This window comes from Amia ocellicauda, chromosome 6, assembly GCF_036373705.1.
Source record: "Amia ocellicauda isolate fAmiCal2 chromosome 6, fAmiCal2.hap1, whole genome shotgun sequence".
In the NCBI taxonomy this organism is placed as follows: domain Eukaryota; kingdom Metazoa; phylum Chordata; class Actinopteri; order Amiiformes; family Amiidae; genus Amia; species Amia ocellicauda.
Window position 1 is genome coordinate 4,229,891 of NC_089855.1, and position 69,645 is coordinate 4,299,535.

Consider the following 69,645-nt stretch of genomic DNA (forward strand, 5'->3'; position numbering starts at 1 on the left):
AAAGTCCAGAGCACCTCCGCTTTGAATGTTGGTGTAGATCCAAACGCTGTCCGGAGGTTGCTTACCAGAGTTTCAATAGTTAATGTTGTCAGTGCAGAGTGGGTCGCACTGAGGTCGGACTTTGGTGATGCTCCCAATGTGAATACAGAACAATATTGGGTGATGGCAGGCATTAGCTGGTGGCTTTTTATGGTGGCTTTATGTTTTTCTGACTTCCCATGCGACTCTAATGCCTTTATACCCAAAGTTCCTAATTTGAACGTTTTCTTGCACAAGGTGCAACTGGCTTCAAATTCGTTATTTTCAACAGACTTCAACCAAGCTCTAAATGCTCTGTTCTCGAGCCAGATCTCGTTGAACTTGCACTTACCCATATTAGATTAAAGTAACATTAACAGAAACAATTTTAACGTATTACTTAAAGAAATAGCTATTTCTTTGATGGGAGGATGCGCCACATTAACTCACACACCACATCGTGAAAGCACGGACTGACAACAAGGCATACCACTTCTTTCTGACAACCCCATTTTGGAAACGGACATGAACAACGACACTGCTTAATCCTGAAAGCCACGCCCCCAAACAGGTGCGGCTCCCGACTCAACCTTTGCCTTTATTATTATTATTATTTATTTATTAGCAGACTTACAAAACATAAGAGCAATACAAAGTACAATAATACAGTGCAGTTCAAGGCATAATACATTTTACAAATTTAAAATTTAGAAGTGTATACAAGATATACAGTAAGCAGTATATAAGGTCTTACATCCTAGATTGTAAAAGCTGATAAGTGCAGACAAGATGTTAAGTCAAAGTTAAGAACTAAGGGAAAGGGAGCATAGGGGAAATCAAAATAAATAATACAAGTGGTAGTAATGCAAAGGCAAGAGTATAACAAATCGTTGTATAAGTGCAATCTTCCAGGAGAATGAATGACTAAATTACAAGTACTGTCTGAAAAGATGCGTCTTGAGTAATTGCCTGAAGGGGGTCAGGGACTGTCTTGACTTCAGTGGGATGATCGTTCTACCACTTAGGGGCCAGGGATGAGAAGAAGTGGGCTCTGGAGGAAGGGGAGTGGAGAGGAGGCAGAGTCAGTCTTCTGGCCCTGGAATACCACAGCGGGTCTGCAGGTAACTTGGTGCAGTCTGGTTGAGACAGCAGTAGGTAAGGGTCAGTGTCTTAATCTGAATGCGTGCCGGTATCGGGAGCCAGTGGAGGGAGCGGAGCAGTGAAGTAGCGTGTGCGAATCGGGGCAGAGAGAATACCAGACGAGCCACAGAGTTCTGGATGAGCTGGAGTGGGCGGGTAGTAGTTGCAGGCAGGCCGGCCAGGAGGGAGTTGCAGTAGTCCAGGCGGGAGAGGACCAGTGACTGGACTAGCACCTGTAGTCGAGTAGTTGGTGAGTGAAGAGCCAATATTAATGTTTAATATAAGCTGTATAATATTTTATATTAGAAATAATGACGTGTGTAGACTTGGCAAATTGGATTTAAGGCCAACGAAGCAGTTGTTAAGGATTTCTTGTCTCCTCTCACTGCTTCCACTTCTGTTTATCTATGATAAGAGAACAGCCCACGGATGTATAGCCCACAGATTTCTGCCATTATGCTTAGTATCCATTTGTAGATTTCCTGAAGATGTTACATTATAGTGATTGATTACCCCATTGTCTATTTTTAAAATAAAACTGTAAGATCAGGCAACGTGTATGCTGTAACAGAACAAGACATCTGCTTCCATGATGACCACCCTTCTCATGAAGACCACCACAAACATCAGGGACCTGATCTCAAGACAACACTTTGGGAAACCTGTGACTGTCCCTGCCCACAGACCACATGTCATGCAATGTATAAAAGCTGTTCACTTCTGCTGTTCAGAGAGAACCTGCTGAAGTGGAGTGCTCCCATGTCAGGGCCTTACAGGCCTGGCATGTAAAATAAATACATGTTATCATCTGTGCATCAAGACTGGGTTCTTCAGTGAGCAAGGGTCGAATTCGGCGTATATTGCACAGGAAGAATCAGCAGGTGCGTGTCAGCGTGGTGATGTGCTGAGTGTAGGAGAGCGCGGGATTGAGGATGACTCTGCATAGAAATGGTAAGAGAAACCATGGGATGTGATGAGGGGGCCCAGGTAGCAAGTGTAGAGAGAATAGGAGGGGGCCCAGGACAGAGCCTTGGTGTACACCTGTGAGGAGAGGTTGGGGGGTGGATAAGGAATCTGGTCATGTCACTTGGTAGGTCCGGCCGTTGAGGTAGGAGGAGAACCAGGTGAGAGCAGTCCTAGAGATTCCAAGGTCAGCGAGGCAGGAGAGGAGGAGGGAGTGATCGATGGTGTCAAATGCTGCCGAGAGGTCAAGGAGGATGAGGACTGAGGAGAGGGAGGCTGCCCCAGGCACAGCTGAGTGAGTCAGTGACCACCAGGAGAGCAGTCTCCATGGAGTGAGCTGTGCGGAAGCCGGATTCCATAGGATCAAGAAGTGAGTGATGGGAAAGAAATACAGAGCGCTGGTGGTGGACAGCACGCTCAAAGCTCTTTGAGAGGAAGGGGAGTAGGGAGACAGGGTGGTAGTTCTGAGGAGGTAGGGTCAAGGGTAGATTTCTTGAGGAGTGGGATGACAGCAGCTTGTTTAAATGCAGAGGGGAAACAGCCAGAGAGGAGTGAGAAGTTGAGGAGGGAAGAGATGAAGGGGAGTAGATCAGCGGCAGTCACATGCTGGAGGTGAGTGGGGAGAGGGTCCAGGGCACACATTGTGGGTTTGTGACCTAGGAGGAGAGAGGAAAGTTCAGAGTCTGAAGGAGGTGAGAATGAAGAACAGGAAGCTTGATTGGTGGGAGACTTGGGCAGCAAGGGAGAGGAGGGGGGACTGTTGAAGAGCTTGCGGATGTCTGTGATCTTGGAGGAGAAGAAGGAAGCAAAATCATCAGCATTTAGAGACAAGGGAGGAGGGGGGGGGGGTGAAGAGGTGGAAGTCTCCCAAGAGGATGGTTGGTGAGGACAGCGAGGGAGGCGAGAAGAAAGTCGAGTTCGTCCAGGAAGGACCGAGTAGAGGAACTCAAAGGAAGACGTGAGAGGGAGAGGTGAATTCCACTGCATGGAATATTAAAGCTGTTAGTCGTGATAGAGGAGAGAAAGGGGGACAGAGAAGAGGAGAGAAGGGGAAAGCAGGAGCCCTGTTCCTCCTCACCGCCCGGTAAGACGGGTGGAGTGGGACAGGACAAACAGAGAGGATAGGGCAGCAGGGGTGGTTGAGTTCTCAGGGGAGATCCATGTCTCGGTGAGAGCGAGGAAATCCAGAGAGTGGTGGGAAATAAAGTCAGCCTTGTTGGAAGCTGAGTGGCAGTTCCACAGGCCTCCAGAGAGGGGAATGGAGGGGAGGGAGGAGGAGGGGAGAGGCAGGGAGAAGAGGTTAGAGGGATTCGGGAGGCAATGGTGTGCAGGTGCACGCCAAGAGGAAGGCTGCTTGCTGTTGCTGTGCGGCATCTCCTTACAGTCTTCTCCTCGCTGGAGTCCCACAGCTAGAGTCCCTGCCCTTTGGAATTGGGGACCTTCAGAAGGGGGGCACTGAGGCTGCTGGCACAGAGGTCCAGAGAGCTATTAAATACTCCACCTGTAGCTAATTAGGATGATACATGCCTGTGTTGCATTGAATGACACAAGGCTGTCGGGATGGCACAATCCCTCCCAGGCAGGACTGCTAATAGCACAATTAATGGCCGCTTTAAAACTGAAAATAGACAAAGACAGTGCCAGACACACGCAGTTCACTGATCAATAGCTTGCAGCAATGCTAAATAATAACAGCCTACAATGTAACCGCTTCTGATTTACAGAAATTGCATGTCGATCTATGGACAAAGTGCACTAAGTAATATTCATTAAGCTGGCAACTAGCGACAGCACTTTGGCGATAAAGCGTTCTTGTCAGGCCAGGTGAATATGGAAGTATATAGAGGACTTAATTCAAATGATAATGCAAAATGTAACATCATTATGCAATCCTACACTTGCATAATTATGTTCCATTTATGCATGTATTATTTGGGACAAAATTTAAATTAAAATGCAATAATCCCAGTTGTATTTTCATTTTCATATACTAGCAAGCACATTCGCTGACAATATTAAAATGTTAATGCAAAAGCCAATGCAAATACACTTTCAAAAACTTCCCCGCTTTATGGTGGACTGTATTCAAATGATAATGTACCCCAGCACCCCTCTTTGCAAATTCGCATTCTAGCTTTTTTGCCAAATTCTGTACAACATGGAAATGCAAATGTCAAACACTACAAATGCATGATCGTGGTCTACCAACCTCTAACCTTCCACCTCTGAACCTCTGACTACGCCCACAGTACTCTGCTATCTGCTATTCTCTCTGTGCATGAGAGAAGCGCTCGATTTCAAGTATAAGTATTGATGCAGACCCAGAAATCAGGCAGCTCCTGGAATTACGATTATTTTGAATGTTACTCTCACTTCATTTATTTAAAAAAATAAACTGAATATATATGATGACACTATTGACTGTAAGCACTTTAAAGGGAAATACAGTGGAGGTGCACTGTATGGAGCGACACGTGTAGGTCCTGTAGGCTCATATCATTACCCCACAGTGCCACAATACATACATACAGCTCTGGAAAAAGAGATCATGCCAAGTTCAGAAATTAATGTTAAGTGGTCTCTTTTTTTTTTCCAGAGCTGTATGTATATATATACTGTATATATATATACACCGATCAACCATAACATTATGACCACCTGCCTAATATTGTGTAGGTCCACCTTTTGCCTCCAAAACAGCCCTGACCCATCGAGGCATGGACTCCACTAAACCTCTGAAGGTGTGCAGTGGTATCTGGCACCAAGACGTTAGCAGCAGATCCTTTAAGTCCTGTAAGTTGCGAGGTGGGGCCTCCATGGATCGGACTTGTTTGTCCAGCACATCCCACAGATGCTCGATTGGATTGAGATCTGGGGAATTTGGAGGCCAAGTCAACACCTTGAACTTGTGATTCATCAGACCAGGCCACCTTCCTCCATTGCTTCGTGGTCCAGTTCTGATGCTCACGTGCCCATTATAGGCTCTTTCAGCAGTGGACAGGGGTCAGCATGGGCACCCTGACTGGTCTGCGGCTACGCAGCCCCATACACAACAAACTGCGATGCACTGTGTGTTCTGACACCTTTCTATCAGAACCAGCATGAACTTTTTCATCAATTTGAGCTACAATAGCTCGTCTGTTGGATCGGACCACACGGGCCAGCCTTTGCTCCCCACGTGCATCAATTAGCCTTGGCCGCCCATGACCCTGTTGCCCATTCACCGCTTTTCCTTCCTTGGACCACTTTTGATAGGTACTGACCACTGCAGACCGGGACCACCCCATAAGAGCTGCAGTTTTGGAGATGCTCTGACCCAGTCATCTAGCCATCACAATTTGGCCGTTGTCAAAGTCACTAAGATCCTTACACTTGCCCATTTGTCCTGCTTCTAACACATCAACTTTGAGGACAAAATGTTCACTTGCTGCCTAATATATCCCACCCACTGACAGGTTCCATGATAATGAGATTATCAGTGTTATTCACTTCACCTGTCAGTGCTCATAATGTTATGGCTGATCGGTGTGTATATATATATATATATATATATGTATATATATATATATATATATATATATATATATATATATATACAGTGGTGGAAAAAAATATTTGATCCCCTGCTGATATTGTACGTTTGCCCACTGACAAAGAAATGATCAGTCTATAATTTTAATGGTAGGTGTATTTTAACAGTGAGAGACAGAATAACAACAAAAAAATCCAGAAAAACGCATTTCAAAAAAGTTATAAATTGATTTGCATGTTAATGAGGGAAATAACTATTTGACCCCTTCGACTTGTTGGCAATCACAGAGGTCAGACGTTTCTTGTAGTTGGCCACCAGGTTTGCACACATTTTGTCCCACTCCTTTTTGCAGATCCTCTCCAAGTCATTAAGGTTTCGAGGCTGACGTTTGGCAACTCGAACCTTCAGCTCCCTCCACAGATTTTCTATGGGATTAAGGTCTGGAGACTGGCTAGGCCACTCCAGGACCTCAATGTGCTTCTTCTTGAGCCACTCCTTTGTTGCCTTGGCTGTGTGTTTTGGGTCATTGTCATGCTGGAATACCCATCCACGACCCATTTTCAATGCCCTGGCTGAGGGAAGGAGGTTCTCACCCAAGATTTGACGGTACATGGCCCTGTCCATTGTCCCTTTGAGGCGGTGCAGTTGTCCTGTCCTCTTAGCAGATAAACACCCCCAAAGCATAATGTTTCCACCTCCATGTTTGACGGTGGGGATGGTGTTCTTGGGGTCATTCCTCCTCCTCCAAACACGGCGAGTTGAGTTGATGCCAAAGAGCTCGATTTTGGTCTCATCTGACCACAACACTTTCACCCAGTTCTCCTCTGAATCATTCAGATGTTCATTGGCAAACTTCAGATGGGCCTGTACATGTGCTTTCTTGAGCAGGGGGACCTTGTGGGCGCTGCAGGATTTCAGTCCCTCACGGCGTAGTGTGTTACCAATTGTTTTCTTGGTGACTATGGTCCCAGCTGCCTTGAGATCATTAACAAGATCCTCCTGTGTAGTTCTGGGTTGATTCCTCACCGTTCTCATGATCATTGAAACTCCACGAGGTGAGAACTTGCATGGAGCCCCAGACCGAGGGAGACTGACAGTTACTTTGTGTTTCTTCCATTTGCGAATAATCACACCAACTGTTGTCACCTTCTCACCAAGCTGCTTGGCGATGGTCTTGTAGCCCATTCCAGCCTTGTATAGGTCTACAATCTTGTCCCTGACATCCTTGGACAGCTTTTTGGTCTTGGCTATGGTGGAGAGTTTGGAATCTGATTGATTGATTGCTTCTGTGGACAGGTGTCTTTTATACAGGTAACGAGCTGAGATTAGGAGCACTCCCTTTAAGAGAGTCTCAGCTCGTTACCTGTATAAAAGACACCTGGGAGCCAGAAATCTTGCTGATTGATAGGGGATCAAATATTTATTTCCCTCATTAACACGCAAATCAATTTTTAACTTTTTTTTAACTGTTGAAATTTTTGTTGTTATTCTGTCTCTCACTGTTAAAATACACCAACCATTAAAATTATAGACTGATCATTTCTTTGTCAGTGGGCAAACGTACAAAATCAGCAGGGGATCAAATACTTTTTCCTTCACTGTATATATATATATATATATATATACATGATCAGAAACTGCAGGTGGTTATTGGTTCTTTACTTAAACAATGTATTTCCAAAAATGGAAACATGACAGCAGTAAACTGAAGCTTTGACCCATATGCCAATCACCAATGATATGAAAACAGTACTAGAGGCCAGCAACTTATAAGAGGTAGGATTCTTTCTTCTGCTGAATACAGACCTGACATCTGGCACTGCAGTCCTGCTTTATCCTTTTGGAAAGCAATGAGCAATGTTTCACCCTCATGGCAAATAAATTATACAGGCAGGGACATTATACAACAGGGAAAATCAGATGATTTGCCAGTGATTATAATCTGCATCTAGTGGACAGTTTTGATGGTTGGTCATTTTTAAATTATCTCCCTATACAATTATTAATCATTAATGTTTGAGTCTTCCCTGCTCTTGTGTTTAATGATTTACATGCAAACCACACACTGGGGGCTTTTTTGTACTCGGGATGATGCTTGAATCTGACAGCTCACTGGCTCTGTGGCAAGTTGTGGAAACCTTAAAAAGGCTCCTTTCCTTCTATTTGTTTGCTCTGAGTTTCCTCAAAGTGCCAGGCAGGTGTAGAGAGCCGTTTGAAGCATGTCACGACAGCGCCACCTGCTGATGGAGTGTGAAGGGAGTCCTGAAAACAGGGCCATGCTGAGAGAGGAGACAATCTCAGAGCTAGTGAGAGAGACAGTAACAGAGGGAGCATGGCAGTGTCTGAGTAGGGGTTTTCACAGCAGCTTAGATGTGCTGCTGATGGAGGCTGCTGTTCCAGTGACCTCCTGAGAGCTGCATCTGACTGGCGATTAGCAACACGATGCCCGGGCCTGCAACAGTGGAAAGAGCACACACTGGACGCTCACTACACATCCCCTTCCCAGATTTTTCAACAACATCAACATGATCAATCTCGCTGATTCATTGTCTTTCCTCTGCTTCTAAATGAGATAAACTGAGAGCAGTGGGATCCTTTGAATCCCATGATAATACATCCTGATACTGAAGTACAATTTGTTAGTTTGTTAGAAACTCTTTAATTGCTCTGTGACTCAGCCCTCCAGAGGCACCTCTTGCAAATAGATGTCTATTATAATGAGGATGTCTCAGTGCTCTGTTTTCACAGCAGAGCCAATTATTTAAGCCCTCTTAGGACTTTCATCACACAGAGAGAGTTAATGAGAACCCAAGTCTGTTCTGTGTGGAAAAACAAAGAAAATACACAATGCGCTCAGGTGATGAAAGACTGAAAGACTTTCCAGTTATAGCAAGGCATAGAGATAATATAATTAAAACACTTGTTTTTAGCTGTTAACATTAATAGGTCAAGTTTCACATTAACTTTACAGATAATAACTATATGAACAAAGTAAATGAATATAGGAGAAGAACAGATGTCCATTAGCTGTTTTGCGCTGTTGACACTGTACTTATTGCAAAGACAAGACCAAAGCTGCACTGTCGTATGATGACAGTGCATTGGGTTACTGTGGAGAGAAGTAGTGTTGTATTATGTGTAAATGTGTCAAACACTATGCTGCTCAATGATGATCAGAGAAAGCGCAAACACTTCTTGCACACATTGTTAGTAATGACTATACCCCCTGGTTTAACAGTAGAACAGCACAGACAATGACTTGTCGGCCTCTTTTACAGTGATTTCCCCCAGATGCAGACACTGAGGTCAGAAAGTACATTCAACCTTTCATAAAACCATGGAATGCTTTCTATTCTTATGAATGGATTGCCCATTGCCCAGTTTATAAAAGTTATATACAAATATAAAAAATATTTCCAATAGCATAGGTGGTTAACAATATGCAGTTTCTTGCAACAACCATTTTAAATTGTTTAGGTACATAAACATTTTGCCACCTGGCTGTAAGAAAAGGTATCTGTGACACTTTAGAAGGAGAGTGTTTTATTGAAGCAATGCTGATTAAGCTACAAAAAGGTAATTACACACAACCAAATGAGGTTAACAATGTAAATATTATCCAATCTTTAATTAGATACTTCCTTGTAATGGCAGTAATGGCAATATAATTTTCTAATCAAATTAGGAGAAACAGTAATGATGTCCTGACATATCACTGTCAACAGAATAAATGATGATGTCACCTGATAGCTGTGGATTTCCCAGTGAGTCGACTGCACTGCAAAAAAATAACCTATACATGGAAACCACACTTTGGGGGACTTTTCTGTGAGAAGTGCAGGGGGAAAATTATCTGGCACAGTGAATAATTTAATTCTGATATCATCTTACGCCTTTGCCCTCATTTGCATATTTATCTACTGCAAGATTGTATCATTTCAGTCTCAACATGGAAACATAACACCAACCAGGGTGATTCTCTTGTTCGTTTGGGAAAAAAATATGTTGAGTAAAAACAGAACACACATGACAACTGAACCAGGGTATTTTCCTTTGCCTCCATTTTGACTGCTGTAAATTTGCAACCCATTACCTTCTGACACACCGGTTCAAGCACTACTCGGTCCTAGGTGAACAGGAGCTGTCTGAAAGTGGCAACGCTGTTATGCTGGGGTCACTGCACTCACAACCCCAGTCATGGACAGCATTAACATTTTTCAGAGCAAGTGTGGAGTGTATTGGTTCACTGGCTGACCCTCGGTATTATGAGTATGCTGACCTTCGCCTGCTCAGCATGTTGTCCTGGGCTCTGAGAATCCCTGCAGCACAGGGCTAATGCTAACCCCAAGGAGTCTCTAGTACAACACAACCCCTATCACGATTAGCATTAACCCTGGGCTGGGGTCCGAGGCGGGGGGTCATGGTTCTGAGTGGCTGTAATATGGTGGTGACCTGCAGGGCGAGACAGAGAGACATTAGGATACATAGAAAAAGGTTACCTGTCTGACCTTGTTGGCTTGCTTAGTATTGATCTGAGAACAAGAGAGATAGACAGACTGACAGACCTGTGTGTTACAGCACAGTGTACAAGGACCAGGGAGCAAGGCATTTGTGTGGGTGAGGGAAAGAGCGATTTGTAGTAAATTCACATTTGATTTACAAATTGAATGTCTTTATCAATACCATGGCTCTGATATTGTAGACATGGCACCACCTGTACTTTTCAGCTGCTTGGCAGGGTGAACACCAGTGTTCAATAGACACTGAAGACATAACAAAACATACCCTTCCCCTTGGAATAACATTGTTTCAAAACGAGACCCATACATTGTGAAAAAGAGTTGACTTGATACAGAGCTAATGAAACACAAGCACTTCCATATGAGAAGTAGCCTGGGCTTAAGTTGTCTCGGGGTGCTGATGAAGAGCATTAGGCCTGATGTTTGTACCGCAGGTGTAATGGGGGAGTGCTGGATGGTTTCGTTTTAATAGGAGAGCTCTTTTGTGGGGCAGGGTCTGCACGTTCACACACACACACACACTCTCACACACACCCATACAAACACACTCACACACACACACACACACATCAGGAAAGAAGGAGTGTCAGGAGGGAGAAGTGCATTCTGAGAGCTCTGTGCAGACCATGAGATCCCCCTGTCTCCTCTCTCAGAAACCTTCACTGTCACACACCTCATCACTTGCAACTGGGAAAAGGAAAAGTATATGGCTGTTGCTTAAAAACAGTAATTATGATTTTATTTGTGTTACTCTACAGATGACACATATCCATGAAGGACACTTCTCTCAGAAGGATTGTAAAGTAATTACACTTCTCCCTGCTCCCTGACACTATTTCATCACATATCTAATTGTGGAATTTTATAAAAAAAAACTCCACTGGCACTACTTTGAGCTTAAAATGGCAACGCGATTATATCTCAGCTTAAACAGGAGGTGGAGCAGACATGCAGGAGTTGAGGGATGTGAGAGCAAGAGTATGGAAAGGCAGAGGCAGTATGGAGCTTTGAAAACACTTCATAACCCATCATAATACTACACTGCACCCCAAGCCTGCGCGGCGCCAAACTACTTCCCCCTCATCCCTGCCACACATTCTGCCTAGAGAAGTGTGCTCACAAGCTCCTGATTCATAAAACTGTCAAACTGCAACTGCAGCACACACACAAACAGAATGAAAAACACACACGCATACATACAGAATGAAAAACAAACACGCTCACACACACACATGCATAAAACAGTTCAAAAGTAAGAAAAGGAGTTTGCCAGCCCTGTGTGAACCTGTCTCCACCAACACAGAAACATCCTGATTTATAACATCCTGTAACTTGTCTAGAAACCTTATTTAAGGCGGTTTGCTGGTGTAGATTAGGCCTCCCACCAATCACGGCCCCTCAGCTCTCACCACTGGTCCACACTGCCTCCTAGTCATTGTACTTCATTGCGGACACATGCCGTGCGCTACCACAAAGGTGAAGCTCGCTGTGGATCATGCGCATTGGCAGTGAACAAGCAGCAAAAGTCTCAGACACATTTCTACAGACAGGTCTTCACAGCCCAGTGCCATGTCCTGTCCTTAGACGATCGTAGATCCCAGATACCTACTGGAGCTGCCACTTTGTGGAATATCATTGAATCAGCCTCCACGTGGTGACTTCGCTAACCACGTATGAGAGCAGATTCGAACGCCCCTTTGAGCCAGAGAGGCGTGTGGAAAGCTGATGCGAGAGCAGCGAGATCACAGTACCTCTCTGTGGCTGCTGACTTCCTCTCTCAATGCCAGCATGCAGGCTTCCTCTGACAGCTGAAGCCTTCGGTCGCTGAGAACATCCTCCCTCTCTCTCTGTCTCGTTCTCTCTGTCTGTCCCAGCCAGCCCGGTGAGGGAGTGTGACTCTGTGTGCAATCCACCTCCTGTCACACTGACACTAGTGTAAAAGACTTACTTTTCGACACCGTCTCCTTTTTATGTCGCATTTATGAGTCACTGAAATTCCCCTTCTAACGGAAACTCACAAACATTAGGGAAAACTTTTGGTGAGACAGATTGAGAAAGCAACAAACTACACTACACTTCACTACACTACACTACGCTACACTACACTACACTACACTGCACTGCACAACACTACACTAGACTGTACTACACTAGACTACACTATACTCCACTGCACTGCACAACACTACACTAGACTACACTATAATGTAATACACTGTGCTGCACTACACTCAACTACACAATAGTACACAACACTAATAAAGTGCACTGTATTACACTGTAGTACATCATACTACACTGCACTGTACTGTACTGCACTACACTACACTACCCTACACTACACTGCACTACACTATACTTCAAAACACTGTGCTGCACAACACTAAACTTCACTATAGTACACTATACTGTAGTACAATACACTGCACTACACTGCACAAGACTACACTACACTACACTAGACTGTACTATACTACACTACACTAGACTGCAATACACTGTGCTGCACTACAATACAGTGCACTACACAACACTACACTAGACTGTACTACGACACAACACTAAACTATACAATAGTACACTAAATTGTAGTACAATACACTGCACTACACTACACTGTAGTACATCACAATAAACTACACTGCACTAAACTACACTTCATTAAACTACACAACACTACACTGAAATGTCACTACAGCACTACATCAGAAATGTCTTTACTCTTCATTGCAATCCATTACATTATGCTTAACTATTGCATGCCACACTATTGCAACTCAGCATGCAGCTACAAAACTGCAGACTGTGATGATGGGAAAGAATATCCCTTCTCTATTGATGTCTGCTAAATGACGATAATGTAATGTAATGTATTGAGCTCAAGGTGTCCTGTTAACGGTACTAAATACATATGAGACTGCTACCATTGCCTGTGTGATCCTACACGTACTGAGACTGAGACATTGAACATTGAACTGAGAGAGGCAATGATAATACCTACTCCAAAAGCCTGGAACCGAACTACTCTAGAAGGCATGCTGTGATGAGCAAAAGCTTGGCCGCTGATGTCATGACAGTGAGGTTAACTGGATTAAGGACAGTCTAAAGACTAAACTAAATATGTGTTCTCACAGTTGACACTAGGGTTTTACTGCAGAAATCAGCAGCAAGGAGATCAAGGAAAATAACATTTCTGACACAAAGCAGACTGGGAGTCAAAAGTCATGACTGATGACACTCATCCAAAGACTATCACAGCTGAAAGCTATGGACAACCACTGTTATCATCTTCGCTGTCACTGTGTGCTGAGAGTGGTGAGGGACTAACACACATCTTGGGTCTCTTTTGTGAATGCATCATGCTTCAGAAATTGTTTTCAAAATGTAGCAGAGCTTAGAATATCAGCACCACAAGATCCAGCTGGGACACGTCTGAAGGAGGATCAAGTCCAGAGGGATTGTCCAGTGATTGGAACACCAAACCCCCAACAGAAACAATCCAGTGACAAGATTCCTCCTTGATTTTCTCATGGACCAGCCCAAGTCCGGAGGCTGGAGTGATGATTGCTTCCTGTGGCGTGATGTTATGGAACTTGGGGGGAATAGGTCCTGATGAGGGCAGAGCTTGGCTGACTGAGAGGTACAGGCCTCTGTGTCAGCAGCCATGGCACCCTCGCTGCTGCTTTCCGTGTCTGTGATGCAGGCTTTTCCACAGGGCGAGGTGTATTTAAAACTGTCTCCCACTCTGTACTGATGCCTCCCAGTGTTTAATCTCATACACACACTCACACACATAAACAACTAAAGATCTTAGTTACAAAACATCACTTAGCAAGATCTGTCATCAAGGACTGCTTGCCCTGCAGGACAGACTTGCAGAATGATGAGACTTGGGTCAGGGCAGTTATTGAAATCCTACTCGATCATTTAAGATTAATTTGTGATCAGGTGAGAGTCAAGCACAAAAGGAGCATGGCCCAAGTGTATTGTTACCAAATGAGAGAAAAGTATATAGAAATATATTTTAAAATATACTGAAATACATGTTACAGCATCTTAACAAGTAGATTTCTGTCATACGTCCACTAATGTGATGGCTTATAAATACATTTCACTGTGCCTTAAATCACATGGTTGCTTTATCAGCAAAGGCTTTTTTTTAAACATTTTACCATAATCGGCACCAGTTCTTTATGAATGAATGTATGAATCCCACAGCAATGACATATGAATGCCTCCTGTACTTCCATGTTAATCACATGTAGAGGCCCTGACCCCAAACCCAGTCTGTCCCCCAATCCCCAAGCCTGACCCTAACCTTGATATACGTGTGATCAACTGCAGAACACAAAGGAAATGCTCAAGGTTTTCCTGTGTTGTGCCTGTGGGATTCATACATCACTTCATTAAGAATTGGCACCCGTTATTGAGTGACCTTATTTTAAAATGTTTGTATGTTTTGTCTATGTATTCAGACATATTATCAATACACATGGAATCGATAAGGATAGATAGCTACACTCCCCAGCCACACTGGTCAAGCAGACTGACTCCTCTGAAGAGATGGTCAGATGGATCAGCTACTGAATCGTCAAACGTTCAAAATAGGATTTGAAATGGCCTCTGTGCATGTGTGACATTCGTAAGACTCTCAGGAGGCTCTGAATATCTGCTTCTTCCCTAAATGAGTACACTGGGCAGGGCTGTGGGGAGCTTTCTCATGTGCGCCGCAGTTTTCACAGTTATTAAGCAGAGGAGACTTGCAGTGAAAGTGAGTCAGGAGCAGTAATAACAGGAGAATAGTGTTGCTTTATCACAGCTCTTGTATTTACACAGTGGGGAAGTACCTTGATTTGTGGCACACCACTTTCTGTGTGTGTGTGTGATTGTCTCTGGCATGTGTGAGCGTTGTTGTGTGTAAATACATGTTTGTCTGTACATATGGGCTTTAAATACATTTTATTTACCTCTGTAGCACCATACACCACACATCCCAATGCTGAAACACCTATTTACATGTTTTCAATTAAGCATGTGTGCGTTGCATGTGTTTATGTGTTTGTCTGTTTGTCTGTGTGCGTGTGTGCGTGTGTGTGCATGCATGTGTGTGCGTGCGTACATGTGTTTGTCTCTGTGTCTGTGTGCGTGTGTGTGCCTGCGTGCACGCACTGTGAGCAGGCAGGTGACTCAGGGTGGCAGACTGCCTAACTGAGCGTGGCCAGTGCTGTCAGAACCTCAGACTGGTAGAACACAGCAGGGATGAGCGGTTATGTCCTGTTGGTGCCCAGAACTTCCTTGACCCTGTGAGGGGCGGTGTTTCTCAGCTGGGACACAAAGCAGCCAGGGCAGTGGTCTGTGAACGCTCAAACAATAGCCAAATAATGCTTTACAGATCTGAGACAGACAGAAAAACAGGCATGACTGCAGTGTCAGTGCAGCTCCTCTCCTGCTGGGTATTGAAACAGCTTCTGAGACATCCAGAGCACAAGCAGTGCTGGCAGCTGTGACGCTGGAGTGACCTGGCCTGACTCTAATCACTCAATTCAATCCTTGTAGCCGACAACGCCACCTGTTACTGTGTGTGACGTCATCCACATAGTCCCTGGTAGGCATCAGCTCTCCAGCACACCACCTGGAAACACAAGGTCAGGGAAAAATATATAGTTTTTATTTGACTTTCTTAGGCATGTAGCAACAGACTGCAGGGATACATTCATTACATACAATGATAGTGTTTGTGCACAGCTGAAAACAGTGCTGTTAATAGTGCATTTAATGTAACTTGGCAAAAAAATATGTGAAATGTATCAATATAGAATTGCACAAGTCAGGTGTGTTGTGACAGTTTACAATTGTTAAGGAATCATACACAAGAAAACTTCAAAGAACAAGAACGTCAATGGGAAATGAGGTACATGAATAAATAAAGAAAAAACATGAAAAAGCAATAATAATAGTAACAATAGTGAACATACAAATACTACTACTACTACTACTACTACTACTACTACTACTACTACTAATAATAATAATAATAATAATAATAATAATAATAAACAGTTAGTGAATAAAAATACATATGGCCCTTTCTTTGACATACAATTCACAAGGTGAAAAACATTATTTAGCCTCAAGGGAAGGCAACAATTAGGCCTCGGATCCCCAGAGATGTATTTTCTCCTATAACAGTCTCTATGCTAGAAGAGTTTTGTATTTTTCTCCTCTGTTCCTAATGGTTTTCTTTTATTTATTTTCACTATGTGAAGCCCTCGTTGCAAAGGGGCGCTATACTAAATAAAAATGTAATTGAATTGAATTCACCTCCTGTCCTCCAGGACAACAGCACTTTCACAGCTCTTTTCACCTGAGATTCGACTCCATTGAGCTAATTATTCACTTACCTGGACCAATTTAACCCCATTCCTGGCCAGCTCTACATCAGGGGATGAGCTCAAGAGGCCCGTGAGACCTGCTGAATGGTGACACTGGGGTACCAACACCAATCTCAGCCATCATTACTCAGTGGCAGTGAAATGCCAACCTGCCTGTGAGCAATGCTTTGTTCAGGGCCATTGTGTTGTGTGTTCAGTTCTGCTTACAGCTGCAGCCTTCTGAAGCGGCATATTGTCACTCTTGTGGTTTTGCACACTTCCCTTGTTTGTATTTGCATATTTAAATTGAATATAGTGTGCATTTCCTCAGGAAAAGCACTACATCTGTGTGTGTGGGGGGGGGCGGTAAAGTCAATACATTAATGTGGGCTTGACCTCCCTCATCACACATCTCATTAGGTAACTAAACTAAAATATTTCAATTTTAAACTGGATGTATTTGGGCCCTGCCATTGTTATAATCTTCCTGGTAAGAATACATCTGTTCTGCCCTAATGGTGCAGACACTCTGGCGACAATATACATTTTTTAGGTTAACAGACTCTGCTGTTCTGAGTCAATGGGATGAATCACTCAGGGGGGTTTCAGAGATTGTCTTTTCTTTGTGTTTATTGCTGTTGTTGTACTTGCCTGTTGCATGTGCTGCGTTCAGAGAACACACAAACACACACTTCCAAGAACCATACATTGAGGGTACTTTCACAAGATGGCAGCGCAGCTCACAGTGAAACCACCAGGAGCAGTGTGGAGGTCAGTCAGTGCTCAGTGGAGCTGGGATGACCTGCAGCCAGATTGCACTGCTGGGGTTTCGCTGGCCCTTTTAAGAGCTGGGATGTTGGACCCCACTCCCCCTGAGATGGGGCATCCAGGATCCACTCTGAGCATTATGTTACACAACTGCATGTCTTACACCTAATTTCCACACATTTTATTTCCATACTGTGTCGGCACGGTACTCAAATGGTAATGAAAGTGTGCCAGGCTGACTCCATGAAAATAATAATTCAATGTAATGACACAATACATAGAATGGTAGCCAATGTAATAAACAGAGTTTTTAAATGCAATGTTGTTTATTTTAACGATGGTGTTCAACTTTATTATACATAATACAATTACAGAATACATTTAAAAAAGACAAAACAGAAGATTCACATCAACACACAGAAGGCTATTTGGGATATTTGGTTATATAGAATTATTATTATTTTGTATTTCTTAGCAGATGCCCTTATGCAGGGTGACAAGTTGAAAATGACATAAGTGCATAAGAAAATATACAGTTAATACAAGTCCTACATCCTAGATTCATGAGCTAATAATTGTAGACAAGATGTGAAGTCATAGTTAATAACTCAGGGGAAAGGGGACATAGGGGCAATCAATATAAACAACACAAGTATTATTCTTTTTTTTTATCTTTTTTTTTATTATTATTATTATTTTTTTTTTGGCAGACGTCCTTATCCAGGGCGACTTACAATATAAGTTGTACTTAGCAATGTATAAGCAAGTTCTACAATGAAAACTATATAAAGTGCAATTTAACAGGAGAGCTGAGCCGTGCAAGGGAATAACAGCTAAGTTACATCTACAGTCTGAATAGGTGTGTCTTGTAATCGCTGGAAGGTGCTCAGGGTCTCTGCTGTCCTGATTTCAGTGGGAAATATAATGATGTTGAGCCTCAATAGGAAGCCTGGGCTTTTCAGTGATGTGGTAAGATCACTGCAATGTGGCATGGGAGAATGGGGTTCAAGTCCCTGTTGTGGCCCAAACCCCTATGTTTTTACAATATCTTAATGTTCCTGTGGTGTTTAGATGGTTTTGGAAGTAATATTCACCTCATATTTTTATCATCATTTTAATCCTCTCATGGAGCTTGTTTTACAGATTTTTTTGTTTCTTTTCTCTTTGTTCTTGTGCCGTTGCATTGTCCCTCGCACAACAGTCAGCTATGAAAGGATGCTGGCACGGCATGGTGCTGACACGGCATGGTGCTGACACAGCAGGGCACAATTTGAATTTGTACAAACATTGTGGAAATAACTCTTCACGTTTTCACAACAGTGACAGCACCATGCCAGCAGGGTGTTACAGCGTCATGGAAATCCTGGGTTTCCAGATTCCTGGCCAGTGAAGGCTACACACCGCTCAGCACTGATTTTCACACAAACAAAGTTTAGTAAACACAATAAGCATAGTGCAGATGATCTAAAACAAGTGAAAACAATACAGTTCCCTCCCCGGTGGGGCGAGGCACGCAGAAGCACAGAAACCGTTGCACTAATATGATCAAACATGCTAAAATACATCAGTATTCAGGAGCACAAGGGAGGAGATCACTGCTATCACAAACATGCAGAAACTGAATTAACATGAACAAAAATATTATTTAAATAAACACACCACCACAAAACAGCAGCACATTGGACTGAAACGAACACTTGTATTACTTTATCTTTAACTTCTGGAGCATGCTCTTTCATTAAAATTTTCCTTCAGATTCACAGCCTGACCAATGATCCTTCAACAGTGGGGTTAATTTCAGTTTCCCTTCAGTCATCTAGGACAGACTTGGACTCTAATTGTATTTGAGCCCTGTACGTAGGGCAAACCCAGGGGGCTCTGTATCTTTGTCAATGCGGCCCATGCGTGTACACCTCACAGCCACACAGCACACCACAGGCTACATGGTAACGCATGGTTATTTGGACGGTGTTTAGGTATGTTTCCAGGCAGCAGGGAGGTCCCCTTCTCTCTGCGGGCTGGGGACTCAAATGACTCACTACGTTGTCTGTGCTTTCTCCCCTTTCTCTGAATTGCTGGGGGTTAATTCCACAGCCAACTCCAGTGGCCAGGAACACGACTCCAATCAAGATCCCATTTGAGGATAGGCACAGACACAACAGACAGGTCTTGAGCATGTTAAACTCATGATTTAAAATAAATCTTATCTAAACATCTAAATCTATATCTATGTATGTATTTATGTGTTTTTATTTTATTTTATCAGGATAGATATATACTCAGCAAAAAAAGAAACGTCCTGTTACTTTCAACTGCTTTTATTTTCATCAACCTTAACGTGTAAATATTTGTATGAACATAAAAAGATTCAACAACTAAGACATGAACTGAACAAGTTTCACAGACATGTGACTAACAGAAATGGAATAATGTGTCTCTGAACAAAGGGGGGGTCAAAATCAAAAGTAACAGTCAGTATCTGCTGTGGCCGCCAGCTGTGTTAAGTACTGCAGTGCATCCCCTCCTCATGGACTGACCCAGATTTTCCAGTTCTTGCTGTGAGATGTTACCCCACTCTTCCACCAAGGCACTTGCAAGTTCCCAGACATTTCTGGTGGGAACGGCCCTAGCCCTCACCCTCCGATCCAACAGGTCCCAGACGTGCTCAATGGGATTGCGATCCGGGCTCTTCGCTGGCCATGGCAGAACACTGACATTCCTGTCTTGCAGGAAATCACGTCCAGCGCAGGTGTGTTTGTGCCCATAGACGGCGTTGTTGCCGGTGATGTCTGGTTAGGACCTGCCTTACAATAGGCCTACAAGCCCTCAGTCCAGCCTCTCTCAGCCTATTGCAGACAGTCTGAGCACTGATGGAGGGATTGTGCGTTCCTGGTGTAACTTGGGCAGTTGTTGTTGCCATCCTGTACCTGTCCCACAGGTGTGATATTCGGATGTACCGATCCTGTGCAGGTGTTGTTACACGTGGTCTGCCACTGTGAGGATGATTAGCTGTCCTTCCTGTCTCCCTGTAGCGCTGTCTTAGGCGTCTCACAGTATGGACATTGCAATTTATTGCCCATGTCACATCTGCAGCCCTCATGCCTCCTTGCAGCATGCCTAAGACACGTTCACACACGTTCACACCCTGGGCATCTTTCTTTTGGTGTTTTTCAGAGTCAGTAGAAAGATCTCTTTAGTGTCCTTTAAGTTTTTATAACTGTGACCTTAATTGCCTACCATCTGTAAGATGTTAGCGTCTTAACGACCATTCCACAGGTGCATGTTTATTAATTGTTTATGGTTAATTGAACAAGCATGGAAAACATTATTTAAACCCTTTACACTAAAGTTCTGTAAAGTTATTTGGATCTTTACAAAATTATCTTTAACCTACAGTGTCCTGAAAAGGGATGTTTATTTTTTTGCTGAGTTTATATAACAGTACTACCAAGTTTTTTCGCAAAACGCTTTTCTTTCATTACAGTCTATCGGAAATCTTGACCCCAGGTTTTAATTTGAGTGCTTTATAGTTAGGTTGCCTACTCAAATGACTGCTCCATAAAGTGAAAACAATTACAGTGTCCTGAAAAAGGGACGTTTCTTTTTTTGCTGAGTATATATATATTCATTTTGATTTAGTTTCAAGTTAGTCACAAAGGGAACTGTGCGTCTGCTGCCAAACTCTGAGGATTAGACCCATATTAATCAAATAATATGCTGCGGTTCACTTGGTGTTCTCTCTGCCCCGATTCGCACACGCTACTCCACTGCTCCCGATAACCTACCATTGTCTGGACCAGACTGCGCCGAGCTACCTTCACACCATCATCTCTCCGTACATCCCGTCCAGACCACTGACCGGTGCCAGAATACTAACCTTGCCTCCTCTCCACCCACCTTCCTCCAGAGCCCGCTCATTCTCATCCCTGGTCCGTGGTGGTGGAACGACCTTCCCACTGAAGTCAAAACAGCAGAGTCCCTGAACACCTTCCAGCGATTACTCAAGACTCATCTGTTCAGAATGTACTTGTAATCTAGTCCTGTACAATTGCACTAATTCAACGTAATGCTTTGATATACCCCTTGCTTTGCAGAACTAATAATCATATTGTTTATTTTGATTTCCCCTATGCCTCCTTTCCTTAGCTCTTCACAATGCCCGCATTTACTAGCTTTTACTATCTAGGATGTAGGACTTGTTTACTGTATATTTCCTATACAAGCCTGTAAATTGGAATTTGTAAATTGGATTATGCTTTGAACTGTATTTTTGCACTTTGTATTGCTCTTATGTTTTGGAGATGAGAGCATCTGCCAAGAAATAAATAATAATAATAATAATAATAATAATTATTATTATTATTATTATTATTATTATTATTATTATTCCCTGAACTCACAGGAGCCTCATCAGTCAGTCATTGTGTCTGGTGCACAGAATTTACTCCTCAAAGTGTGGGTGAACTCTTAGAGGTCACAAGAAAGTACCTTACTGCAAACTACATTGCTACTGCAGTTCAATGTTGGCACATTAAAATACTGTGTATATGTCTATGTACTTGGAGTGAAGGAGTTAAGATTAGACAATAACTAGTACTGTTTCCTGTAATGCTGAGAGCCCCAGTCTGTCTCATTGAAGCCTGTCCCGTAGGTGGGGGGTTTCTGGAGTTTAAAACAAAGACAAAACCTTCACACACTGATCTTTTCCCCTACTGCCACTCAAGAAAAAAAATATCGACTGTAAAGTCATCTGACTCAATTTCTCGCGCTGGCATTGACAGACAGAGAGAGAGACAGACAGAGTGCATGTGTGTGTGTGTGTGTGTGTGAGAGAGGGAAGGGGGGGGGACACAGGCACACTCGCTGCAGCTCAGCATCCTTCGTGTCAGCCCTCTTCCTGCTTCTTTGAAATTCTTGAAATACCTTGACGAACGTTCCGCACTGGAAACAAAACCGCAGGTGCCGTCAGCCTGCCGCTCCCCTCCACCTCTGTGCAGGAGTGTGAAAAGACCCACGCAGGGACAGAAATCTATATAGGTCAATGAAGACTGCGCAGTTGCTGGAGTTACCACACATCAAGCTGCGTTATGAACTGAGGGACCTTGCTGTCTGTCTTTGGCCTCAGGTGGGCAGAGGGAATACACAGTTGGCTTCTCTGGGCTTTCACCTGGCCCACAATCTCAGGAGACTTTTAACCCAGGAGGTGGGGAGGGGGGTGTTGAGTTTTCTGTACATTTTTCATTGTGCACAGGCTCTCACTGTGGGTCAGAGGAAAGTGAGCATAACAGTGATGGACTGTGACTGGTTATTTCAAAATTAATAATTTCAATAGTATGATGACCGGTCATAAATAGTCCTGAGGCTACATAGTTGGCAATGTTACACACCCTATTATAGTAAATGTGTTATTACAGCTCACCAGGACACTCCCGTGTGGTGTAATATTTTCCATACAAATTATTTGTAGGACTGTGTCAAAGTAAGATTATTCATTTAAGATTAAGTAATAATTTGTAAGAAATTGTGCATACATAATCAATATGCATATTTATATATAATGACACCAAGAAGAGTTTGACGGGATCTGTTTGCAGCAGAACCCCCCCAATGGAAATTGTGTAGGACCCTCCAGCCATGGCGGCACCTCTTCTGGGTCGTCCTGTTACACTGTGCCTGGACATTCACGCAGGTCCCTGTCCTTCCTTCCAAGCACTGGGAGGAATTCTTCTTCCTCCCACTGCATCTCTGGCACTTCTGGACACTCCTCTTCCTTGCTGTTGACTTTGTCGCCGCTGGTCTTTGGGAGGAATAACTCCTCCTCCTTGAGCTCTGGGAGGAACAACTCTTCCTCCCATTCGAACTCAGGCAGCTGCGGGGTCCTGCCCTACGGACTCTGAGGATGTCAGTGACTCCGCTTCCTCAGTGTAGCAGCTTCCTTCTCTCCAGCACAGTGAATTTCAGGGACTCCTCCCTCTCATGCTCGGTGGACTCAGAGAGGAGCATAACTGGTGTTTCCCTCAGACCCCTCCTTTAGCTGGAACACCATGTGCTCCTGTGTTGCAGCGAGGTAGTGATGCAGCAGTGCCTCCATTTTGTTTAATTGTTGTTGTTATTAATTTATTTTTCTTATGTTTGATTCCCCAAAATACCTTCACCCCTGCCCGCATTCTCCACCCATTGTGACACTGAAGGCATTTTTGACACGGTGCCTGGGGCAGAAACACACTCCTTTGTTGTTTTCATTACTGTTGCTAAGTGCCATACATCCTCACATCTCAGATTGTGCATTCTCCTCTGACCAATGAAACCAATGATCTTCTCTGAAAGAATTCTGTGAACAAGTCCTTCAGCTCAAGTGATTTGTTTCTGTGGAGAATGATCCACGAGGACACAGTGTCTGACATGCGCTTTATGAATATGCAACCAATGACCTGCATTTCTCACCAATGCTGGCTGCCTTCATCTCGATGAGTGAATTTAAATTATTATAAAGTAGCCTCAATGCAAAATTATTTACACAAAATAATGGGAGAATGGGGTTGTTTATTTGAGTAAATGTAGTGGAGGGTTGGTGCAGCAGTGTGGAATAGTGGTTAGGGGGGTCTTGAGTTCAATTCCAAGTGAGGGACACAATTGTTCACTTTGAATGCTCCAGTAAAAACTTAGCTGTATAAATGGGTAATTGCATGTTACATATAATCTGATATATTGTAAGTCAGCCTGGATAAGGGTGTCTGCTAAGAAATATAATAATATATTGATTTACCTTTGGTTTGTCCTAAAAATATATAGCTGTCTGATTATGGGCTAGAATTTGATTGATTTTGGGCTACTACTGTATTTTGATTTCTGGCAACCCTGTGAAGGGGGGCATGACCACTGATTGTGTTGGCTAAGGTTACAAGGGCAGCTTGATGTTTGTTTGTTTTACTTTGTTGAACTGTAAAGTATAAACATGTACTCGGGTGTAACCTCTGGACAGGCTGGTGAAGTTGTCAGAGTCATTCCTGCACCCAATCAGAAGTGTTGTGTCTATTTAATCTCTTGCATTACATGCTACTGTACCAGACACAATTATTATAACACTCACAGCTTGGTGACCACAGCATTACAGTGATTTTAAAGTGTGGTTTGCACAACTAACATCTATTCACAGTGCAGTTTGTGTCACCCTGCTGTATACTCATGACAATGTGTGCACTTTTCTCTATGTATTCGACAGTAGTGGAATTAGCTGCATCAAGAGTGATATAACGATATCCGTAAATAAGTACACAAAGGTGTGACGTGTATTTTCCGTGAACATGCTACAGTATGCTGTAAGTGTGTAAGATAAGAGGCCTGTGACTTATGCTCAGTATGCGTAATTGTTTAACCGTGAAACTTTTGTTCCAAGATATTATGGCATATCTTATGGGATCCGTGTGTGCTGGCTGTAACTACAGCACACTACAATGAAGTAAAAGTGATTTACAGTATCCTCTCTCTCTCTCTCTCTCTCTCTCTCTCTCTCTCTCTCTCTCTCTCTCTCTCTCTTTCTTCTTTCTCTCTCTCGGAGCGTCCCTAGAGTTGATCTCATTGCTGCCTGGTCAAAACAAGAACCACATTAGTATTTCTGAGATGAGAAACTAAAAGGCAGTCATCCAAAACAGAGGTATTCTTTTGACCTTTACGTTAAAGGTTTAAGTGTTAGAGAATGAGTGGGTGAGAGAACTGGAGAAATAGAAAATGAAGTATACTGTTGTCTAAGTATTTTAGTTGACAGTCATGATCCACATTGCTATAGGACAATGTGTATACTGTATCACTTGATTTATCTAAAGTTATGAATGGGAATTTTCCAGTAGCTGTTAGTTGCCTCTATTTAAATCATGTTTAGTATTATATTGGATATGCTGTCTGTTATTTTGATCAGAGCATGAGTGCATTGCAGCAGCTTTGAAAGTGTTTAAATGATGTCATGACAACCCTTGATGAAAACCAACCCTGTGCCATTACCTGGACAGATCTCTGCAGAGCGATTCGCACTGCTAACCCTTCAGCTCTGTGGGAAGAGTGGAGTGTTCTTGTTCTGAATCAGGGCTCTCTTGGATGTTTCACAATTGCATTACACTCATTACAACACAGATGTAACTAATGTATTAGTGATTCCCTGCAGTCCTTGCCCTGTTCTTCAGATTCTGTGAATTGATATTAGCATAACACCCCAGTAGATATTTATTCGAATGGAATTTGAGATTGTAAAAACAAATGATGCATCAGACTATATATACAATGAAAATGGAAAGACAAATCCATGTCAGTGCAAGTTGTGACATTCAAGAGGGTAATTTGTCTCTCCCCTCAGAGCTGTAACCTTGCATATTAAACAGGTGGTAATCCCAGGAGGGCGCCAGGATCGGTTTGTCAAAGTGTCCCTGCTGCAGCAGCCGTCTCATCTTGGCCCACTTCTCAGTTCAGTTTTGCTGTTTAAATGTATCCAGAGTCCAGGTTGTTTATTCCTCTTCATTCATGGTGTGATGCCCCCATCCAGTTTGACTGAAACCGAGAGCTGAGAAATACAACGGGGGGATTTTGGCCATTGAGAAACTAAATTGTTGAAGATTTTGTATAATTACCATGAGACAACACAGGTGTGGAAAAGAGAAATAGGATTACTTTCCACCCCAACTTAATGTTTTATTTATTTTATTTTGGTGTCCCCTCTGAAGTATTTGGTGATAGACAAAGTGGAGCGATCTTGGCTCTGGATTAAATCCAGTAAAACCTGTTCTGTGCTGAGAAGTGCTGTGTTGGGACTGTGACAGCTTTGCTGTGTAGTTTAGATCAGTTATGTCAAAGATTGTATTGTGCAGTGCTGAGCATGGCTGCACTGTGGGAGATGGCACAGCGATACTCTCCCAGAGACGAAGCAGTGAGTTCACACAAGGACGCCCGCACCTCTCGGGCAGAGGAGCCAGTCACTTCTCGTCTTTCTAAATTTAACTTTCAGAGAAAGAAAGCGCAGGTGGGCTGCAGCCACCAGGAAACAGTAAGAGAGAGAGAGAGAGAGAGAGAGAGATGAAGAGAGAGCAAGAGTGAGTGTGCCATTTCCTGAAGACTGGGCGGTACTACTCAGAATCTAATGCTGAGGATGGGAAGTAACGTGGCACACTTTTCCACACTTGTGGGGGTGAGGAGGGGAAAGCATGCACGTGTTCCTTTCACCTCTCTGCCCCGTTACAGCTCATTCTAATAAAAGCAGGCTGTGGAAATTTCATTCATTTCTTGAAACAGAAAATACAAAAAGCAGCCTACTAATGGGGACAGGTTTGTTTGTTTTAATTTCTAGTGTGTGCGACCAAACTTCGCTGTCCCCATTGTCCCAGTATATGATGTTTCCACAGCCGTTGGGATCTGAGGGCTGTCTGAGGTTGTGGTTGAGTCTGGTTTCAGGCCTGCATCCCTACTCTGCCTTCGCTTAACAAACAGCGAGTTCCGTTGTACTCTGCGGGTGTGAGACAGGAGACAGTTTGCCATTGTGATTGTGGAGGAGAAAGTAGGCTACAAGAAACAGTTTGTAAAAAGTTCCCCTCCCCGCCCTGCCTTCATGTCCTAATGTGTCAGGGCTCATGGTGTGTGAGATCATTATAGTGATGTCATCCCTCTTTGAGCTTGATGGAGTTCTCAGAGGCCTAGCAAATTGCAGGTTTGGGCTTCTGCTGGTGGAGCAGATCTGGTGCTCTGAGGTGTGCCTGAGACAATGGTTCAATCCAGGCCTGGGTATGACCACACACACTACACTACCAACACACAGCATGTTTCCTGCAGACATTCTAATAGGAAACACGTGCTTTGCTTAATCTATGCAATCTAATCCACCGCCTCAGTTTTTACAAGACTCAGTAAACAGCACTGGATATGTGTCTTGCTCACAGCTGATGATCTGTACAGGACACATTCACTGCCCGGGGATTGATCGACTGATTGATGTGAAGCAGTAGAGCAGAAGCACAAGACCAGTGGGAGAGGCAGTGGGTGGAGGAGACAGACAGACAGACAGACAGACAGACAGACAGACCGACAGACATGAGATTGTAAATATGTATTTTCAGATCAGGAACCAGAGCCACATACCTCAGGGCTGACATCACTTCCTGTGAAGAGAAATTGAGACAGCTGTGTGCTCTGTAACTGTGACTTAAACAACCTGGTGTGTGTGTGTGCTGCATGCGTGTATGCAGGCTGGTGTCTGCATGTGGGTGGTTTCATGTGTAGGTGGGTGTGTGGGTGTAAGAGACACATCCACATGTCAAGATGTGCCAGGGTGCATGTGTGTGCTTGTTTGTGTGTGATTCTATCAGCTCTACATTATGCAAATTTGAGGGATTTTTTTTCAGCCCCTTGTTTTTCATAATTAGCAATGATAAAATTCCATTGATAAAAATAAGTCATACACTCCTCTCTGTCTCACACACACACATATTGCCGAAAAACAAAAGCAGTAATGAAATCTGTGCATCTCTGCAGTAAATTCCAGTCAATGTTCCAGGAAAACATCTTTCTATTCGTCTGATATGTTTGTGAGGGCTGCCAGCTGGCTGAAACTCCAAGCCCCGCCACTGCTGATGGAAACTCCATAACCAGGTTACACGGACATCTTGAAACACAACTGCTTCAGCAGAATGATATCACAGTCACCTGGGTTTCTTCAGAATCCAAGCAAACTATCATCTGAGCTAAGCTGTATTCATTGAGAAGGGAGGCAGCTGTCTTCATTTTCTTACTCCTCCTCTTCTTCTAATACATTTATATTTATTGCTTAGCTTCAATTATTTACAGCTTACAGTGTGTGTAGAGTGTCCTTACTCTCTGTTGGCCTTGGTGCAGTGTAGTGGGTTTGTTGCCCTGCTGGTGAGGCAGTGTGGACAGGATGACCAGAGATCTGCCTGAGACGATGGTTCGAAACACACACACTACATTAGCAACACTGTCTGTTACATACTGTGTCGCCCTGCTGTATCAGACCATGCCTGGGCTGTTTCATTGCTGTGGTCTGAGGTTGGGGCACAAGCAGCTCTTTAGCTCTTGGGCAGGTGAACAATTTAAGGAGTGCAGGCCTCTGATTGTCCCCTGCCTTCTGCTGGGGGTCCTGCCGTGCTGCACTTGGGGAGGGGGGGAGTGGGAATTGTGCTGCTACTGCACAGCCACTATAATAACGAGGCACACATGACTGTAGAGCTGGAATTCGCCCTGAAGCAACCAGCTCCGCAAGTCCAGGGCCCGGGTAACACTGCACAGGGAACTGCAGCCAGCAATCATTGTTTCATTTTTAGTCAAGCACCAAGGAACACACGCACATTTTCAACATTTCGGATTACACTTATACCCACGGTTTCAGTTTGATCAGGACACAGTTTGCGAGAGAAAACAGTCAGTAGGGGACTTTGCTTGAACTACGGCAGAACAGTAATATAGAAAGCACCTCCAAACCAACTTCAGAGATGACTTACTTGAAACAGACAAACTGCCGCCTCGATATAAAAGATCAGTTACAGTACCTGTATAGGAGGTGTATGTCAGCTGTGGAAGACCCTAAAAAAATTGTCAGAAGCCTCACAGAAAACCACAGGGTGGCTGACGAGAGTAGAGAGATGAGCAGAGGGTGCTACACAAAGTGCTACACAAATGCCCCACTGCCAGCTCATTGGGAAATCATAAACGGCTTGTGTGAGACCCTAAAAACACTCACGGTGGTTTTTTCGACCTCTCAATTCTGTTGTTTCCCAGATCTTTCCCCCACTGTGGCTGAAAAGTCAAGAGTAGCCGGGGGTGGGGGGGTGAACACACAACAGGAAGGAAGTGGAGGGCTGAATAAATTACATTTATTTGCAGCTGCAGCCTTCCGCATGGCTCTAAACACTGCTACTTGAAACTTGCATTACCACACGAAGCCAGCATCGAGTGAGAGGCCTGGCAGAGGCTCGGTCTGCGTCTCAGGTCCTGTTGTCTACAGCAAAATTATTGCAACTAGGCTTTCTTTTCTGGAAATACACAACACAACATCAACATGACATATTGCTCAATGGTGGCAAATATAATATGTTCATTGTAAAAAAAATGTAATTAGTAATAATAATTCTTCCATGTCTCCTTATTTATTATTTTATTAATCACGGCATTAAACATTTACAAAACAGGAATGCACACAAGAAAAACCACAGACAGTGGAAAAAGTCACGGACAGAACTCTGGTCCTCTGCTCAGCTGGCTCTTTACTAACACAACTTAAAATGAGTTTTTACTGTATAAGCATTTTCATTAACATAGTACATCGCAGAGAGTATGCAGCAATACATATATATAAAAAACACAGACTGACAGAGTGTTTAATCTCTAATCCAGACAGTGGAGAGAAGCTGTCTGACTTCTTTCACCTTCTTCCACGGCCCACAGGACTGAGAGACTAGGCAGGGGTGTTTGGGGGGTCCACGTGAAAGTAGGGGTCCCAAGGTCAGAGGTCAGGGGGCATTAGTACATGGGGTAGGAGCAGATGAAGGGTCTTTGAAAGGAACAGGGGGATGTGTTCCACAGGTTTCCTGCAGGGAGAGAGAAAGGGATCAACCACACAAAACCTCTCTAACTTTGTGCTTCATTTTGTATTGGGCTCTCTGGAGGGGGGCGGTTCCTCAAAGCAGCCACATCCCGACGGTGTGTTGGGGTTGGGGCTCTGATTCCATTTTCCGGCCTTTGCCATTAGAACACAGAGGCCAACAACAGCTGGTTAAAACTGAAGGGCAGGCAGCGATAAGGGAGGTGCACTGAAAAGGTTAGGCCTCAACTGTAAGGTGCTGTTTGCAGGATCTGTTTGCTGCTGTGAGCCAGCAGGTTGACGGGGACAGAGGGTTCTGGTGTAGGTAAAAATGGCAGTACCAGTACTCCCTTACCAGTGCGGAAGATCTCCAGGCAGCGGTCCTGTCCAGGGTATTGAGGCTCACTGCTTGCCCAGTTGGTGTATCTCCATGTGGTGCCATCTGTCCAGACATACTTCCCAGTCTGAGGAGGACAGGTACAAAGACAAGCTGTGGGACGGGGTGGCACTGGACAGACTCACGCACACAGAAACAAACTCATACACAGGCAAACAGTTTGACAGAAATACTTGCACACAGATGGTGAAAACAGTTGGTACACAGAAAGAGGGACACACTGACACTCAGAGGCATGCCAAAGTCCCGGGCAGAAAGAGACAGCAGGCCCAGGCATTCTCACCTCCATGTAGTCAAAGCCACCGACCCAGGTGGGCTCCAGCATGCCGTGGGTACTGATGACCAGAGACACCAGCTTACTCTGCAACGCGTTGTCTTTCACAGAGGCCAGGTGACCCTGATGGAACTGGTTCTGACAGAACAGCTGGGAAGGGAAAGCGAGAGACGACGGTGGTGGAGGGAGAGGGAGAGAGAAGGGGAATGGATGTTAGCAGGTGGAGAGAGAGTGAACAGAGAGAGAGAGAGTTTGTGTGATTTTGGAAATAGCAGCCTGGAAGGTGCCTACAGTGGTTGTGTCAAAGTCAGATCCTCTTATTGTTGCCAGCCATGTCCCCTGGAAGACAGCGGTGTTGGGATCCAGCCCAAGTCCCCAGCACTGGTAGCAAGCAGCCAATTGCTATCATGATAGTCTGAACCAGCCCTGCTACTGTTGCTTTTGGGCTTCCTTAGATACAATCTCTCTATTTCCCAGCAGAGGGAGCACTAAGCTCACTCTCCTGCCTGCCACACTGTTCACCAATAGGGAACCATGCAGTTCACTGAATCTGAAGCCATCCTATCCAGCGCTGCACTCAGAATGACAGCTAGCAATACAGGAGGTGCATGTCTGTGGCTCAGCATGGCTCTCTGTTTCTCAGATCATTTGAAAGCCTTACTCTCCACTGCACGTATGAACCATACAAACACTGTGCTGTGCTGTAATGTGCTGGACTGTGCTGTGCTGGGCTGGGCTGGGCTGGGCTGTACTGTACTGTGCTGGGCTGGGCTGGGCTGTGTTGTGCTTACCTCAGCTTGGATATATGACCTAGGTGCAGAATAGAACCTGTAGCATCTTCCATTGATCTCATACCCCCAGCATTGACCTGTAACACACACACACACACATTAGTAGAGGGCTACACCATTCTATCACATGAACCGCAATCCCACAAACTGTTCCACTGTGTATAAATTATCATTATTAGTGCTCTGCCCCTCCCTTGCCCCCCATAGGCAACTGGAGAGTGGCATGTGTCTCAATGGATAAAGATGCTGTCCACCAACCCACTCATGGAAATAGCCACTGGATGTGCAGTATTTCTTATTGTCAGGCAAGGGGGGCTGTGAGATCAAATCCACAGGCTGCCAGAGTGTGGCTCATCAGATTCAAGCTTGACCCCACTTTCCTTCCTTATCTCTTTCCTTCCCCTTCTCCCCCTCTCATCAGTCTCTTCCTCTTGCCCCCTCCTCCCTCCCTCCTCCCCCCCTCCTCCCCTCTCTCAGTCCTTACTCTTGGGGCTGTTGGAGGGATCAAACTCCTGGCTGTCGGCAGCGGGGTCCAACACCAGATCAGACTCAGCAACGACCTCGGCACCAATCTGGAGGGACATGGGTTCCAGCTGCTCCTCTTGTAGGGCCTGTTGCTCAATGTCCTGTGCTGTGGACAGACCTGCAGACAGACAGAGACAAGATGGACAGGGGCCTCCATGGACAGATAGAGGCAACAGAGTGCAAGATGCCAGGGACAGCGATAGACAGGGAATTTATATTCCAGAAACTCAGATTAATAAATGTCCCTCTCTAGACTCTGGACACTAATGGTACCCTCTAAACATGATCCACCTCATTATCAGATAATACAATACAGTGCAGTGCAATGCAATGCCACACTAGCTGTGCAAGAATATATCAGTACAACTGAGAACCAGGTACAATGCAGGGTAATGCTTATAAAATAGAACAGTACAGTACCTGTCACACTTAACAACAGCAGTACAATTATCTTCATCATCCTGAAAGAGAAGAATAGTTTCGTATCATCAGGCTTAAGAAAGCTGCCAGTAACACTGTGTGGAAATTGAGTGACACGATTCAACAGAGGAATTTAGACAAAGTATCAGGAGGAAGGACCTGAGGCTGGCAGACTCACCTGAGAGAACGCTATCAGTAGGATACAGTGGGTGCTGTGGAGTCTCTGTGTCTCGCTGTCCTCTGTGCGTTGTGCTGGAGCATTGCTGCTCACTGAGGTTTTATAGCGCCTTGTTTCCACCCTCCACCAATGAGGGCTGGACTTGGACCAGAGCCACTGTGGAGGACTGTGACGTGCATGATGGGACATAAAGGTGTATAAAAGTTTATGATCATTTTCATTGTGTTTACTGCAGTGTTTTCTGGAACTACAGTAGCACAAGGACCGTGCACACGGGGGGGCATTGTTTTCACATTAATTATAAACCTAAAATGAATTATGCTGACTATAACAGTAATCCGTACTTCATAAACACTCCTTTATTAATGTTGCCCGTAATCACTTGGCTGCCCATTTGAGTTTCCCATAGTCTCACCGTGCATCCGACTCCCTTTGCCATGTCTTTCCAAGCTTGGTGTCCTGGTTTATGAAACCAGTTCACACAGATTTATGCAGAGGTAGCCGTAAGTCACACATATGCAAGTCACAAGTAAGTCTCAAGTTTCACGTCTAAGTCTCAAGTCAAGTCTCAAGTAACAGTGTACAGAATCACAGCAAGTCAAGTCAAATCTCTGAAAAGATTCAAGCAACTTAAGAATTAACTAGGCATATCTAATGAATGTTTTTCTTTTAACTTAATCAGAAGAACATACTTCCTAAACTAATTCCCAAAAACTGAGGAGAGGCCTATTACTATAGCTAGCTTTATGTGGGTAGTTGGATAATTACCCAGTATTAACTATATAGGTATAATGTGTTAGCTGAACTTAACTGATTCATGTATTTTAAATGTTTAGCTTAGCATTGAGTGTAATTTCTGCACAGTACGCAACATTTTCCTCTTGTGATCAGTGCATATACTTTAATAAACTTGGGATTCACTTCTGTGCTCAACACCAACATTAAAAACTAAGTTTTAGTTAAATATCAAATCTTATTCATGTATTTATTTAGTGTTCATTTTGGCCATTTATGTCAGTAAAATATATATTTTGGCAAAAAACATTTATACAATAAAAAACAATAGAAGGTTGAGTCTCTGCAAAGTCAATCATCCCAAGTCCAAGTCGAGTCCCAAGTCATGATTCATCAAGTCAAAGTCAAGTCGAGTCTTTTTTAAGTCAGCTAAGCAAGTCTCAAGTCAACAAATGTGTGACGTTAGTCTGACTCGAGTCAAGTCATGAGAGTCATCTCTGGATTTATGGCACAAGATCGACACCTTCCCGCAAGTATACCTAATTGACCAAAGGACTTTTGCACGGTTCTACTTTGCTTTTACTGTAGTATTGCAGTGGTGGTCTGTACTACACTGTGCCATGAGTACCATGTACTGTACCATGGTGCACTACAGTCTACGTGTCATAGAAACATTTATTATGGTATATCAGAGTATAAGTGTCCACTGTATTGAAGCGCAATGAAGAAATGTTTTCCCGATAGGAAACTATTGCAACACTATGGTAAAACCACAGTAAAGCCAAGCAACAAGGCCCTTTTCCTCTGTAAACTTTTAATAAAGCCTGCAACGTCTCTAGCATTTAACATTAACAGTTGGGTGAAGAAAAACTTTATTCATCCAAGACCCAGAATAATCACTCAGTTTGTCTTTGACCGTCTTGATTCAATGGCAGTTCGAGAGCTCTGAAAAAGATCTGTTGTTCTGTTTTACAGCTTAAACTTCCTATCTATAATCTATAATGCGGTGGTGCACCTGGGCTCCTGATGGTCTGTATTACCCTGATGACAGTGGCTTGGGGGCACTGGGCTTGGGTTGGGGGAAGGTATTTGCCTTTGCACACACCCCCCGCCAAACAAATTATTACAACTGTCACATGCCACTTCAATAAGGAAACAAATGTGGAAATTTATTGATTGATAAGAAGACCTTGAGCAACTGAAATTAGGTATTACAACGATGATTATAAATAAGGAAGGATGAGATTTACTGTGAGCAGAAAAGCTGTCAAACACATGACATGTGACACATCTAGCAGACAAGATTACTGGAATTACTGGAATTAAACGATAACATGCCATAATGAGTGGGTGTTCACTATCAATTGTGAATAAAGGATGTAATGTGAAAAATATATATTTATGCCCCCATTGCCCTTATGAAAGTTTGACACAATATGTTTGTACTGTAGGGAAACATATTTAGCATGTTCACATCTCATAATGTATTTCAGAAAAATGTTGGGGCCATTTAATTGTTTTTGTCTTGGGATATGAGTCCTGAACCCTTTTTATTTTGTAGGGGTGAGGGGGTATCTGTGGAAGATACCCACAGATCATGGTGCTACATGATCTCTGCAGTGATGTAATCCCTCTGAATTCAGTAGTGTATAAATGGCCCATGGCGGGAGACCAGTGTGTTGGCATAGTGGTTTTGTCTCTGCTGTGTGGAAGATGTGTGGTGCCCTGCGCTGAGAGGTGCACCTGTGAGTGACGGTGCAGGTCATATCCAAACAGGCGCTTGCAAACTCCGCACAGGCTACACAGGCCAAGTGACTTCATCGCCCTGACTTGTGCAGAAGGGTCACTCTGTATGTGAATAGCTGCTCTCACCATGCTGCAACATGAATGGCACAGTTCTAGGCTAGGGCAGTTTTGGGGATGTGGCCAAAACATTGAGTGTGTTGAACTGGGGAGACAGAGTAGGTGTGAGGGAGAGTTGCCTGCAGCTGCGCATGTGAGTGAAGACTCGCAGCAGCCCAACTTGTCCCCTTCAGATTTCGAGATGCAAGGCTGTAGTAAACAAGTTAAAAGTTTCGTCACAATGCTGGACGCTGTGGCAACAACATCAATGCCCTAGGAGAACAGTTTCTTTGCACACCCACCAACTGATGACCTGCTTCTGGCTCTTGGACCCCGTTCACACTTATTAGGCCGGCCCTGGGCCGCCTCAAATTTAGTCCGGCTTTTTTTAGAGACCCTGTTCGCATTTGCGGTTTTAGGAGGCCTAAGTGCGTTCACATATGCGGGCGAAAAGGAGGCCTAAACGAAATGCATGCCGGGAATTAACAATTCTGCTCAAACAAACCAGTGACGCATGACATTAGATCTGCTTATAGGTGTATGCGATGTATTTATAATCACAACTTATTAATATTGATGTATATAAGCTATTGATCGATTCAATATTTCCTTTAAAAGTAATCTTAACCCTTTTGCAGCCATAGCTTTCTAATTTAAAATGTGCTGGTTCAATGGGGAATCTAATTCACATATTTCCCTTTTCAAATGTCTATCTGTGGTTCTGCAAGTCTAAAAGTGCTGTTATACAATTAATCCGAAAGCGAAGCACCTTTATTAGGACATCTGCATTAAATCACAAGAAATCGTATGCATCGAAAGAAGGCTTTTGTGATCGCTCTATAGTTATATCCTCAGACAGCAGTGCTCGTACACTTGCTTTGGTTTCTGTTTTAACTTTATCTTCCATCTACATTGTAAACAGCGCTTTATTTTCTGCATCATCCCAGTTGTTACCTCCAACCACAGCTTTTGTGATTGTACTGCTCAGCTCAATATAATCGCATTTCGGATTGGATAGTAAACAGCTGGTGTCATTTTAAAATGCACTGATTTGAATGGAAACCTGCTTTGGTTAAGTTTATATCGTTTTAATGCAAAATGCGGATAATTAATAAAGTTACCTGGTCCCGTTCACAATTTCACAATGCAATTTTCACATGTAAAATGCATACTGTTAAATTCCAGACTTCAATCATACTTAGAAGAAGAAAAAACAATAGCAAGTTTACCAACACTTTTAATTGACTGAATAGTTTGAACTGTTTACATCATTATAACTCATTAGCCTATACTTTTTTTAATATATATAAAGATGTGAGCTAGCGAAATGTATCAGTACATTTAGGCTATAGATCGATATGACATTCAAAAAATATAGAGACAACACTGTTGTCGGGACTAGAGCGGGACTAGATCTGACCCGGCCCAGGGCCGCCTTAATCCCTTTGGATCCCTTTACACACCCCCACCATCGTCTTCAACCTCGTAAGTTTTGGGGGGATTTTAAATCTTACCACAAGAAGCAGGGGTGGGGCAACAATGTAAGCACTGGCCGCAGGGGCCCCATGGTCTGACCCTTCCTGTGAACTCACTTGTTTTCACATGTTTCACATTTGTTGTGGCAGAAAGGGGGCAGTTATTATTCTCTGTCCCCACCATTCCCCTACCTTCCTTGGGTAACAATCTCTGCTGTGATCTTGACTTTTCTCAGCTTTGCCAAGACTTTTCCTTACCAGAACATGAATTAATCATTGCCTCTCACGTTCGGACTTTGGATCCAGTTCATGACCAGCAATAAGAATAACAATAATAAAAATAATGATTATAACAATCATTTCCGAGAAGTGATTGTGAAAAAATGGCCGTGCTGCTTTACGAATGACCTTGACTCCCATGCCTGCCCTGGGGCGAGGTCTAGGGCCCGGCCTGTATAAGAGGTGGTGAGAAACAGTGCAGAGACAGAGACAGAGCTGCACTGAGCACCAGCACCGTACACACACACTGCCGAAACACCGAGCCTCACAGACTCACTCCAGGTGACGTATCATTGCTGGCTATAGGATGCATGTTTCATTGTGTCATGAATTGTAATTAATTAATAAGAATGTATTGCCATGAATGTCTATTTTAGCCTATATGACACATTAAATAGCAGAGCAGCGTTTCAATAGAAAGATGAGGTATCGAACCGATCCCCCTCTAATCCTCTTGCTTTCAGGAAAAGTAAACTGATCCTTTACTAATATTTAAAACATAAAAATGCTTTCCTTTAGCATTTACTTTTGACAATGTAGACATCTGTGTTTTCAGAGCGACCCAGAGAGACCCTTGCTGTCTCTGTGGGAGTGTGTTCACTCTGTCGGATGCTCTTACTGTTCTTACTATTCACTCCTCCTCCTCTTCACCTACAGGAAGATGAAGATCCTTTTATTGCTGATGGTGGCAGTGGCAGGTAAGAACAGCTGTGTCCTGTCTGCATGGGCTGGGGGCAGGTTTATCTGTGTGCCCTGCAATGCAACTGTGTTCTGGAACATTTTGCAGGTTTCTTTTCTGATCTGTTCTCTCAATTATTTTTTAACCTTCTCAGCCTGTCCTCCATAACCCACGTGCCACACTTAATAGCAATATGTTATGAATATAGCAATAAGAACAAGGAGAGCAGCAATATCAGTCATGCATGGTGTTTGTGTTCCTCAGTGGCTCAATCCAGCCCAGTCGCCGAGTCCGAGCCAGTGCTGCCCATACTGAGAGAAGAAGCCAGCAACAGCCTGCTGGAAGCAGAGGAGCAGGTCTCCAACATCGCTGTGGGTGAGGAGATGGCAGGGAACAGGCCGGGGTGGAGGGGGGAGAAGGAGAGAGAAAGGGAGTTTGGTTCTTCCTTGATGAATCAACTAGTCTGATCCAATCCATCTCACTTAGACAATACTAATCAAACAAGCACAGCCTCACCATTATACAACATCCAGCACATCCATGTATCAATCTCTATATCAATCACTAACCCTAAGATTAGTACTATAATTACATATTGCTAATATTATCATTACTGTAAAGCAAATCCCAGAGAAACTGCACCAGAAGAAGTGGTTATTGAAATTGGATGGATGAAAAGGATATTATTATTATTATTTCCATTACTGCAACTGTTTTACTTTTACGCCTTACAAGTAGAGCAGCAATAACAGTCATGCATTGTGTGTGTTCCTCAGTGGCTGAGTCCGGCCCAGTCCCCGAATCTGAGCCAGTGCTGCCCATACTGGGAGAGGAAGCCATCGACAGCCTGCTGGAGGAAGAGGAGGAGGTCTCCGACGCTGCCTTGAGTGAGGAGATGGCAGGGAATGGGCTGGGTGGTGGGGGGAGGGAGTTTAAATATATAAGCAAATTGATGAACAAGTGACAGAGAGAGAGAATATTGTTTTTAGGAGTGATTATCTCTGACGGGTGTCCATCTCTCCATAGGCACGCGCTCTTGCATGACTGGTGCATTTCAGGGACACTGCTACCTGTTCTTCTCCAGCCGCAAGACTGCCCCCGAAGCTGAGGTCAGTACACCCTGCGAGTTGGGCAGATTATCGTTTTATTTTTTCTTGGTCATGTTTTTGAATAACTACCAAATCTCGCTTAGATTTAAAAAACACAACACGTGAAAAGATCAGAGTATCAGAATACTAGACAGTAAGTACAGCTTAAAACTGATTTTATTGACTTGTTTCAAAAATCATACTAATTTGTCTGAGGAGAGCAGGGCTTACTTGGCCATGGAGGGGGAGAAAGGTCACATGACCGACGCTCCAAAAGCATAAGTTGTGTGGCAGAGAAGCCGGGATCTCCACCCAGTTTCCCATGGCAATAGTCCCCTTTCCCAGTCGTGACCCTGCTGTGCCCTTTTCTCCCCCAGTTCTTCTGCCGTGACAATTTCCCAGGGGGACACCTGGCCTCGGTGACCAACCGTGACCTGCATGGAAAGTTGATGAACCTGGTCATTGCGTCCAGCGGGGACCGAGTCCCTACCTGGATCGGCGCGTATAACTTTAAAAAGGTGAGCAAGACAGCTGTCATACCTGGCACTGTCTGCTGTCTGGCACTGTAAAGACACGTGAGCTCAGGGTGTCTGATTTCGCCAGACGCACAGATCCGCCTGCTGTCTCGTGGGCTTTAACTGTGCGCATGTTGATATGTCTTGTGTGAGTGTGCCAGCAGCTCGCAGACAGCTCACTGGGTCTTGTGTATTTGTTTCTCTCTCAGACGGGTCGCTTCTTGTGGCTGGATGGGTCCTTTTGGAGCTACTCTGACTGGATGTCTGGCGAGCCCAACAACCTGAACAACAGACAGTTCTGCGTGGAGATGGGAGCACTGGGTGAGTCAGGTTTCCTTGTGCACAGATGCTCCCCGCTGTGATGTTGTTGGCCTGGCTCTTGGACACTAGGCCATTTCATTCTGTCCTGTTTGCATTACAAGCCACACATGTGTTGCGTCTAACTGCTGCGTGTTCCTCCACAGGGAACAGCTGGTGGAGAGACACAGAGTGCACCCAGAGGCAGGCGTTCATCTGCTCCTACCCTTACAGCGGCTGACCGAACGCAGGGCAAGAGACGGGACACCCCCCTGCCCACTGCGGCCCACACCCACTCCCACTGCAGCCACACAGCCCTCTGGGAAAGCCACAGGATTTTCTCCTGTGTCTTATTATTGTTTAACCTTTTGGAATTCAAGTCATTTTTTGTATATGTATTTTGAATTAACAGCTTGTTTAATCCCCTGCTGTGACCTCTGCCCTAGGAAGCATCATCTGCTGGTCTAACTGTGCAACATCATTTTAGTTTCTGTTGTTTTTCATTGTGTAAGTCTGTAAATAAAAATAAATTGGAGTCAATTGTTTTGTTGATTAATTTTACACTGGTAACATGGAGAGAAAAGGGAAATTAATATTGAGGTAAAACATTTAGTTGCACAAATACTGCTCGGGGTGAAGCTGGATTTTCAGCCCAGGGTTATATGCCCTCCATCACAATCTGCTGCTCACACAACCCCCTGGCTCACGTTCACCAGGTCAGCACTGTCTCGTAGGACAGAGTGGCCGACACAGAAACATCTCCCTGAGACTGGAGAAAAGAGACCAACTGCAGGCACCGTCTTTGAACAATACACATTTATTTTCATTCTGTTTTTGGTTTCGTTGGGGGCATTTCTTTCTTCTGATCCAATGTTTGTGGGACGGTGACTCCAGGGGTGATGGCCGGTTCCTGGACAATGAAAGGCAAAAACCCTGGAGACAGAGATAGTGGGGGAGAAAGGGGGAGACGCAAGTTACGTTCACACCCAACATCAGGGCTTTCAACCCCAAGTCTGTGTACCCGAAATGCAGCCTGCATCCCCACCTCAAATCAGCACCAGTGACAGACTGTTTACAAACTGCAATTACTTCCACTGCTGCTACTGCTAAGGCAATGGCCACACCTCCACCACTCTGACTGCTGTTGTTGGCGTGTGAGTAGCTTCTGCACACAGCGCCATACCCAAATACAAACCTCCGATTCGTCCACGGAGATTCTTGAACACAAACAGACAGACCAGCAGGATGGCACAGAACACCTGGGGTTTGGAGATACAGGACGAGAAGGTCAATCCTGGAAGAGAAGGCCAGAAGGGAGTCCGTGAGAAGAGCGAGCGTTCATACACTCATCCATTAATTCATTAATTCACCATGGGAATGACAAAGTGTTTAGGCAAGGTGGGATAGAGATACTGAGGACACAGAGAGAGAGAGAATAACAGAGCGCACCTTCGACATGGAGCTGTATCGTGTGCGTCGCCCGCAGCGTGTTGCCCGTGACACTGCAAGTGTAGTTCCCCGAGTCTCCAGGGGTGGCGCTGTGGAGCAGCAGCGAGGCATTGCCCTGGGCCAGCAGCTCTGCGGACAACTGTGTGCGGCCTCTCAGCGCCTCAGGCTGGTACTCTGGCAGCTCCTGCCCATCCAGGCTGTAGTGGACCACCATGTAGTCCCTCGCCCAGCGCACCACCAGGTAGCTGTGCGCAGAGCGGGGCTGAGGGGGGAACAGGCACTGCAACAGCACATCCTGTCCAGACTGGCCCAGCACCACGCCCCCGCCTGCAGCACACAGCACAGCGGGGCAGTGGAGAGACACGCAGCGTGGGGTGGGGAGAGGGAGAGCATCTGTATCAGCCTGTGATGCTCACTAGACTGGAACCCCAGTGAGGCAGTTTCCACAGCGGGGTGAGGTGCACCTTTACAGGGACTTTAATGCTTTATTTTAATTCATGTGGAGATATGTATTCTCTGACTTAACAAACACACTATACAGTATGGAGGCGTGTTCCCACATATATATTTTTATCAATCATCTCTGCGGCTATAGGTAAGCTTCCAAATTTAAATATAATCATTAAAATAACAAGCCACCTTGCAGAGCAGTGACAACGTAAACGGAGGCAGGAAATAACAGCTTACCTTGCAAACAGCAGGAGCTGTGCAGGATCAGCACCTCCAGGAGAGCCACAGACAGCACTGCAACACAACACGCACGGTGAGGGATGCAGAAACACACAGGTGCACACAACACTGCCACAGCCACACACAGCACACTACACAGTCACACAGCACACAACACAGCAGAGCCATGCACCCTGCTCACACTGATCCATACACTTTTTCCTTCTTTCTTTTTCCCTTGTAAAGGTGTGCAATGATATAGTGAAATCCCACTATGGGGCAGCAAACAACAGTGAGATCATGGAAAGGTGTGGTACAGCATGACACCAAGCAAGGGAACCGTAGGAAGTCAAAGAAGTATTGTGGTATAAGCAGGGGAAACAGGGGGACACTATCAAATGGCAAAGCAAATTGACCATGTTAAACTTCTATGAGAGTTTTGTTATTAATCTTTCTTAATTGCATACTGTCCCTGGGGCTGGGGCTGCCCTTCGATAGTTAAGAGTACAGTGTGCATATTTAGGTATACTAATCCACAAGGGTCACACTTACAGGGAGAGGTCATCATTCTGAGATGCAATTCTTCTTGAATATCTGTGAAAATTTAAATATTTAAATAAATAAATGCATGTATTTGATCTCGTTCTGTAATCAATGCTCTCTTTTCCCCTGAAGACAGTAGTGATGGGCGATACCACAGATTTTCTTTTCGATCCGATACCAAATAATATCAAGGCTAGTATCCCAATACCGATACCGATACTTTTAAAAGTGTTCTTATGTACATAAAAAGAGGAAATCTTTGTGATTTCTACAGTGAATATTGGTAAATGCAGACATCAAAAATTATATATTTCTCTTCTCTTTTTGTTTTCTGTTTAATAACAGCAATTATAAAACACACGTTCAATTGTTCTGGCTGGCATAAGAGTCATATTCACCAGATAATTAATGAAGGGATTAGTAACCTGAGCTCTTTACTTTCAAAACGATAAAATTTTATAAGATATAATCTATGTTTTAGAAATCCTGAGCAATGCATATCAGTTTTTCCACAAAATTGATATAATGAATTCAGATATTGTTTGAAAATGTGTCCAATCTAGCAGCCTGTTGAGTGCGTTTACATGCAGAACAAAACCCCGACCGGAAAAAATCAGGTTATGGCAATAATTGGAGTGAAGTGTTTACAGACACAGCAATACCGTGATTACACACACAAAAAAATACTTGTTTACATGGGATCGGTGAAATAGTTTCTCTTTATACAGGACCTGGCGCCGGTTACGTAATGAACACCTTTATACAACAGATAGAAATCTGACAAAGCTGATAACATGCCCAGATTAGCCAAAGTGTTGGGCAGAAATCTTGGTGTGTTACTGCTATCAAGACCCTGATTAAAGATATCAGATAAAAGTGTTTACATCACTTTTTACATAGCCGATATTAACCTTAGTCGGGGTATCGGAGTATTAGCGTATATGTACATGCACCCACTGTAATATTATGCTCCTCAAGAAATAAAAAGTATTAACTGATTTCTGTTCAAATGATTAAAATAATCACTTAGATACCTGCCTGTCTGAAGGCTTCTGTCAGAGAGCTCTGCTTCACTCTGTCACCACCTGGTATCGATATTCTGATGTGAGGATCGATTCTCAAAAATGAAACGTCGGTATCGGAAGTATCGATACTTTGGATCGATCCGCCATCCCTAGAAGACAGTCCCTCGTCATAGCACCCAGGTCCAGCTTGTACACGTACAGGTGATTTCATTTCTGATCATGCTTCCCTGGGCGGGAATGTCTCACTCCAGATGTGTTTGTTATCCAATGAAATCTGATATACCTGATATTATAATGATTATGAATAGGTGGAGGGGAGCACGGTATAATGACACACTTGTGCGAGATGTGCAGCACCGTGCAATAACCACATACACCGTCACGACTTTCCCAAAACGTAAAATAAATTAATAGATTAAATCGGTCAGACATGAATACTTGAAACAGAATAATAATAATAATAATAATAATAATAATAATAATAATAATAATAATAATAATACCTTACAATATGGTATTTTTGCTGAATATGTATGTTAGTAAAACAAAAGTGAAAGGAAAAATACAAATTTCAGCAATTCAAAGCAGGCCAGAAGTGCATATTACAACCCCATGGTGCGCATTAAATGATGGTGTAAAGAGTGAGGCAGGTCTCAGCTGAACTGATACAGACACGGTCCGGCCTGTACGCGGATCGATAGACACATCAGAAACTGATCACATGCCCTCCCACGCATCGGCCTTGCACTGATCTCACTACCTATTTGTTGTTCTTGGTTTTGTACGTGACGCCACAGTCTATTTATCGACACCTGTCAATGTATTAACAACACAGGAGGGAAAACAGAGTTACCTAATCGATCAGCCCGTTTGTCTCCATCATCGATGTCATTTCTCCCGGACGCTGGCAGTCCGTCCTACCCGTCCCTCGTCGGCGAGAAAGAGCGGCCGGTCCAGACAGACCAACACCAAATAAATCGGCTTTTTAATTTTTAACTATCAGGGTGACATTTATTTTCGAACGTCATTCGGGTCGTATGTATAGGTGTTGATTCCAAATGTATTTAATTTACTACATTTTTCAGTCGTTATTCAACTACGCAGTAAAAGTGAAAGTGAAAGATAAAATATGATGTCGGACACAACACAACGCTGACACAAAGTGACCAAATACTGTCTGCAGTCATTCGATCGATGAATCCGTGTGCGGCTCCAAGCGCTAAAGTAAGTCGGATATAAAACTTGTATGAAACTCAGTGGGAACACAAGTACAGGGGTCTCTGGCCATTACACCCAATCAAATCAGATGCCTATTCTAGGTCTTATGCGTTTCATATTGCCGGTGCCTGGTGGAGTGACCCTGGTTATCTGCTGTGTTTTGCACTTCTCAGTGAGGTTCAGTGACACACTGGCCAGCTCAGGTTAAGCACTTCTCTCCTGCAACAGCAGTTCTCTCCTAAAGGCAGCAGGAAATTGTGTGGCTTGTCTTTTGGTTTGTTTATGTTCTTTACTTTGGAATTATTGCTAGATTGGAGAGAGGGTTTCATTTTATTTTTTTCACTGCAACTGGGAAAACATGATGTTGTAAGAGTGATGTATAAATTAGAGACCAGAATATGAACACAGCTGTGTGGGCCAGCAGCAGGGGTGAGAGGGGTGCACTGTGTCCCAGCACCAGCGCTGATTGATGGTGTGTCATATCTCATTCACAGATGCCAAGCTGGGAGAAGGCAGGCCCTGTCCAGCAGGCACTGAGGAAATGTGAGTGTGTGTGCGTGTGTGTGTGTGTATTCGAGTGTGTGAGTATGTGTGTGCGTGGGTGTAAGTGTGTGAGTGTGACTGCGTGACTGAGTGTGTGTGTGTGTATGTTTGAGTGAGTGTATGTGTGTGAGTATGCAAGGGTGTGAGTGTGTGTGTGAGTGAGCGTGTGTGTGAGGGATCTCTGTACAGCTGTGTTGACCCCTGGCTGTGTTTCTGACAGGTATCCTGGCCGTCCTGCTGTTTCTCTTCCTCAGCCCGTCCAGTTTCTCCGGTGAGTTCCGCCACGTGCCGTTCACGTTACATCTGTAATGTGTAACCAGGTGCCGGCTGGGAAAACTGCAGGTACCCCATGCCTTTGCTGCTGCAGGATCCCATCACTGTAGTTGTGGGGGGTGGGGGGAGAAATTGAGTGCACTGTGAGTTGTGAAAGAGCTGGGTCTGACAGAGGAATGACAGTCAGGCAAGCACAGTGAAAGGTTACAGGGCAGCTACTTCTGGGGTGTCTGGCCACTGCTGCTGAAACCCAGCTCTGGAGAGCTATAGTCCAGCCAGTCACAGCTCTGGTATATTGGCAATTGGAAGCTGGAGGTCCAGAGGCAAAAGGAGTGTGAACGGGGGAATCGGCTCACTTATCTCAGACCACCAATGTGCACCAAAGCTGGGCAGAGCCGAGGATGTAGCGCCTCGAAACTGACGACCGATGTACTGGCGTGTGAGGGAGTGGCTGTGGTTCCTGCACCCTGACCCCTTTTCTTGTGTGTGTGTGTCTCAGTGTCCAAGGAGTGGCAGGTGCGAGTGTGGGCGGGCGGGACAGTGAGCGAGCAGCAGGACGTGCTGCTGGGCTGCAGTTTCCTGTGCCAAGTTGGGGGGCAGGGCCTGGGCAAGGGGGCACCCCAGCACCTCATCATCGAGTGGCTGCTGATCAGGCCCGAGGCGGTCTATGTGGTTCTCCACCTGGACATGGACACCCAGAACTCCGAGCAGCACCCACTGTTCCAGGGGCGGGTGGAGCTGGCGTCCAGGCAGTGTGGCAACGCCTCCCTGCTGCTGCACCGCGCCCTGCCCAGTGACAGCGGCCGCTTCAGCTGCCATGTGATGACCGAGTATGGTCGGGGGCGGGGCTTCCTGGAGCTCAACGTCACCCATGAGACACCCCGCCCTGACCCAGGTGAGCTAGAGACGCCTCCATCGGTGCGCTCTCTGCCATCGAAATACACCCCTGTCCTTCACACCCCGGTGTTGTACTCCCATTGCCAGGAACACAAACAAAACCCCAATTTACAAAGGATTTTTTTAAGCATTAAGCACACAGCTTAGTTTGACATATGGTCTTGGATTGTTTGGATTCAAGTGTTTTATATATACTTTGTTTTACATGTAGTTCACTTTGCATTTAACTTTTGAAACATATATATTTATATTGGCCACAAGAGGGAGCCAAAGCACTTTCTGTGTTTTCCTTCTTCTTCTTATTTTTTAATTTCTTGGCAGACGCCCTTATCCAGGCGACTTACAACATAAGCACAATACAAGTGCAAAAATACCGTTAAGTACAAGGCATCAAAGATTACAAATTCAAATTTACATTATACAAAGCAATTCAAAGTATAATACATTTTACAACTTCCAATTTACACAGGTAAGTACAGTAAGTGAGGTCATACATCCTGGACGGTAAAAGCTAAGTCCTGTCAAGATGTAGAGTCACAGTCAAGAGCTACGGGAAAGGGAGCAAGGAGGAAATTAATCAATAATAAAAGTATTAGTAACACAAGAAGCATAATAAAATGCTGTGAAGTGCTATCTTGTTACTGGGTGTTTGTCTTTTTTCAATTAAAGAAGCAGTGGTGATTGTAATAGGTTAGAGTTCATGAATAGGGGCCTGAGTGTCAGTAAGCCCCAGAGTTAGTCTAGGATGAGCGTTCAGTGCCTGCCCGGGCTCTGGACGCTGCCCCTGGGGAGCTGACGGCCATGCTTGAACATTGCTGTTCTGCTGCGTGTTACAGAGTCAAGAACAGAGAAGATGCTGACCACACTCTTTCTTGAGATACCAGAGTTCCGCTTGCACCTGATTATTCTGATACCCTGTGTGTTTGTGGCAATACTGATCGGCTGGGTTTTGTGTGAGTATGACTTCCCTCTGAGTTAAAACTGTGAACTGTCTCAGCATCTCTGCCCTCTTGCACTTCTCCCTTGCTCTACCGAATCTGCGAATGAATCAGCTGCATGTAAACATCAGGACTTCCTTGTGTGTCTCACTTTTTTTAAGGTGTGAAGAACATGTATTGGTTTGCCATGTAATGTTTTTATATTTTAATGTCATTGTTTAGATTATATCTTAAGAAGGAGAATCTCATGCGTCAATGAGTCCGCCAGCGATCCACCCAGGCTGGAGGAAGACCCTGCTGCTGGGACTGGGCGGTAGGGCAGCCAGTGCCCCATCACTCTACACAAGCTCCCTCACAGCTGCTGTCACTGGAAACGGACTGTGGTTGCTGGAATGGAAAAACGCTTCTGTTGTGTTGCTAGAATAGTGGATTAGAGCCTAATTCCAGCTGTGGTAACTCTAACTGAAGTCCAGTGACTGTACGTGTCTGATTTATCTACATGGTGAGCAACCACAACCCTGCATGTAAATATGATACTCCTCCAGAGCAGTGTGTCCTTCAGCTGAGCAAAGAACTCTCTCAGTAGTTCCCTTTGGTGCTGAAATCTGTACAATCAGATGTGGTATAAACTGAGATTCATCTGTACACTAAGAGGGTCTTTTATGAAGGCATTAAACCTCAGAGGAGGATACCTGTAACTGGGTGAATGTGATCTCTGCTGTGACCAGACGTCTATTCAGCATTTAAATGATAAGCATTTATTAATCTCCCACTCTGAAAAGACATGTCCGAAATATTCAGGCTGTGTGTCTAGACTTCTGATGTCCAGCCAGGCCCGAGGGTGTCCTCAGTCAATTAAGCAATTAAAAGCTCTGTTGGAACAAAAAACAGCAGCGTAGGTGCTCCTCCAGGACCAGGACTGAGAACCACTGCTCTAGGCCACGAGAGAGAGAGAGGGAGAGGTGTGGCATAGCAGACCTCTGGGTTCTAGACTGAATTGAAAGTATGATTGGATCCCTTCTGGTCAGAATTGCTGTATCATAGTGTTACCTTTTCTAGGTTGTTATTTTTGTATTCTTTTTTTAATGTATCACATTTTATTTGACATCCAATATTAGTCAGTCAGTCATGTTTACAGAGATGGTGATGTTTCATACACTTATTCTGTGTAAATACCTCTTAAAGTATTTATTATTATATTTTATTTTAACAGAAAGATTTGCTAGTTGGCTAGTTTAAATGTGTTTTTCAAAAGTTGGGGTTAGATAGTGTTTTGGATTTGAATGCTGTTTTTTGTTCACAAATGTAAATCTATGAATTTTTAAAATGTCATGTATGTCATTCATGAAAGCATTTTGGTGGAGGTTACATAACACATGTATTTCCATCTGAAATCAGGTTGGTTAAATAAATCGTGCATGAGTGAAGAAGCTCTGCGTGGTGAACTGTAGGAATCAAACCTGTGTTTTGTCTGGCTTCATTAGCAATTCTCTTAGGGTACATGATTCACATGATGAAAGATAAACACATTTACTCTGAACAAAAATATAAAGGCAGCACTTTATTTAGATTTTACTGAGTTAAAGTTCATATAAGGAAATCGGTTAATTGAAATAAATGCATTCGGCCCTAATCTATGGATTTCAATTCTCCAGTGTTGAGGGAGCATTGATTGGCTGCTGACTGCAGGAATGTCCACCAGACCTGCTGTCGGGTCCAGACCCCGGTGAGGACGAGCCGCAGATGAGCTTCCCTGAGACATTTTCTGACAGTTTGTACAGAAATTAATTGGTTGTGCAAACCCACAATGTCATCAGCTGTCCAGGTGGCTGGCCTCAGACGATCCCGCAGGTGGAGAAGCTGGATGTGGAGTCCTGGGCTGGCGTGGGACACGTGGTCTGCGGTTGTGAGGCCGGTTGGACGTGCTGACAAATTCTCTAAAACGACGTTGGATGCGGCTAATGGTAGAGAAATTAACATTCAGTTCCCTAACATCTCTGGTGGACAGTCTTGCGGTCAGCATGACAATCGCACACTCCCTCAAATCTTGAGACATCTGTGGCATCGTGTTGTGTGACAAAACTGCACATTTCAGAATGGTTTTTAATGTCCTACCACAAGGTGCACCTGTGTAATGATCGTGTGGTTTAATCAGCTTCTTGATGTGCCACAAAGGAGGCATGTCTTAGCAAAGGAGAAATGCTCATTAACAGGGATTTGGGAAAATGTTTGAGACATAAATTTTAAATCATGAGAGAGAGAGAGAGAGAGAGAGAGAGAGAGAGAGAGAGAGAGAGAAAGAGAGGTATGCTATATCTAAATTGTATGATTTCCAAGTCGGCTGTGAGCCAGCATGTCTCAGACAGTGGAAATGTGGTCTACTCCCCCTGTGTTTGGGATGGGGTTTGTGTGTGTGAAGCAACCTTTCCTGTCTGCTTCTCTGAAATAGTTGGCTCATACTGTGGTCTCACTGTGAGCGTGTCGAAGCCCAGCCGCTGTAGTCCCTGTGGAGGGACACTCAACACCACAGTAAGACACTAACCCTAGTAAGACAATGAGCTCTCAGACAATGAGCTCTCAGGTGAGAAATCAGTTGCAGCTTCTTACAGTTCGTGTTGCAGCCTGTGCGATTAACTACTTAATTTAATTAATCAGTGTCTTAATAGAACCATTTTGCTTCAGAATTATCATCCTGTCTCCTTTCTCCCCTTCCTCTCGACAACACTGCAGTGGGCTATTCACCATCAGCTGTCTGCATTTCTATCCTGTCACTCACTCCTTGACCCTCTGCAATCCAGCTTCAGCACAGCTCTCTCCTCAGAAACTGGTCTCCTAGCGTTTACTGTCTCCCTCAGCTCTGCTCATGCAGCCTCTCTCTCCTCTGTCTTTGTGCGGGGGCACAAATGGAAATTGGCAAGGCATTCAAGACAGAAAACAGGAGACACTTCTTCACACAGAGAGGCGTCACAATCTGAACAAACTCCCCAGCGATGTGGCTGAAGAGACAATTTGGGAACATTTAAAAACAGACTGGATAGGATCCTTGGATCACTTAGTTATTAATGGACACCAAACGAACACGATAGGGCAAATGGCCTCCTCTCGATGGGACACTTTCTTATGTTCTAATACACTGCGCCAATCCCTTCACTGGTTCCCGATCTCGGCTTGCATCCAGTTCAAGAATCTGTCTCTTACCGTTCTCTCTACCAGACTGCACTTCTACCTTCAGATCTCTCCTTACACTTCTTCCAGACCTCTCTGGTCCTCCTGCACCAGAAGACTAACTTAACCCCCTCTCTGCTCCCATTCAACCATTGCACCCCCAGTGGTAGAACAACCTTCCCACTGAGGTCAGGACCGTACAGCCCTGACTGACACATCTGTTCAGATTGTACCTGTAATACAGCAGCTTGATCTCCTGTAGCTGTTGTTATTATGCACTTTATGTAACTATGCATCCTTTTGCTCCTGTACATGGTTCTGGATAAGGGGCGTCTGCTTTAAATAAATAATAAATCTGATCTAAGACTTTCTCTGGGAATGTGTGTGTGTACCTGCATTTGTGTTGTCCTTTTCTGTGCCAGTGCGTGTGCACCTCTTTACACAGAGGGTTGTGGGAGACTGAAACATGATACACAGTTACATAGTTAAAGCAGGCAGACAGCTAGATACACTAGGATGCTTCAAGGAACAGCTGGATGAATCATTTGGGTCAATAGGCATGTATCAAAATTGTATGGATTTAGTTATTATTTACAATTATTATTTTGTTTCTGAGCTCCTTTCTCAACATGCCATGGCAGGTTTCTTACCCAACTGTGGTACAACTGCTTCCGACGTCTGAGGTTTCTAAAGGGAAGTAATGCAGACCAGCAATACAAAAATATTTATAACATTATTATCAATTTACTCTTATCGTGCGGCAGTGGCTATTAAGCAATTACTTTAGTGCTGTGATGCAATAGCCATGGTTACCACATGTTCTGTACCCATAACACCTTTAATGTGCTGCCTGATTGTAGACCAGATTTAATTTATTCTATTAGTGTCAGTGTCAATATCTGTTAGCATCTATATGTCTCCCTTCTGCCTCAGGGTATCATAGTTTGAATCATGCAGCAGATTCAGGTGCAATATCTATTTGAATTGTTCTAGACCTTAGTGCTCCATCTGATACAGTTAAGCACAAAAAATAAAGAGTTTTGCTGGCATGTCTGGCACTGCTCTAAAATGGTTAAAATCATACTTTACCGGATGTCATTATTCAATTATTCTCTGTAGCCAAGATGTTGATTCTGCTTATGTCACCTGCCAGAGATCAGATCACCCCCGATTTGAGGTCCTTGCGCTGACTGCCTGTCAGATATTGAATTGAATGCAATATTCTAGCACTTTGTGCATGTTTTTATCACTGGTGTTTTCTTGCTGTGAGGCGCTCTGATATGACTTTTATATATGGCTTTTAAGGGTGCTATGAACAATAAAGTTTATGTTTGTTATTGCTATTAATTTATACAGAAATATTTTATAATTAACACATTGTTTTAATAATATATTTCCAAGGCAGAAACACAGAGCATGTATAATGGGTGAGAGAGGCCCCAGGGACTGGGGTTGCTCTCCATTACTGCTCCTTTCTCTATCCGCATTTGCTCTTGCAATTTAAATTACAGTTCTACAGTGCTGATGTAGCTGTTGCCATGTTTCAGCTTTATCTCGGACTACACCTATATAGAATCACACACTGTAGCGCTGTTTTGCTTCCTGCTTTTACTGAATAAAATGTCCCCCTTAGGGTGAGGGCCTCTGCTTGACAATCACAAAACAGTCCAAGGCTTTGCAGGATGTATTTGTTAATGTATTGAACCACAGACCATATTAATATAGACATTTATCCTGCTTGTAGAAAATTGCAGATACCTCTGCTGAAAAAGTGTGAAACCACAGACTGGCCAGTCAGGCCTCTCTTTCCCTGTGGCCACTTTTATCAATGCTGGACATAACGCTGGTGATTCTATCAACGCTGGGCATGACACTGGGACTAATTCCTTTCTGCAAAGGGCTGTGATGTCTGCAGTCAGGACAGTGGAGATGAGAGCTGCCCATGTTCAAGGCTTTCCTCTCTTTCTCTGCTTCTTCTTCTTCTTTACATGTGGTGACAGGTGGGATGAACAACTGTTTTAAATCATGTCAGGTGTTTTTGCAGTTAAGACACAGAAAGTGACTCACTTTATCGGATCCACACTAGTATCAACGCTTATAAGGTTATAAAAACCTTATAAAAAACTAGAGAAAAAGGGAAGGAGACTGAACTGAAACTTATTTCTTCTCATACTGACTTTATTATAAGCCTAATTCCTTGACCAGTCAGCACTTCTGTCCTGTTTTATATCCCTGGGAGCTAGAGACTTGGGGCTTTCAAATAAATGATCATAACTCCTTAAATTTGTATCCAAGTTTCACCCAGTTTGTCTTAAAAGTTGTATTTTGATTTTTTCATACAATTAAAAAAAAATCATAATTCTTAATTATGCTATTATTTATCTTGGAAAAAAGGTGTTAGTGTTGAAATATAGTGTGTCTAATCATCATCAGCAATGCCGAAACTGCTATTTTCACCCAACAACTTCTACAAATTTCAAATGTAGTGGTATTTCAACTTAAACAGGAAATTGTGAGCCTTCATTGTGGGCTACAGCAACTAACAGGCTTGATCAATAGCTTAAACCATATTCCTTCACTTCAGCTCAAATTTAGAAAGGCATAAATTGCTGATTGCTTTGGTTTCAGGTGTCTCTGCTCTCTGTCTCCAGGGCTTGTCACACAGGGGGTGGGCCATAGCAGAGACCATGATTCTGCTGTGAGGACACTGCTGTGACACGCACAACCTTCTTATTTTCAGTTTAACTGATGATGTCCGTGGTTTCAAAGAGCACACGCGTGTACATGTATTATAGTATTATAAAAATCTGTACTGCCTTCTACTGGCTTCCACAGCAATTGTCTTATAAACTGACTTTTAAATTTGCTGAATAATAATAATAATAATAATAATAATAATAATAATAATAATAATAATAATAATAATAATAATAACCATAAATAAATAACAAATATTAAAAAGGATACCTTTGAGAGAACCGCGAGGTTAGGTGTTGGGCTACAACCAAACGGCGATAAAACAAGAAAGGGTGTCTTACCTTACAGCACACAGTCAGTCAGTTTCCACTCAATCACTCACTCAATTCCAGAATTAAAGCCTTACAAACTCTTTCAATTTTGTTGTGTTTCCTTCCTTTTTCTTTTCCTTTGTATCTAACACTTGCTGATGTCGAGCTGCAGTAGCACATTTCTAACTGATAATTTGCAGATAAGCTGTGAAAACTTGGTAGTATTGTTATATAGTTTGTCTAATCATGATCAACTATGCAGAATATTATAGTGCAGGTTGTCTAGTTTCATTTGATTGGTGTCGCATACCTGTACTCCTTAAAATGTCCATATTAATTACACAACTGAACTAATTTTATGCTTGGCTGGACCAGTTTAACTGTGTGGTTGAGCCATGCTGGGATATCTTTAGTGAAGCCCTATGAGTTCTGGGCTCACGAATAGGCATCTAGGAAATCCAAAGCAAGACATTGGTTGGTTGATTAATTGATGGATTGCCTGCACAAGTGAGATGTAATCTTGATGTTACACAGTGGGAGTACAGACGGATTTCTATGGGAGGAATGAACATAACCATATCTAGTAATAATTATCTGAGACACAGTTTCCTAAACCAATGAAAACACCAGGCAGCCACCACACCTGGACCTTTTCAGCTTCTGCAGCACATGTGACTGTTTAAAACAACTCCATTCAGCACAATTCGCACAGACCTCTGCTGGCTGTCGCAAGCGTTTTGGACCTCCTAATACCACAGAATTGAGCGGCGTGCTTGTGAAAGTCTGGGTGAGGAAACCTCCTCTCTTTCCTGTGCTAACCAGTTCTCTCTCTCTCTCTCTCACACACACACACACACACACACACACACACACACACACACTGTGTGTCTGCCAGTTGCTTGCACTGGGACACAGCTCTGGTGACACGGGCGCCTCTCTCGCACCACACTCAGGTAAGACACACCTGCCCTGGCAGCCTTCTGTCCAACCCTGCAGGCAGTCAATGAGTTACTGTTCTGGAGGAAAAGACATTCCTATATACACACCACTGTGTCTTTTCTTTAATTTTGATTGGCTTATTTTTCCCCAACTAAGATCTCAATTACTTAATTGAAACCTTAATTGGACATAGAATATGCTTCATTTGAGTTTTTTATTTGTATTATCGTGTCCAGAGGTAAAGGAAAGGGTTAAATAACTCAGCTCTCAGCTAGCGGTGGATGGACGAAATCTTGAGCATTCATTGTGGGCTACAGCAACTAACAGGTTTGATCAATAGCTTATATCATATTCCTTCACTTCAGCTCTAATTCAGTAAGGCATAAATAGCTTATTGTTTTTGTTTCAGATGTCTCTGCTCTCCATCTCCAGGCCTTGTCATTGTAATTTCCATAATAATAATATTAATAAAACAAGAAAGGGTGTCTTACCTTACAGCAGACAGTCGGACTGTTTCCACTCACAATCAAAGCCTTACAAACTCTTTCAATTTTGTTGTGTTTCCTTCCTTTTTCTTTTCCTTTGTATCTAACACTTGCTGATGTCGAGCTGCAGTAGCACATTTCTAACTGATAATTTGCAGATAAGCTGTGAAGTCGCTTCCTTCACATACTGCCCTTGAGCACACACTGAGGGGCTGCAATACACACAGTTGACACAGGCTCGGGAGACATCCTGGGTCTTTGCTCAGCTCTCAGGTCACTCGAGGGGGAGTATAAATGCCCAGAAGCCTGAGTACTCTAGTAAGCATGGCACTATTTCAAAAACACAGATCTCCACTGAAGTGGGACTCGGTTGGATTGTGTTTATTAGGAATCAAGCAGATGTCCCACTTTGATTTCAACTGAAATGATTGCACACACTCACAATCTAAGATTTTTCCTTTTCCAGTACTTTTTCTTTTTTTAGATAAAGCTGCTGCTTAATTTAAGATTTTCTGAGTTCTTAATTACTTAATTGAACCATATATTGCATTGTTAGTTCAATTAAGGATTCAAAAAAGCAATATAGAGCTCAGTGAAAAAAAACAGCAGGGCTGGGAGTGCTCCAGGACCGGTTTTGCCTCTGTGGAGGAATACAATACACAGCTGATCTGGGCGTCGTGATGGTGTGCAGAACATTTCCCATGTTCCTGTGGTGTACTGAACTGCTCCATGATGCGCCGTTTTCACTGTACAGAGCAGTCATTGAGTAGGCAACCTAACTATAAAGCACTCAAATTAAAACCTGGGTTCAAAATTTGTACATTTGCACAGGCTTCTATATGCCAAAGGAAAGGAGGAAAAAGATTGTTTCAATTAATTAATTAACTAATTGAGAGCACAGGGGCACACAGGACAGCTGAAGGCAGGACAGTCCAGCCTCTTTGATGCTTGCAACCCTGAGAAAGTCTTGTGTGTGTGGTTTGCTTGTGGTAGCACTGAACAGGATGCTAGCTATTTTTATACGTATCCTGCTGTGCTAGGTGGTTTAACATACATTTCCAATACAAATATTAAAACTTTGCAGTGGGGTGCATATTCAATTTGCATATTAAGATTATGAGAACTGTATCACCATCACCAAATTCATTGTACAATGCTGGAAGTACCTTGAAATTTCCTGCTGCATACTGCAGGATCATGCCGATATTAAATCCCTAGGACCTGCATGACTCAGAGTATCCTGGAGGCGGTCTTATCTAAATGTCATAAATTACAGAAACATTACCTTTAGAAAAAAAAAACAATTTCTGTTCCTCTCTAGAAGGTGTAGCTGTGCACAGCAGTTTGAGACAGACTCTCCATGCTTGTTCCTCTGAGAAGATTAGCTTTTCTAGTTCACTGGCAAAAATCTCCACCACAGCATGTAACACAGCAGACTTCGGCCCCTCTGGTTTCTCCAGAGCCGAGATAAGCCAGTCACCTCAGCGTCCTTCAGATACTGAAGAGCAGCTTACAACTTACAACTTGTCTAGTGTCGTGAGTTTTGCAGGCATCTGTGGTTGGCAGTGCAGTGCAGTGTAGAAAACAAAAAGCCAGGCTGAAGATAGTGAATGTTCATCATATCTATTAAATATATGACTGTCCCATGTGTGTGTATCTTCTTATATTTCTCTGTGACTTACACTGCTGAGCTCTCTCTCCCTCTTTCTCTCTCCTCACAGCAAGTTCCCTCAATGGCTGGTATTGGGACCACTAGTGGGTCAGAGGCCTTCTCCTTGCTGCAGCCCGGAGCCCTCAACACCTCGGCACCTACGGTCAACACCAACAACACCGCTGTGCACAGCATGGGGTCTGAGGCGTCACGCGTGGCCCAGATGATCATCACCATCCTGATCTTCCTGGTCGGCATCCCCCTGAACCTGCTGGTGGTGTGGGTGCTGGGCGTGCGCGGTTGGCGGCGGGAGGGCAAGAGGGCGAGCAACAGCAGCTTCGGCGTGTACGTGGTGAACCTGGCGCTGGCGGACCTGGTACTGGTAATGAGGACCCCCCTGGCACTGGGCTACCTGGCTAACCACTTCCACTGGCCCTTCGGTCTGCCCGCCTGTCGCCTGGTGATGTTCTTGCGCGTACTGGGGCTCTACGCCAACGCCTTCCTGCTGTGCGCCATCAGCATGGAGAGGTGCCTGTGCCTACTGCGTCCCGTGTGGTACCGCCTGCGCCGCCGGCCCTGGGTGGTCCACCTGGTGTGTGGCCTGCTCTGGGTGCTGGCCTTCTCCCTCAGCACCCCCTACATCGCCACCAGCCAGATAAAGTCTATCAACAGCCGCAGCCAGTGCATGCCGAGCGGAAAGCTCAGGCTGGCTCTGTTCATCACCGAGACCCTGCTGGGCTTCCTGCTGCCACTGCTGCTCTTCCTCTCCTGCAATCTGGCCGTGCTGCTCACCGCCCGGCAGGTAGAGGGTGCTAGCGCCGCACGGGCCTCCATCTCCACCCTTGCTACCTCTTCCTCCGCCTCCTCTTCCCCCTCCCCCTCCTCTCAGCGCTACACCAGGCTCTACAGAGTGCTCTTCCTCACCATGCTGCTCTTCCTCACCTGCTGGGTGCCATACTTCACCTTCCGCTTCCTGGGGAAGCTGTCGGAGTACTGGCAGAACCAGAGTCTGACTAAGGTGTTCTATCGAGGGGAGTACACCTCTCTGTACCTGGTGTACCTTAAGAGTGCACTGAACCCCGTGCTGTACGTGTTCGCAGGGAAGGGGCTGGGCGGCGCTGTCAAGGCCTCACTGCTGTCCGCAGTCGAGCGCATCTTTAACGAGGACACGTCTGACTACAGCCGTAGGCGCTCTCTCCGGGGCCGGGACTCGCTGGTGTAGCGAGAACTGTTTCCTCCTGGCCACGGGATACCCACAAAGGGTGGCAAGGCATTTGACCTGGACTTCTGTGCAGAACTGATGATAGTGAATGTATGTTACATTTTCACTGTAGAGTTCGATGATTTGAATAGTTTTGTCTGTAGCATTTCTGTCTTCTACATTTAGTTGATAGCAAAAAAAAAAAAAAAATGTTTTAGGAGGAATTTTACCAGTTTCTTGTAAAGAATGTTTTTTCTTTTTACAAAAAATTTATACAAATATACAAATATATAAATATAATTTATATATATTTTTTATATTTTATACAATTCTATTTTTGTATGTAATTCAATGTCATTTCTTTATTTTGCTGTGACATGTCAGGTTCTTTGACAAACATTTCTCTGATGGTTCTTGTTCAATAAAAATATTTTCAGTCACTAAAATGTTTGTGAATACCATGTCTATTGCTAAAAAGATTTTTCTCCTATAACAATCTGCCACCCATAGGAGTTTTTGATTTTCTCTCCTCCGTGCTGAATGGTTTATTGGTTGATTATTTATGGTTTATTTATTTGTTCTTTGTTAATTTAGTTTTTCTATATTGATTCAGTAAAGTGCTGTGTGGCTACCCAGCGAAGGGCGCTATACTACATACAAATTGATTGATTTTGAATTTTCTAATGAACAATTACGTAGTTTACAATGCCAATCAAGAAACGGCCTGATTTATTGGTTAAAGGAAGGTTTTAGCCCCCCCACTAAGGGGAATGAGCCCAGGAGCTGCTGTGGAGGCAGAAAACCAAGTGCATGTGTGTTGGGAACCAGTTGTTTAGTTTATTGAGCGGAAGTGGGTTGTGGCAATCGGGCTGGTCTTCTCCCCCGATTTCATTATGAAATCCAGACGCTCGCTGGTTTACTGGGGACCATGTTGAGCATTGAGCCCCATGGGTGCCTTCAGTCTGTACCGCAGGGTGGTTAAAAAACTAAAGAGACCGTGGCTATGAAAACAGAGTATCTTCAAAAGTATTAACTCTGCAAACAGGAAGGCAAGCGTGATATATCAAACCAATATGAAAACCGCAGTGAGAAGTTCTCACAAAGGAAACCGTTGTGCAGTTATCCAATTACACACAACAACTCTCACACTGGTCTCAGAGGAATGTGGCCACACACAGCCAGAGACTTAGATATAGCAGTAAAAGCCACAGTCCTAACCTTCACATACACTCTCATTGTACCAACACGTACATACCCCACAACACTGCCTGAACACCACACTGTGCACAATGAACACTTAAAACACACAGTCCTTATTACACACTCACACACTGCTCAAGGGACTGGAGCAAGAATGGATTAAAAACTTTTGAAAACAGGTTTTGTTTTTTATTTAAATAAAGCATATATATATATTGAATAATATCATTGAAAAACCAGCTGTATCACTTGGCTTAGAAACAACATGTTTTCCTTAACAAAGCAAATGCTTAACATCTTGTAGTGAAGTACAAGAGGCAGATAGACATAGACTGGATACATCTGAACTGTGCATGGTCCCCCCCGCTGCAGATATCAGTCGGGGTCTCACACACCAGGGGGCCGCAGTCCTGCACATTGACATCCAGCACAGTAACTACACGCAATAAAAAAAAAAAAAACATTTTAAAAAGCCATTGGATTTAAAGATTAAAAGTTCAGTGAAGTAACTGGTAGCTCGAGTGGGTGCCATGTAAAAACCAGCTCCTGCAGTGTGAGTCAGCTGGGGGCAGGGGGCCTCAGGCAGAGGGGCAGGGGTCTCTATCTCGGCCGTGCGCTCTGCTGCAGGGTGTCGGCCTGCCCGTGGGCGAGCTCCAAGAAGGCCCCCATGTCCTTCAGCTCTGGGGACTCCTGCAGCACCTGTGCCAGCTGCAGGGCAGAGCCAGCATTGGGTACCAGTCTCAGCATCTCCTCCTGCCAACAGGACACACAGGCAGAGACAGGCACACACATACACACACACACAGGCAGGCAGAGAGACAGGCACACAGACACAGGCAGAGAGACAGACACACACAGGCAGAGAGACAGGCGCACACACACACACACAGAGGCAGAGAGACAGGTACACACACACACACACACACACACAGGCAGGCAGGCAGAGACAGGCACACACACACATACATACACAGGCAGAAAGACAAGCACACACACAGGCAGGGAGAGAGACAGGTGCACGCACACACACACACACACACAGGCAGAGAAACAGGTGCACACAGACACACACACACACATATACACACACACAGGCAGAGAGACAAGCACACACGCAGGCAGGGAGAGAGACAGGTGCACGCACACACACACACACACACAGGCAGAGAAACAGGTACACACACACACACACACAGGCAGAGAAACAGGTGTACATACACACACACACAGGCAGAGAGACAAGCACACACGCAGGCAGGCAGAGAGACAAGCACACACGCAGGCAGGGAGAGAGACAGGTGCACACACACAGACACAGGCAGAGAAACAGGTGCACACACACACACAGGCAGAGAAACAGGTGCACACACACACACACAGGCAGAGAAACAGGTACACACACACACACACACACACAGAGGCAGAGAAACAGGTGTACATACACACACACACACACACACAGGCAGAGAGACAAGCACACACGCAGGCAGGCAGAGAGACAAGCACACACGCAGGCAGGGAGAGAGACAGTTGCACACACACACACACACACATACACACAGACACACAGGCAGAGAAACAGGTGCACACACACACACACAGGCAGAGAAACAGGTGCACGCACACACACACACACACACACACACACACACACACACACACAGGCAGAGAGACAAGCACACACGCAGGCAGAGACAGGCACACATACACATACACATAGACAGGCACACACAGAGCACATAGACAGAGAGACAGACACAACTGTGTCAGGGCTGCTGTACAGACTTCTCTCAAAATGAATCAAATCATTCTTTATTTAACATTGCAACTTTTGCAAAATATTCCTGCAAAGCACTCGGCTTCCAAGCAGCCCATCAAGAGCAGGAAACCAGCGAGTTGGACGGCAGTGAAACCAGCCAATAGGAGTGCGACTCTGCGCTCAGCGAGTCAGGGCCTGACCACACTACAGCCTGACAGCCTACCCCAGCAGCAGCATTGCATTAGCGTGTCCGCTCTGGCTGCAGGAAACAAGCTGAACTGGCCTGCAGCCGCACGTCTCACGCATGTCACCGTATTAGACCGCGGTTTGCACAGAAAGATGACAGAGCTGTGATAAACATGATCCTCTGCTGGCTACTCTTGTTGCCCACTGACAGTTACACTCAAACCGGTTTACACTGCCTTCTTTCTGCATCACAGACCTGCATTTGAAGGATTTTAAAATCTTCAGGGTGACAACGTAGGGAACTGGACTGAGCTGAGCTGGGCTGTTATGGGAATTGCAGATGGCACAACTGTAATTGATCCCAGCTCTGCTTGAGCAGAGCCCCACACAAGGGGACAGGGGAAACTGTGCTCAGGGTGTCGTGTGGAGCTACATACCTGCAGAGTGGGGGCAGAGCAGCTGCCGGGGGACAGCGGGGGCAGCTGCAGCACCGCCTGCTCAGATCGCCGTAGAACCTGCAGAAAGTCACATGACAGGTAAGACCGCAGAAAGGAGCAGAAGGAAACGGCCACACAAACACAGCATCTCAGTCTACTTTCCCAGGAACAGAGGTTTCATTTATTTGCTCTTTGCTTACAATTCAGTTTTTCATGAGCGTGCAGATTGGTGTGTGTGTGTGTGTGTGTGAGATCGAGTGTGTTTCTTAAGCACAAGAATATATAATTGTGTAATTGTGGTCTCTACAAGAAAACAACTACAACAACTATAAACTGATACATTAATGAATGAATTAAGTAACTAAGTAATACAAAAAAATCACAAGCAATATCTGAACTATGTCTGACTGGTCCTGCCGTTTCTCACAACACAACGTGGTTTGGCTGCATCTGTGTGCAGTTGCTCTGGACACCAGAAGGCTGGCACCCCCTTCAAGTGCTGAAACCCCCACGAGGCGCTGTACCTCTTGGGCTGCAGACTCCGCCTCCAGTAGCCGCGCCCGGCCCGCTTTCAGCCTCCCTTCCAGCACAGCCATCGCCCCGTCCACCTGCTCCAGCTCCCCCACCACTGCGCTCACCTCCGCCTGCAAACAGGGTGCAGGGTTCACACTGCACACGCGAGATACACTGCACACTTTACACACTTGCACACCCCTATTACACTGTACACACTTTACACACCTGTAATACACTTCACACACTGCACACCTTTATTACAGTGCTCACACTTTACACACTGCACACCCCTAATAAAATGCACACACTTTACACACCCCTAACACACTGCACACCCATGCAGAAAGGTATTACAGTGCACACATACAGCACACAGGTAACACAGCCTACATACACAACGGACTGATCACATGGAATATAGACAAAAACACACAATGCACCCTAAACTCACACAATACAGACCACACACACATGAAAAACAGTCCATAAAACAAAAAATCTATATAGATTGATTATACCATTTAAATAGATGCAAAGCAGACCACACATACGCTACACACACAGCCCATTAAAACAGACACCCAGCACAGTCCACACACACGTCATAGAGAGCACATCACTCTCTCTGCCAGTCTCTTGTTCAATTCCTTCTTCATCCTCTCTTTCTCTCTGCATAGCCACTCTGTCTGTGACTCTCTAACCTATTGGTCTCTCATTCTTAACCATTCCCTTCCTGTGGCTCTCTGTCCGTCTCTCTCTCAGGTCAGTGTGAGAAAATTGCAGGATATGTGTGAAACGAGAGCGAGCCGAGGTCTGACTACATCACCCTCAACCACAACACCGTGGTGTCTGTAAGCATCTGCTAAAGTGATGCACAACAGCAGATGACACCATTGTTTCACATCCCTATTAACACCAATCTGTCCTTTCTTTCTAACTTTCCTTCCCTATCTAATAATCTCATACCTACAATCTCAGTCTCTCACCTCCCCACCTATCACTCACTCTTTTTTCAATCCAGCTCACCTCTAGGGCCTGGAGGGTTTTCTTGCCCGTGTCGACTGTCTTCAACTGTGCCTGATGCAGATGTGGAACCCGGCTTATGCCTCCCTGTTTCCTGGGGGGCACTTTCAGTTGCTCACATCGAGACAGGAACCTGCAGTTGTCAAACTGGGAATTAATAATGTACCCAAAAGAACTCTTTAATTTCCAGCTTGGGTACCAACTCTTTGAATGGCTTCTGCAGCCCCAGTCTGGCTCCTGCCAGTCTGTTCAGTCTGTTATCTTTACATCAGCAAGAAAAGCACTTTTTAATAACAGGACTTTATCAGAGATGGATTTCCCCTATTTAAAAATAAAAGAAATAATTTTCATTGGCAGCAATCTTATCTTTCCCATCCTACACTGCATGTTAGATCTTACTTAGAATCTACCTAAGCAGGAACCAGTTAATTACACTTCACACTTTCTCTGAAATCTGATAGATCGGATGTTCTCTTGCAGAGTCATTATTTTGACATTCAGCATTTGTTTCATCAAGGACTCGCATCTCTGACTGATTTCACATTCTCTATCCATTCGAGTCATGCGAGGGATCAATGAAAAGATGACCCTGATAAACGCCCACTCTAACCCCTCACTGGGACGGAGCTCCACATGGGCTGCTCTCCACACTGCAGTGCGTCATTATGCTGCATAGATGTCAGTGATTGATGATGATGATGATGAAGAAGATGAGAGATCTCGGGGAGCCTGGGAGAGCAGGGATGTGAAGCCTGCGGTGTCACGAGCCCGAGTTACAAGGGCCGGCTCCTGGGAGGGACAGTCAGGAGACAAACAGCCCTGACCTGTAATCTGTCTGTCTGTCTCATACCTGTCTTTAACCGTGTTCAGGTGCCTCTGAGACTCCTCGCTGTCTTTCCTTCTCCCAGATAATACTGACCTGAGAGGGAGAGAGGGAGAGTTAAAAGGTGATGTATTACAGAGCGAGTAAGGAGAGAGAGAGATCGGAGATAGAAGAGAGAGAGGTGTGCGAGAGACTGACAGCTCAGCAGTTCAGGCAACAGACCTCGTGGAGGGCTGACAGGTGACCAGAGCGAACCCCTGCCCTCACCACCCCTCACTCTGCCCTTCAACCACGAGTCCGTCTGAGCACCGTTTCCCAACCGCTGTGCCTTCCGCAGACGCAGGATCGCTCAGTGCAAAAGGCTTCCTGTTGCTGAAATCTGTGAGTTTCCACACAGTGAACGCAACAACTAAAAACAACCGTGAACACGTGACTTACTGAGGGAAAAACAATTTCATATACTCTCTCTCACAATTGCTTGGATTGATTTGTCAGCGGAGATCAGCACAAATTGTTTTATCCTGATCAATGTGGCCATAACCACAGTCAACGAAGAGTCAAGAGGTGTGCAGTATGTATGAGGCACCCAAGTGTTTTTAAAGCTACCCCACTGGTTTAAAAACAAATGTAAATCATTCCAAATCCAAGTGCAAGTGAAGATATCAACTTTACATTTTGAGTTTGTGTGTCACAAAACTAACTCGTAGGTATCCTTTAGGCTGGAGAATGTTGAAAAACTTTAGTTTATAGGCAGAGCACCTACAGCTGCAGCCCGCCAGCAGACACCTAGAGCAATCACAGCGCATCGAAACGCACTGCGCAGCACAAACAGGCGACCACAGACAAGCTCACAGGTAGTCAGCTTCTCAGCATCTCAAACCATCACTGCTCTCCAATCAGAGATCTCAGTGCGATCAAGACTCAAACTGCACATCAACTACTGCGCTCCCAAACAGGAGGGGCAGTGACAGATACGCGTGTGTCCAGCAGTGTCCATCAGTGAGGGTCCCATTTTTAACGCATCACTCAGTTATTCTATTAAGTTAATTATTTAACTGGACACGCGCATGTGTTTCCAGTCCAGTGTCGGGGGTGGTGTCGGGCGCAGGCTCTTACAGGACAGCCAGGCTCAGCGTGTTTCTCAGGTACACCTGGGAGCTGTTGGACAGGGGATTCCACTTCTGCTTCCCTCTGGGGGGCGCTGCTGCCGACACTGGGGAGAGACGGCACAGACCACACAGCTAAGTCAGTTCTTCTCAGCCCGCCCACAGGAGCCCCACTATCTGACCAACCCCAAACCCGAGCTCATCACAAATCTCCAGGAAAGGGGGAATTATGAATCCGCCACACATCAACAGAAAATCGCAGTGTATTTATTTTGACTGCTTGCACGTAAACTCCACAGTAAACAATAATGAATAACAAACTCACCTCCGGCCTGTGAGCTGCTCTCTCTGAGTTTCTTCCTGCCCCTGGGTCCTGCTGCCTGTCGGGGAGTGGACAAGCGGTTACCCATGGTGCACAGCGCTACACTAAACTTTACTAGACTACAAACTGTAGTGACTGCAGTGCTGTGTTGTGCAGTTTAGTACAATTAACTGCACTATATTATACTACACGATAAGACACCGCATTTCACGATACGACACCACAATACACAGCATTATACTGCCCTGCGTTGCTTTACATTCATAAAACACACACATTGAATTCATTCTCACACTCCTCGGACCCCAAGACAGATGAAAGTCCACTCACACACACTCATTCTCTCGCTCTCTCTCACACACGCACTCACTTTCTCTCTCTCTTACACACGCACACACACACGCACACACTCTCTCATACACAGCCAGGTATCGCTGTCCTATTGCAGTGCGCTCCATGTCTCGGCCTACCTGCCCACTGTGTGAGGGCCCGGGGCCGGTGCTCTGTGCTGGCACTCGGGGGGGCTTCATACTGACCTGCAGGGGGAGGACATGTTAACCCAGCAACTTTATGCTTTATGCAGATATAACCGATTTACACGTCTACAGTGACTATAGGATACACCCCCTATGATCCGTCGCCTTCTCGCTCAGTCATCCAGTTTGGAGGGACGGCCTGATCGAGGCAGGGTGTTGGTGGTGCCAAACTGCTTCCACTTCTTAATAATGGCCTTAACCGTGCTCCAAGCAATATTCCAAGCCCGTGATATTTTGTATACCCATCTCCTGATCTATGTCTTGCAACCATTTTGTCCTGGAGTTCATTTGAAAGCTCCTTGGTGCTCATGGGTGAGACTTTGGTTTGAAATGCACAACCCACCAGAGGGAACCTACAGGAACTGCTCAATTTATCCTCAGATCAAATGAATCACTGCAGTTTAACACAGCTGGAGGCCACTTGATGTTTGATTTCAAAGGTGATTGCTTAAACTTGAGCTAATGTAGGATTGCCATTTCAAAGGGGGTTAGGCATGTATCCAACCAAGCTATTTTAGTTTTTATTATTCATTCATTTTCTACAAATGTCTAATGCACCTTAATTCCAAGCTATAAGTAATAAGAGGTGAAAAGTTGAAAAGGAGTGTAGACTTTCTCTTGGCACTGTAGGTTTGCACATTGTATCAGTCCAAACAAGCAGAATTTCAATGGCATTGGTGGTCAAGACACTTGTGAACATATAGAGGGACTCTATAGTGTATTAATTTAAACGGGAGTGTGAACCGCAGCAGGACGCGGGGCTGTGCGCTCCGGCCGTCGGCGCCCTCTGGTGGCCGCGGCGTGTCAGCTGGTGTCCTCTCGCCAGGGCTCGACACTTTACACTTCATACCACAGAAAGTCCGCGACGCAGGCGACCTGATGTATGTGCATTAACAAGTACTGTATTACTGCTGAATGATATGATTCAATATTTGCAGTAAATATAAAGAAATACACGGCCTTAACAATAACGGGAATAGTAATTCATATAATATAGTGTCTTAATCTATTTTTGTTTTATATAGTTATAAAATCATGTAGGTTATAATCACTGGTGTAATATAATGGCTGTACTATTGTAAGGTGGCTATCTCCACCTTGATCAAATCAGACAGGAAGATTACTTTTTCAACGAAACAAACAAGCAAATAGAAACTCTAGGACAGAATTATAACGTGGTCGTTTTTACATTCGTGCATTTCTGTATTAACGACCACAAAGTGAAGAAATCTGGCTAACAAATCCTAAATACACACACACATATATAGGCTACATAAATATACACACACAAACATGCATGGAAAGATTAAAAAACAATCGCTTCTTGTCTGTTGTTGAGGGAGGAGGGTAAACATCTCCCTGCCTTTAGCCACATCGCGATCTTGATCAATATAATAATACTGATATGATATAAATCAATCGATGTGTTGTCTCTGAAGCGAAGACGAAAACAAACTCACCATGTTGGCGGGAACTCTGGTTTTGAAACTGCATCCAGAGAGCATGCGTCAAACCGACTTCCTGCACACCGGGCGTTTCCGTCCGCCATCTTTGTGCGGGGAAAGACCTGAACAAGAGAACACTTGCATTACTCATCTTTACTACTACTGCAGATCGCCGGTCGCGACATACTGATACTAATGGCTCTTTGTTCATGTAATGTTATGTAAGGTGCCAGAGCACAGACCTTATGTATTCCATTTTTTATTATTACTTATTGGTTTATTTCAATTATTGTGAAGTATTATCTTTTTTTATTTACTGTTTGCTTTGATAATTCAATAGATTTTTCATGTGTTGCTTTCATTACAGAAGAAACAAACCTAATTTAATGGCCTGTTTCTATTAAAGCCAGTTATAGAAGTTTATTTTAGGAGTATTTTCCCCTTATTCACCTTCTGCCCTGTGCACTTACTGAGAGAAAATAAGCACATTTCACTTACCAGAGTCCGTGGTGTGTCCTGGGATCCTGACCGAACCTGCCAGGGGAAGGGGTGGTAGTGAGGTTCCCCATCCTCAAGATTTATTTACTTGGGTTATGTAGTTGGGTTATTGATGGTGTGTTGCTGATCACCCATAACACTTGTATGGTAGTGGTCTCAAAACATCTTCAAAAAGAGTGTTTGCTTTGTGCAAATCTAAATTAATTCAGGTGACAAAATACCACACTGTGTGAGCAATCCGTCGGTGAACATTTCCTAGATATAGGACAGATGAACAGATGCTTCAGAAAATTATAATCTGGTCATTCACATTAGGAGTTGTAATTTACTCCTTCTTCTACACAAATACCAGCGCAGGTTGGACTTCAATAGAGGAAAGCCAAAACAAAATTAACCTATGAAATTTTGTTGATTTGCAGCAGTTACATTACAGACACGGTTCCAATGTTTTAAAGTGTTTTGTGCCATTATTGAACATGTACACACTTGCTGTGATTCAGGTGTTTTCAGTGTCTGGTCAAGTGTAGTAAAGAGTGGTGAATGTTTATATGCACTAATCAAAGTGGCCAGTTCACCACCAAGTTAGTCTGAGCCCCACAAAAACAACAAAAGCAACTATGAAGTCAGAGTAACATTGCAAATAACGATGAGAACATACTGGTTGAGAACATACTGGTGTACGCAACCGATTTAATGCAAATGTAGTTTTATTCAATTAACACAATTGTATGTATCTTCTTGAAAGATTTTATTGTTTTTTACTCATTTTTTAAATACAAATCTGACCACAGGGGTTCCTCTGCTGAAGGGATGTAGGGACCCATCTTCAAACCAGAAGCTCAGAACACCACTGCAGGTTGGACAGAAGATCCAGTCCGGGCAGCTGTACATCGACCATTGGAACAACAGTGAGCTACAGTGCGCCATCCACCCAGCAAGCCCTCTTCTCTGATCTCCTCCTGCTGCACAGTGTGTACTCAGTTCAGACTCACAGGTCCAGCCAGGGGGAGTGTGGTGCACCCAGAGCAGGAGTGGGGACTCTGGCCACGCCGCCGGCTCACACTCTCTCGGGCAGCCGGAACTTGCCCGTGTACTTGCCGCCGTGCCGCAGGTCGAAGGGGCTCAGCACTTTTCGGATGCCCAGCATGTTGCTCATGGCGACTCTCTGGAAGGTCCAGGGGTTCTGGTTGCTGAGCTCCCGGTCCCTCTCCTCCTGCTGCATGGCTGCCAGGCTCTCCCTGCTCACCACCTGCACACACAGCAAACCAGCACAGGTGATAATAGGCAACACACAGAGCAGGTGATTACAGAACTCGCAGGCAGGGTGAGCTGAAAGAACACAACATCAGGTAACATTGTGTTTTATCGAGTTATAAAGCTTAATCAACTCGCAATGAATCAGTGACGCTCAGTCCTGGTCCTGGAGACCCACAGTCGTCATCAGCACAATAAAATGTATTCTTATCCATGAGCACCTAATGTCCGAGTTATCCGTCCCGTTTTCCTTTTAGACTGTGGGCCTGCAGGACCGGAGCTGTGCCACAACTGTAAAGACTAGACTGTAAAGCATCCACACCTTGGCAGGGAAGGGCAGTTTCTTGGCGACCTCAGTGAGCACGGGCTTGACCTCATCCAGCTCGCAGTGGCCGCCCAGCTCCAGCACCAGCCGCCCGCAGCGCACTGGTGTGACGTAGTGGTCGATGGCGCCCTTGCCCCCGCCCATGCGCTGGCCCAGCCCCTTGCGCGTGATCGGCTTGTAGGGCGCGTTGACCCGCCAGCAGGCGAAGGTGGTTCGCGGGTCGATGCGCCTGTTGATGGTCAGTCTCATCATCTCAAAGTGGCCCCAGTGCAGGTATCCCCCGCCCAGCGCCTGACAGACAGACAGACAGACAGACAAAAACAGAGAGAGAGGGAGGGGGTTGAAGCTTACATGTTCATTTCAAGGTAGACACAGGTGGTTACGTGCAGTGGCTTCTGGACAGCTATACATTACAGTGGAGGGAAGTCTAACATTCACCAAGAATAATACATATTTGTATACAAGAACAAGGCAGGATTTCACAGAATGCTCAAAACACCACAAGGTTCTGAAACCAGAACTATAGCAAACGCACAGCTGTAAATAATGCAGCAACATTCGTTTTCATACAGACACAAGGACGGCAGCAACTCCAATGAGAGCCACTACTGACACAGATGCCCCAGGGGTACACTGTCCTGACCCGCCACTGGCTGCAGGACTCACCACGATGCCATACTGGCCGCGGGTGAAGGTGTTGGCTGCCTGGGCCGGGCCTTGGATGTCCCTCAGCTTCTTCATCTCCTTCTTGGCCCTCTTCAAGTTGGGAATCTTGTTGACGAACTTCAGTTTTGTGCGCTCTGGCAGAACCACATCTACAGGCAGAGGGGGCA

The 69,645-nt window shown here is 44.6% G+C and overlaps 7 protein-coding genes across 11 annotated transcripts in view; 3 read left to right on the forward strand and 4 right to left on the reverse strand.

Annotated features, from left to right (window-relative positions):
* Window positions 1-29,442: 29,442 nt before the first annotated feature.
* On the reverse strand, window positions 29,443-32,547 carry LOC136750763 (snaclec coagulation factor IX/factor X-binding protein subunit B). The gene is made up of 7 exons (XM_066705811.1): window positions 32,469-32,547; window positions 32,291-32,331; window positions 31,830-31,988; window positions 31,346-31,422; window positions 30,564-30,704; window positions 30,239-30,347; window positions 29,443-29,890 (listed from the first exon to the last, which is right to left on the reverse strand). Exons 2-7 carry the CDS (start codon window positions 32,328-32,330, stop codon window positions 29,823-29,825), a joined length of 594 nt encoding a protein of 197 aa, XP_066561908.1. The 5' UTR covers window position 32,331; window positions 32,469-32,547; the 3' UTR covers window positions 29,443-29,822.
* Window positions 32,548-37,009: 4,462 nt separating this feature from the next.
* LOC136750765 (C-type lectin BPL) lies at window positions 37,010-39,918 on the forward strand. The gene is made up of 8 exons (XM_066705815.1): window positions 37,010-37,081; window positions 37,457-37,497; window positions 37,743-37,853; window positions 38,255-38,365; window positions 38,505-38,587; window positions 38,944-39,084; window positions 39,291-39,402; window positions 39,546-39,918. Exons 2-8 carry the CDS (start codon window positions 37,461-37,463, stop codon window positions 39,617-39,619), a joined length of 669 nt encoding a protein of 222 aa, XP_066561912.1. The 5' UTR covers window positions 37,010-37,081; window positions 37,457-37,460; the 3' UTR covers window positions 39,620-39,918.
* Window positions 39,919-40,177: 259 nt separating this feature from the next.
* On the reverse strand, window positions 40,178-44,128 carry LOC136750766 (butyrophilin-like protein 2). Of its 2 annotated transcripts, XM_066705817.1 has the most exons (7): window positions 43,918-44,128; window positions 43,074-43,213; window positions 42,049-42,090; window positions 41,515-41,571; window positions 40,828-41,154; window positions 40,574-40,672; window positions 40,178-40,311 (listed from the first exon to the last, which is right to left on the reverse strand). In XM_066705817.1, the coding sequence occupies exons 3-7, from the start codon at window positions 42,062-42,064 to the stop codon at window positions 40,202-40,204; spliced, it is 609 nt and encodes a 202-aa protein (XP_066561914.1). In that variant the 5' UTR covers window positions 42,065-42,090; window positions 43,074-43,213; window positions 43,918-44,128; the 3' UTR covers window positions 40,178-40,201. The 2 variants fall into 2 exon arrangements, with proteins under 2 accessions (XP_066561914.1, XP_066561913.1); XM_066705816.1 differs by lacking the exon at window positions 43,074-43,213.
* Window positions 44,129-44,134: 6 nt separating this feature from the next.
* On the forward strand, window positions 44,135-50,644 carry LOC136750764 (V-set domain containing T-cell activation inhibitor 1). Of its 3 annotated transcripts, XR_010816956.1 has the most exons (7): window positions 44,135-44,288; window positions 44,777-44,825; window positions 45,046-45,096; window positions 45,598-45,993; window positions 46,832-46,948; window positions 47,156-47,435; window positions 48,589-50,644. XR_010816956.1 is itself a non-coding variant. In XM_066705813.1 (6 exons), the coding sequence occupies exons 1-6, from the start codon at window positions 44,259-44,261 to the stop codon at window positions 47,248-47,250; spliced, it is 738 nt and encodes a 245-aa protein (XP_066561910.1). In that variant the 5' UTR covers window positions 44,135-44,258; the 3' UTR covers window positions 47,251-48,392. The 3 variants fall into 3 exon arrangements, 2 of the variants coding, with proteins under 2 accessions (XP_066561910.1, XP_066561911.1); XM_066705813.1 differs by lacking the exon at window positions 48,589-50,644 and having other exon boundaries at window positions 47,156-48,392; XM_066705814.1 differs by lacking the exons at window positions 46,832-46,948; window positions 48,589-50,644 and having other exon boundaries at window positions 47,156-48,392.
* Window positions 50,645-53,952: 3,308 nt separating this feature from the next.
* Window positions 53,953-57,607, forward strand: LOC136751761 (C3a anaphylatoxin chemotactic receptor). The gene is made up of 2 exons (XM_066707549.1): window positions 53,953-54,059; window positions 56,252-57,607. The coding sequence occupies exon 2, from the start codon at window positions 56,264-56,266 to the stop codon at window positions 57,401-57,403; it is 1,140 nt and encodes a 379-aa protein (XP_066563646.1). The 5' UTR covers window positions 53,953-54,059; window positions 56,252-56,263; the 3' UTR covers window positions 57,404-57,607.
* Window positions 57,608-58,749: 1,142 nt separating this feature from the next.
* On the reverse strand, window positions 58,750-66,838 carry cenpq (centromere protein Q). The gene is made up of 9 exons (XM_066705818.1): window positions 66,751-66,838; window positions 65,225-65,290; window positions 64,758-64,812; window positions 64,443-64,539; window positions 63,354-63,422; window positions 62,507-62,636; window positions 61,489-61,608; window positions 60,965-61,042; window positions 58,750-59,335 (listed from the first exon to the last, which is right to left on the reverse strand). The coding sequence occupies exons 1-9, from the start codon at window positions 66,793-66,795 to the stop codon at window positions 59,183-59,185; spliced, it is 813 nt and encodes a 270-aa protein (XP_066561915.1). The 5' UTR covers window positions 66,796-66,838; the 3' UTR covers window positions 58,750-59,182.
* A 1,084-nt stretch (window positions 66,839-67,922) lies between these two features.
* The window catches only part of mrpl16 (mitochondrial ribosomal protein L16), a 2,397-nt gene continuing 674 nt past the window's right edge, over window positions 67,923-69,645 (reverse strand). For both annotated transcript variants that reach the window (XM_066705821.1, XM_066705819.1), the window contains exons 3-5: window positions 69,479-69,627; window positions 68,810-69,103; window positions 67,923-68,482 (exon numbers count right to left, since the gene is read on the reverse strand). In XM_066705821.1, the coding sequence (XP_066561918.1) occupies window positions 68,291-68,482; window positions 68,810-69,103; window positions 69,479-69,627 (635 nt within the window). In that variant the 3' untranslated portion in view covers window positions 67,923-68,290. The remainder of the gene's footprint in view (window positions 68,483-68,809; window positions 69,104-69,478; window positions 69,628-69,645) is intronic.

What these genes read in the sequence shown, in the direction of transcription:
- LOC136750766 (XM_066705816.1), bottom strand. An exon ending in CAGCTCCTGCTGTTTGCAAG is followed by an intron (nt 41,155 to 41,514) that starts GTAAGCTGTTAT and finishes TGTGTGCTGCAG; the next exon opens with GCGGGGGCGTGGTGCTGGGC. An exon ending in TCTCCGTGGACGAATCGGAG is followed by an intron (nt 40,312 to 40,573) that starts GTTTGTATTTGG and finishes CTCTGTCTCCAG; the next exon opens with GGTTTTTGCCTTTCATTGTC.
- LOC136750763 (XM_066705811.1), bottom strand. Translation starts at nt 32,330, where the DNA reads ATGATGAAGATAATTGTACTGCTGTTGTTAAGTGTGACAG. An exon ending in GCTGTTGTTAAGTGTGACAG is followed by an intron (nt 31,989 to 32,290) that starts GTACTGTACTGT and finishes GTCTGTCTGCAG; the next exon opens with GTCTGTCCACAGCACAGGAC. An exon ending in CCTGGAGATCTTCCGCACTG is followed by an intron (nt 29,891 to 30,238) that starts GTAAGGGAGTAC and finishes CTCTCCCTGCAG; the next exon opens with GAAACCTGTGGAACACATCC.
- LOC136750765 (XM_066705815.1), top strand. Translation starts at nt 37,461, where the DNA reads ATGAAGATCCTTTTATTGCTGATGGTGGCAGTGGCAG. An exon ending in GCGCGTATAACTTTAAAAAG is followed by an intron (nt 39,085 to 39,290) that starts GTGAGCAAGACA and finishes TTTCTCTCTCAG; the next exon opens with ACGGGTCGCTTCTTGTGGCT. An exon ending in CGTGGAGATGGGAGCACTGG is followed by an intron (nt 39,403 to 39,545) that starts GTGAGTCAGGTT and finishes GTTCCTCCACAG; the next exon opens with GGAACAGCTGGTGGAGAGAC.
- LOC136751761 (XM_066707549.1), top strand. Translation starts at nt 56,264, where the DNA reads ATGGCTGGTATTGGGACCACTAGTGGGTCAGAGGCCTTCTCCTTGCTG.
- LOC136750764 (XM_066705813.1), top strand. Translation starts at nt 44,259, where the DNA reads ATGAATCCGTGTGCGGCTCCAAGCGCTAAA. An exon ending in GTGCGGCTCCAAGCGCTAAA is followed by an intron (nt 44,289 to 44,776) that starts GTAAGTCGGATA and finishes TCTCATTCACAG; the next exon opens with ATGCCAAGCTGGGAGAAGGC. An exon ending in ACTGATCGGCTGGGTTTTGT is followed by an intron (nt 46,949 to 47,155) that starts GTGAGTATGACT and finishes GTCATTGTTTAG; the next exon opens with ATTATATCTTAAGAAGGAGA.
- cenpq (XM_066705818.1), bottom strand. Translation starts at nt 66,795, where the DNA reads ATGCTCTCTGGATGCAGTTTCAAAACCAGAGTTCCCGCCAACATG. An exon ending in ACGCTGAGCCTGGCTGTCCT is followed by an intron (nt 63,423 to 64,442) that starts GTAAGAGCCTGC and finishes TCTCCCTCTCAG; the next exon opens with GTCAGTATTATCTGGGAGAA. An exon ending in CTGAACACGGTTAAAGACAG is followed by an intron (nt 62,637 to 63,353) that starts GTATGAGACAGA and finishes TGACAACTGCAG; the next exon opens with GTTCCTGTCTCGATGTGAGC.